Raw genomic sequence first — 72,089 nt, 5'->3', positions numbered from 1 at the left:
TAAACTGACCATATCGTTGAGTTCTCGTATAAATCGGTAAATGACGATATGACCCTTTTTGTTAATAAAATGAGTTTAACATATGATTAACATGTCAAACCTTTTCCTACTGATATTTTATGCTAAATAAAATATTTTAAACATTAAGGGCTGATCAAAATCTCATAATTCCTTAAACCTCTCGAATATCGTCAATTTTCGACTTTTACGCAAATTAGGCGCATAGTATGGTTTAAAACCATATTTAACACCAAAGACTTGTTACCTACTAGTTTTAAAAAATAAATTTTAATACTTTAACAGTAAGTATAAGTCTTGAATTCAGACTTCCAAATTTGACCTTAAAAGCATATGTGAAATGACCAAAATGCCCCTACGATGCATAGTTTGGCCATAAATGGTAAACCTCACATATGTATGATATCTTACTGATAAATAAATATTTTTACTGAATGTTTTAGACCTAACCTCAGTTTACTATTAAACCTATTTTATGAGCTTTAAAATGACCAAAATACCCTTACGGGACTTAATTTGGTTTTAAAATCTTTTTGGGCTTAATTGTTGATATCCTACTGATATCATAGCATATTTAGAGCATAATAACTTATGGAACTTGTCCATGACTCATCCGGCTACCCGTTATGTATATACGCGTTCGGTACGGTTTATGTAACTAGTTTGCATAAATTAGCCGAAACGGGTCAAAGCTTATCATTTTAACTTCAAAATCTAGAATGTATTGAATTTACCCATTTTATACAAGTCTCCATACTTGTTGGGTCTAAATCACATTCCAATCCGGTCATAGCTTAATCTAGCGTTTCGTGTCGTAAACCTTTCTTTAAACTAACCGGTCTAAGTTTAAAACTTAAATAAGACCTGATAGTAATCTAATAGGTTAATAATACCTTCGTTCCAGATTAGGAGCCCCGGTAAAAGCTACTTGCACTAGTTGAGTACATTATACGGTTGAGTAGATAAATCTTGCATTTAAAAGCTCAGGTAAATACTTTTAACTTATTTTCCCTTATACCGGCTTAGGATATGGTAAATTATTACCGCTTGGTCAGGCATTGAATATTTAATCGATTAGTGGTTAAATCATTGATATAACCCATTTTAATCTGTTTTGTTTGATCTAAGCATTTGGGGGTTGATGATTGTGTCCTAGATATCCTCGGCTCATTCATTTGAAATGGCCACAACTTAAGCACGGGTTGTAGGCATACACCTGACAGTTGCGTATGTAAAATGGTATACCCACTCGTGAGGATAACTTCTTGTGGGTTTATATTACTGGTGTGTCTATTAATCTTGTCTCGGCTTCTATCCCGGGCCCTGAACGTACGATATTTTCTGAAAATTAGGTTTGTAATAATATTTTATATTCCAAGACTTCCGTTGTGGTATTCTGTGTATGTTTGACTATGACGATATCAATCGTACTTCACGATACTCCCCACCGGGCTGAGCTGTAAATATCGGGGTGTGACAGGTTGGTATCAGAGCCAACATTTGAGTGAGTTACACACTTGCCTTTAGTGTTTAATCTCAAATGACACAATAGCATATTCCTTAGACCTTCTGAGTCTAGACTTAACATAGGAATGCTCTCATCCATATTAAGTAAACATTGTTTTCGATTTTATGTGTTTTGAATGTGTCGTCAGGCAAGGTAGCCGTTGATGGAGATTTTTCCCGACCGAAGCCAAGAAATGCTAAGCTTCATACCACGGCTAGGGAAAGCGTGTGACCGGTTTGGAAGGATACCTTTATGGACCTATTCTCCAAAACCAAACCTATTGAAACTTTTTAACCAGACTTCGGAGTCCATACCAGGAGGTCCCTGAGGCTCCTGTATTGAAGATGATACCAGTAAATGCCAATGATCACTATTTCTTATCTCCAAGTGTTGGAATTCTAGACTTGGACTATACTAGTCAAAACCTAATCCGTGATCCATGTCATTTCTTTAACTATTGAGTCTTTGGATTCTACTTCTGCAACGGATCTTGATTTGAAATGTTTTATTTATTCATTAAGATCCTCAGTGTCGCTACCGCGTATGATAAATAAAGAAGAGAAACAATCTGAATAAAGCAAGGAAGTCATTAGAGAACTCTTCTTCTATTATATTTCATTTTCGTTTATGTCCCTGTATGGGTATTTGATTATTGTAGTCCTTTGTGGACGTATTATTTCATCACAGTCCTTGTAGTCTTACCTCTTTTGATAAGACTCCATATATACACCTGTCTATCATTGTCCCTTCGAGGAAATTATATATCAAAATAGTCCCCTCGTGGACATTATATTACAACATAGTCCCTCCGTGGATGTTATATTACAATATAGTCTTTTCCTGGATGTTATATTCAAATTTAGTCCTTTTGTGGGCATTACCTTTCAAAATAGTCCTTTCATGGACCTCATACTCCTTTATAGTCCTTTTATGGACATGTCATTTCATTAAAATCTTTTTGGTCGACACGTTATTTCATTAAAATCCCTTTGGGGGTATGTTATTTCTAAATAGTCCTTCTGTGGACACGAGATTTCATTATAGTCCCTTAGTGGACATGATATTTCATTGTAACCTCTTTGTAGACATGACATTTCATTATAGTCCCTTCATGGGCAAACTGTTTCAATATAGTCCGTATGTGGACTTATAATATTTTATAGTCCTTATATGGACTTATATTTTCCTTTTAGCCTCTGTGAATGTTGGTGCACTTCATCTGTCGACTTCGTCTTGGATCGAGTCATATGATGTATTGTATAGATTAGGGCTCAATATACGAGAAAATAGGCTAGTGTATGTTGTTAGTGAGATAGTTTCGCTTATAAGGTCATTGTCTAGAGGTTTCGCTTGAACGGTCCTAGATAGGTTCGCTTATACGTACACATGAGGTTCCGCTTCAGTGGACATGTACGTATAAGCGGAACCTTCAACCCTATATATACCCTATAAGCGAACTCATTTGTAACTTTGTCGAATTCCATACCGAGGTGCTGCCGGTGTGACGTTTGAGCTGTAATCTTTGTCAAATCAATAAAATAGTAGATTAAGTGAAGGACAAACTATTTCTACCTATGTTTCTTGTTATTCCGCACCTGAAACATAGAAGAACGCCTCTGAACGACTCATTCGGGTCAATTCACGATCCTACAAGTGGTATCAGAGCTTGGGAGGAGGTTTTCTACAGAAATTAGCTGGATTTCATCATCATTTCTTACTTCTACACCTTCTTTCTTCACCAGATCAAGATTTACCGGTCGGATTTTGTTCAAAATTTCTCAGACTGTGTGCAATAGAACAAAGATAAACCCTGGACAGTTTCATGCCAAAATATGGACTAAAAATGAACCAAATGATCTTCGAACTTAGTTCCGCTTATTTGGACAGTATATAGTTTCGCTTCAGTGACATCATTCAGTTGAGTGTTTTCGCTTATTTGAACAGCTAGTTCCGCTTGTGTGTCACAAAGATCAAAGGTTCCGCTCCAAATTGCGTGCTAGTTCCGCTTTTGTGTCATTTTAAGAAAGGTTTCGCTTCAAAATCATCAGAGTTCCGCTTGAAAGGTTCCGCTTCAAGGGACATATTTAGAGTTCCGCTTATTGGTTTCGCTTATTCAAAACATCAACCGGTTTCGCTTATAAATACATCAGAAGGTTTCGCTTTTCTGAACATCCTGGTTTCGCTTCAAAGGTTGATTAAGGAATAGTTTCGCTTTTCTGGTCATCTGAGTTTCGCTTTTAGTGCACAAAATACTTAGTTTCACTTATTTGTCACTGATATTGAAAAACGTGTCAAGTCATTATGGATATTGAGTTTTACAACGATTTTGCAACATCATCTACTCCAGCTGTGATTGCCCAGGCTATGAACTTAGAGAACGAGACGGGAACCACCCAAAAGCCCCCGAAATTGATGAGTATCGAAGAATACTACAGGTGGAAAGACAGATTCGAGAACTGGGTTCAGGCAAACCATCTTAGATCGTGGGAATGTATCTTGAAGAAATATGTGTTGCCTCGAACAGAATTGCAGACTACCAGAAATCTGTCGGAATTCACAGAGCAGGAACGCACTATGTACAAAGCTGAGAAAATGATGATAAGTCTGCTTCAGCAAGCGATCAAAGAAGACATCTTTATCTTGCTACAGCACGACAAAACAGCAAAGTCAATCTGGGATGCACTTAAAGTCAAATTTGAGGGAAGCAAGAACATGATAAAGAGCAAGAAAGTGTTGCTTAAGAAAGAGTTTGATCTGTTCAGCAGTTTACCGGGTGAAGACACAAAGAAGCTGATTGAGAGATACTGCCACCTTGTACGATCAATGTCGATGTTAAGTATTGAAAAAGATCGTGAAGAGTGGGTAGACAAGTTAGCCGATGCGTTACCACAGAAAGAGTGGGGAAGTTATCTGATGATTCTGAAGAATATGGGTGTTTATGATGGGTTGACAATCTCACAGTTCATCGAGAAGATCGAGAGTCAGGATCTGGAACAACAGAAGATTGCTAGAATGAACAGTCCCAGTGGTCAACATGATGTAAAGATGTATTACAAAGGGAGTGTTCCAGTTCTAGAATCTGAGAGAAGTCCAAAAATCCAAACCGCATTTAGTGCTGGAGATTCTACAGAAAATGTTGATCAGAATTCAACCAAAAGTAGTAGTGGATTTTCATCATATCCAAGTGTCAATCCTAAAGAATCAAACACAAGCTTTCAGTCTCAAAGCACAAAAACTGGAAATGGCTATGTGATTCAGTGTAAAGACCATATGGCTCTTCTTGGTTCAGTGTTGTTATCATATGAGGGTCTAGTCGCTGGTCGGATTGGAAATCCCATGCTCACCAAAGAAGATTATGACCAAATAGACGCCGAAGAGATGGAATTAATGGATATCAAATGGTGTCTTGCAAGTGTTCTTCGACGTGCTGAAAAGTTCAAAACAATCACCGGGAGAAATGACTTTCTTGATGCTCATGTATCTACTTTAGGTTTTGATAAATCTAAAGTTACTTGTTTTCGTTGCAGGGAGAAAGGCCATTTCAAACGGGAGTGCAAGGGTAGAGAAGCTAGTGGAGCTCAGAATCCATTTGGAAAAGATGATTACTACCGGAAAGCCATTTATCAGCAAGTTGGTCAATCACAAGATTCACAGACGGCTCATGGTAGGAAAATTGAAGATTCTAAGAGAGCATGTTTAGTGGACTTCAGCTGGAACAAATACATATCTCCTGACAGCAAAGCCTGTATAGTTGATCAAGATGATGAGAGATTACCTGAAGGTTTTAGCTGGGATATGTTCGTTGATGAAAAAGGAGAGTTCAAAGCCTTCATCGCCAAGATTGTCAAAGAGCCAGACATGTTTGCTATCTGGATGAAGTCTATTGGAGTGAATGTGACAAGTGAGGATGAAACATCTGTTACGTCTGATGAAAATTTAGAAAGTGTTGATGAACTTTCAGAAAATGTTGAGGAAAGTTTAGAGAGTTCAGATGAGAGTGTTCAAAATGTTGCTAGTTCTGAAAAAGAAGTTGTATTTGATCAAACACCATCTGATTCTAGTTTGTCGGATGCTGATTCTAAAAAGTCTGTACAGTTTGATCAGTCACCAGTTGATAGTAGCAGTGAAGATGAGGAAGAGAGACATATAAATGTTGCAAAATCTCATCTTTCTCCTGAAAGTTTTCATTTCTATTTTGCAGATCGCTTGGAGAAACTGAAGGAGAAAAGAGCTGCTAAAGAACAACAAAAGAAATCTGAAGATGATGTTCAAAATGTTGAAAGCGTTACTGAGAATATTACTGAAGATGAGAAAGTAATTGAAGCTAAGAAAGTGAAAGAAGAAGAAAAAGTGATAGAAGTGGTGAAAACAATCGAGGTTGAGAAGATTGTTGAAGTCGTCAAGCCTTGCATGAAATGTTTGGAAGGTTGCAAGGAATATGTAGCAAAAGACGACATCAGTGCTGAGTATGAGAAGAAGAAGGAGCAATTATTATTCAACCTCAACTACGTGAAAGAATCGTACGATGTCTTGAACAAAACAGTAACTGATCTCCAAAAGACAAACTCAGAAAGAGAACAAGCACTGACGATGATGAATGCAGTCATGATGTTAAAGCAAAAAGCCATAAGCTTTTACATAGAAGAAAGTGCTAAGTGGAAGCAAGAGTTGGAGACTGAGAAGATCGAGAATGAGAGAATTAGACGTTTATTACAAATTTATTCAAGTTCTGATTATCTCATTGATCGTATTTACCCAACTGTTGCAGGAATGGAAGCTTTTCAAGATGAGAAGACAAAGAAGAAGAAAGATTGTGGTAAGAAACCGACTGTTAGCTATAACAAATGTCCGCCTCCAATTTGGGAAGGGTATTCTCTTAGAAAACCAAACGAGGAGCAACTGGAAAAAGTAGTCAATATAAAGCCTAAAACCGACACAACTGATGTTTTACCAGATAACATTGATGTCACATTTTCCTCGTCCGATACTGATCATGAGTCTGAGTTAATCAATAAGCTGGTCGATCAAGTGTTGGATACTGATGAGGAGTCCGAGTCAAAGTATAAGTCTGGAAAGTCAAATTCGTCAGTCAACAGGGAAAATTCGTCGGTTAAACGGTCTTACAGTAAAGAATTTTTGTTATCAAAAGCAAATTTGAATGATGAAACATTCGAAGTTGTTTATACTTTAAATGGTTCTGACAAATTATATTACAATAAAGAGTTTCCAATTATCAGTATTAAAACAGAATTGATTAACAAAACTTTTAAACTAATAGAAATTAATATTCCTGAATTGAAAGTTTTGAAAAGTTTTGAAAAATCTAAAAAATATACTTCAAGAGTTCAACAACGGTTAAACAAGAAAAAAAGGTTACAATTCTGGTTCCGGTTTTCAAAAGAAACTTAACCAAAATCGTAGCTACAAAAAGAAAGGTCTTGGTTTTATTCCACCAGAAAATTATAAAAATGATAAAAATTCTAAAACAAAAACAGTATTTGTGTCAGGTGGAAGCTCAGATGATGAACAGAAGAAACCATTTTGGAGACAGTCAAACCAAGAGTTTCTTGCTGAGAAGAGAATGAATGGAACTGAAGTGTGGCAACCAAAAGAAACTCGTATCTGTTACAAGTGCAATGAAGCTGGTCACATTGCATGGAATTGTTCAAAGAATGCAAAAACAAAACAGGGAGTTTCTCAGAAGTTAAAAGAAAAAGTTGTTGATGTTGAAACACCAACCAATAGACTTAAAATTTTTAAAAACTCAACGTATGAGGTTGGTGAATGTTCGAAGAGGAATTTGTATGAAAAGAAAGGAAAAGACAACCAAATGTGGGTTGTTAAGAAAGTTGATGTGAATGTCGGCGATAAATCTGGTTCCACAAAGCCAGAAGAGCCACAGGTTGAGGAGAAAATTTCAGTGAATGATGATGATTTCCATCACTGAAATTTGAAGAAGTTAAAAGGAAAATTGGAAAAGTTGATATCTCGAAACAGTTTTATACTAAGAAAAATGAATTTGATGTCGAAAAAACATTTAATGGAAGTGTTATGAAAATTTTTGGGAAAATGTTGAACGGGAAAGCAAAGGGGGTTAAAGATTTTTATGCGACTAAAAAGGCAACATACAACCCCACTGCGCAAGAGTTGAAAGCCATCAAGTCTGAGAAGACTTGGATGGAAGTTTGTTTCCCTTAAAGTCTTAGGACTACGCCGGAGATCCCAAGTTTATATCGTGGATCATGAATCGACATCATTCATGTTTTGATGATTGTGTATGAATGTTTACAGGTTGAATGACTACGCCGGAGCTTCTAGGTTGGTAAGTGCGAAGCAGGAATCGGCACTTTGATGGGTAAAATGTAGATGATTCATTCCTACAATTGGTATTGATTGGTTATATCTACAAGTGGTTTTTTTTACAAGTGGTACAGGTTGCTAAATTGCAAAAAAGTGAATCAAGGACATTAAGTTGTACTTGATTTACTACATTGGATAAAACTGAAAAGATGATGAACCATGTCCCCGTACTTAAACTAGTGGTAAAAACAAACTCATTTTCCAGAAAAATCATTTTGATTAAAATAAACTAAAGTGTTTTGAGATCTAAATGAGAAAATGGTTTGTGAAAGGGGGAGTTCAGATTGTTTATGACGAGTGAATGGCGATTTGATGTGATTCGATGTCAGTTGTCAAGTTTCTCTATAGTTTGTTTTACCTTTTAGTTTTCAAGTGGGTCAAGAGTCTAGTAGTTTTCAAATTTCTTTTGAAATGTGTTTGCATTTTAGGGGGAGTAGGGAAATTTTCAGAAAATCCAAAAACATTAGAAAATTTGAAAAATCCAAAAACATGATAAATTCAAAAATAAGTTTCATTGTGAAAAGAGGAAATGATAGTACATCAGTAGGCTGTCACAACATGCTAAAGAAATGTAAAGATAAAATGTGATAAACAATCTCACTGAGGATGTGCCGGTAGGTTTTTACACACTTAGTAAATTGTGACGAGATATAAACTAAATTTCAAACTTGCTTGTTCTGTAGGTTAATACAAACTTGGATATATAGGTAACCCCTGAAATCTTGTTTGAAAGGTCCCTTATTCTGAGATACTAGGTCTTTATGCTCAGTGATATCTGGGGTATTATCCCGGGACTTCTGCTGTATGGAAGTACTGACCTAGTCCCCGGATAATGCTTTCCGAAAAAGCTTGAAACATAGCTTCTCCCTCAGCATGCTGATGAAACAATAAAATTGATAGTCGCTGCTATTGAAATAAAAAGATCCTCTAAAGGGGACACACCAAAAAGTCGAAGTCGTCATCTCTCTGCGTATACGGAAGTATCGACCTGAGCTCTCACGACCCTCGCATCTAACCCCTGAATAGATATCATCTGTGGTATACTCACCTGTAAGACTGAATATTGGGATCTGGATACGGGAGTATATTCAAGTAAGTGAGATACACGAATAAGTCAGTATCTAAGACATTAATATCGTATCTCGGATCAATTGAACTTTGTGTAAAAATTTCAGTGGACCGATATACTGACAATCTAAGTGAATTGTTTAGAACTTAAAATGTAATAAGCTTAACGGTGTTGGTGACATGTCTCATAAACTGATATGATCCTCTTACCCGAACTCACAAAAATATTGCTTGTATATATTTCATTTCTGCTTCATTCTGTCTTTACAAGTGGTGTCATTTACTTTCTATTAGAAAAATCCAAAAAGATTTTCAGTGTGTTTTAGTCTTTTGAAAACTCAAAAAGATTTTCGACAACTGATATTGGAAAGCTGATTTTCCAAATTCCGAGTGCTAAACACGATGACATTATTGTGAGAGGGAGTGCTTCAAATTATCAAAATATAGTTGTCAAATCAACAAGTGGTTCATCATAGTCTGAGGAAGAGTTATTTGAGAGGGAGTTAGCGTTGGTGCACTCAAATTGTTAAATTTAGAAATCTTATTGCTGGGTTAAGAATATGTGCAGGTATAGCCAGGTTTTGATCTTGAATCTGAAGATAGAGTGCCAAGTTTCGATTCCTGAAGACCTCTGTTTGAGTCAGGCTGATCAATCCTGAGAACCTGTGAAGGCCAGACAACGATCCTGAAGATGTGCTGAAGAACAAAGGAATACCAACAAATCGAGAGGGGGAGTCTGTAGATAGAGAGAAAGAAAAGCCCAGAGACTGATCAAGACTGAAGATGTGAAGACACAGTATTGTCGTGACTCGATGAACAACTCCGTCAACATCTGAGGGGGAGTCTGTTGGTGCACTTAATCTGTCGACTTCGTCTTGGATCGAGTCATATGATGTATTGTATAGATTAGGGCTTAATATACGAGAAAATAGGCTAGTGTATGTTGTTAGTGAGATAGTTTCGCTTATAAGGTCATTGTCTAGAGGTTTCGCTTGAACGGTCCTAGATAGGTTCGCTTATACGTACACATGAGGTTCCGCTTCAGTGGACATGTACGTATAAGCGGAACCTTCAACCCTATATATACCCTATAAGCGAACTCATTTGTAACTTTGTCGAATTCCATACCGAGGTGCTGCCGGTGTGACGTTTGAGCTGTAATCTTTGTCAAATCAATAAAACAGTAGATTAAGTGAAGGACAAGCTATTTCTACCTACGTTTCTTGTTATTCCGCACCTGAAACATAGAAGAACGCCTCTGAACGACTCATTCGGGTCAATTCACGATCCTACAGTGAACAAAAAGGATACAAAAAGTCCTGATAAAGGCACTATTGTAGATTTCTTAATGATTTGAGAAAAGTTTTAAAAATTTTATATAGGTATTCATTTCGTCCTTTATCAAGCAATGGTATCAATTTTATTCAAATTTTATCGATCTGCTAAAAAAATTTCAAAAGATCTTCTTAATGGTATAACCTAGCCAATATGTCAATACAGACATGCTATGATGGTAAACCCTCTTAAGACAATTAATCCTTGTTAACATCTAAGAACATGTTAACACTCCTGGCAGTGTGACTTGAGAAACCACACCAGCCGTCAAGGTGTTTGGACTATGTCCAAGCCTTAAATGATCGAATTAGATCATGGCAAGTATCATCAATGTGATGATCAAACTATAAACATCTGTTAGGGATGAAGTACCTACGGGCTAAACTTGTTGTCTAATAAGACAACGACAGTTGTGGACTATGACCCCCTGTCAAAAGATATTGGACTATGTCCAAGCATAATAGTCTATATATGATCAATGCGATCATGACTAATATCATCAGATACGATGATCATATTATTTAACATCCTTTAGTGATGTTTTGCCTACGGGCTATATACTATATTGTCCATTAATGACATTGACAAAAGTGACCGTTATGGTTCACCGTCAAAGGTGATGGGCAATGTCCAAGCCTTATAGTCTATAAGATCGATAACATCATGACTAATATTCTCAATTACAATAATTATATATACATATATGTATAAATGTCCATTAGCGATGTCCATTGATTGGCCTTTGTGGCAAAATAATTGTCTTTTAAGCATTGACAGATGTAGTCTATGACTCTCTGCCCAAAGATGAAGAACTATGTTCAAACCTTAAAATCCCTGATCAAATAAGTTTGCGGCCTATATATATTAATGTCCTCTGTGACAGGCCTTTTGTGCCATATCCTATATGTCCTTTGCGATAAGGCCTTCGTGCCTTATGGTTATTAATGTCTTTCATGACAAGCCTATGTACTACATTTATATGTCCTTCAGGACGAAATTATGTTTCATAATTTAAAAGTCCTTGTGACGAGCCGCAGAGCTATACAAAATCATCAATATAACAAGAGAGTTGTGACATTTTGATCCCCTGTCAAAAAGGTAATGGACTCGGTCCAAACCTTAAATGGCACTAATGGTCCTTTTGTGACCTAGGCTAAATGTAACTGATATACATTCAAATAACATTCATTAGGAATGTTCATACCCTATTGGCCTATATGGTTTAATGGTACCATGGCTAATGTATGCTAAGTCATCAGGATGATGACTAGCTATTGTTATACAACTAAGCAATTGTTAAATTTGATGTTTAGTACCAAGCTTCGAGTATGGCAAACTCGGATCAGACAAACAACAGTCACGATACTAATGATGCAACAAATGTGAACCTCAATGTTAATGGAGTTAATCTCCAAGCTGTGATTGACACAGCTGTTAGAAAGACTATGAGAAAGGTCATGAAAAGGTTCAAAGAGCCGAATGCTACTTGCTCTAAAACACATTCCTCTGCTCATGAGAAGAGCTTTATTCATACTTCGAATGCGAAGAATAAACCAAATAAGATGATATATAGCAAGGAGCCCCGTTCCTCTAAAGGATGTACTTAAAAGTACTTTGTCTCTTGCAAGTCAAGAGACTACAACGGCGAAAGTTGGCGAAATAGGGGCCATTGATTGCATGAAATTATTGGATGAAATGGAAACCATTATATGCATCAGTGGTTATGCTGGGAAGGACATTGTGAGGTATGTATCACAGTTATTCAATGGCGATGTCCTTAGTTGGTAAGGGCATTAATAAAGCCCACAGGAAAGATACCTTCATACAATATGTGATGGTCCAAGTTTATGGACCATATCAGAAAAACCTATTGTCTACGACACAAAATGGAAAAAGTGGAATCAAAATTTTTTGACTCTCACCATAAAAGTTCTAGACTGTTGACAGTATGTTACGGACTTTAATTCATTGTCTGGGATAGTGTCCTATTCGGTTAACCCAGAATCTAAGCATAATGCACTATATATTGGTGGTTTAGCATCAGAAATAAGATGGCATACTAGGGCTTCAAAGCCTGCTTCTTATAAGTCCACTAAGGATCTATCTCAGCCACTCACATTAGATGGGTTAGGAAGTGAATCAGTCAAAGCTGAGACTGAAGAAAAAAAAAGGGAGAAGGATAACTCCCAGAAATCTAAGAGGAAGGACCAGTCATGATTAATTAGAATAAACAAAAGTCCAATAAGAAACTTGTATGCAAGACCTGCAACAAAAGGCACTTGGACAGTGTTTAACAGACTGAAGGTCAAAGCAGTATGGCATCTGTAGATCCATGAATGTAGAAACATAAGAATGTAGTCTGTATCAGTTGTGGCGTTAAGGGCCACATCAGAGCTAGCTGCCCTAAAACTATCAAATATGGTTTAGCTAAGTATAGAGAAACTAAGAATGGAGGCGCTTAAACCCTCCAAATAAATGTCAGAGGCAGTTCATACAATAAATGACACTAAGTACATCCCTTATCTTGAATCAAGGATATTATTGCTAAGAATTCTGTTTGATTTAAGTAGGGATGGCAATCGAACCCGATGGGTAAACCCGAAACCCGACACATCTGGGACGGGTTTGGGGTCAGTTAATCGGGTTTGGGACTAGATTTTATTTTTTTCGCAGGTTTGGGATGGGTTTGGGATTTGTTAATATGCCTGTTTACTCGACCCAATTACCCGATAAAGTAAACCCGTTTACCCATTTGTACACCTGATATAATTTCTTTTATATTTTTAAATATGTAACTGTATACTACATCCTTTTTTCTATACATATAGGTATTTTATCCCGTATACATTATAGTTATTTGATATATTTCTTGAGTGATAATACTAAATGTAATTGATTAGTAGTTACCCGATGGGTTTTGGGTTGGGTATACCCAACGGGTAAACTTTTTAAAATTAATGGGTTACCCGAAACCCGCGGGTATACCTGATACCCGATGGATATTTACCCACTAGAAACCCGACGGGTTTTGGGACGGGTTTGGGACAAGCTTATCTAATCGGGTTTGGGGTTGGGATTACCTAAACCCGTCCAAACCCGACCCATTGCCATCCCTAGATTTAAGTACTACTAAGTCTTCCATATATCATAAGCTTAGCAAACATTTAGAATTTTCCCATAAGAACTCCAGATATTAAGTGTAAGGTAAAACTTACCGATGAATCATAGGAACCATTCCTTCTATTCTTGTCGGAAAATCTTCATTCATAAAATCTAAAATACTCTTTCTTTAGATAGAGTACGACAATATATGTTATTTTATTTTATTATCTTATTGATTTCTATCAACTGCGAATGCCAAACTATATGATAAAAACGCCATATGAGGATTGGTGTATCCTAGTGTATTCCATAGATTGCTTCCATGCCTGATCAGTATGGAGGTTTAATGGATGGAACCCTTGAGATATTTCAATGGTCATATTGTACTAAAGTCAACTAATGGTATTCAAAGAAGATATCCAGAATAGAAGTGTCCGAATAAGTGTCTCTAGTTAAGGCATCTATGCAATCATAAAGAAAATGTGTCATTTTTATGACACGAGTCATGATAGATGAACTGAAGCCTGAAATTTAGAATATCTCTGTAATCTCTGTGTGTTTTGATTATCTTCTCCAAAGAACTACCCTGTTTACCTCCTAAGACAAGCAGAGTTAAGATTAACATCTCGCTTAGAGTTGCATCTATTGTAAAAGCTCCATATTGGTTAGTACCAACGGAAATGGAATAATTAAGAGTCAATCAGATAAGCTTTTAGAGAAGGTTCATAAAGCCTAATTCTTAATTCTGAGAGCTCCAGCGTTATTAATTAAGAAAGACGGTTCATTATGCTTATGCATTGATTACCGCAACCCTATTTAGCCAACAATTAAGAATCGCCATCAGCTACCCAGGATCGTGGATTTGTTCGACTAACCGTGAGGTTAGCTATTCTTTATGATTGGTTTAAGCAGTAGTTGGGATAACCATCTCGCCTTAAATAAGCTCTCCTATAACTAACAGTAAGTATATAAGCATCAAGGCTGCTCCTTTGGAGACCTTGTATAGATGGAATGTCAAACGTCCGTTGTTGGAGAAAAGTTTGGTAAGTCCAATTAGCAGGACCTGAAATTACCTTGGAAACAACGGATATAATCATACGAATCCGTAATCGTCTGAAAGTTGCCAATAATCGGTAGAAAATCAATATTGATGAGAGTCGCAATCCTCTTAAGTTCTCAATGAGGAACAAGATTCAACGAAGAGTACCACCCTATAGAGGTGTACTGCATTTTGATGTAATGAGCAAGTTAAATCCAAATATATAGGACCATTCAAGAAAATTGAAAATGTCAAGATCGGTAGCCTATAAGCTAAAACTTACCTAAGGAACTTGATGGTATTCAATGTGTTCCACACTGGTGATTTAAGGATATGTCTCGCCGATAAGTCAATAGCATTATCACATAATGATATGCAGATTAATGAAAACTTATGGTTTGATGAAAAACCAGTATCGATTAAGGATCAAAAGGATTTGAAAGTACTTAGATCTCGCCGTAGAGGCCCCAAATATGCTATAAAGGTTAAGCCCATTATACGACAGAAAGTACTTCCATCTTTTGAGCAAATCTCGCGGTTGAGATTTCTTTTAAGGGGGTGAGGATGTAACACCTTGTAAAACCACGTCCAATGATGTGTTGACACGTGTACTAAACTCTAATGAAGTCAAACGTTGACTATGAGGGACTAATTTTGCGAAAAACCAAAAACTTTGAATGCGAAAGGACTAAAAGTGTCAACATGCTTAAACTAAGCCTCTGAATGACGTTACACAGTATTCATGTTCACAAATGAGCCACTTATTGATCGAGAGGAGCCGTTTGCATAATTATTGTTGATGCATGGAATGTCTGTTGACTACGTCTACATCAAGTCTTAGGTCAAGATAGGTCAACAGAGGGCCTAGAAAGTCAAAATTAGATTACATGTTGTTAGGTTCGCTTTTATGAACATGTTAGAGGTAGGTCCGCTCATAGGGTCTCACATAGGTTCGCTTATAAGGACATCAGGTGGTCCGCTTTTGTGTCAAGTTAGTAGGTTCGCTCATTTGTCATGTCTCTTGGAGCGAACCTATCACAACTATAAATACCTGATGTGTTCATTTGTCCGTGGAACGTTGGAGCGGACCTGTATCATTGTTGCTGTAACGAAACTCTGTCAAAACTATATCAGAAAGCAATAAAAGAGAAGGAATTGAATAGGAAAAGCTGTGTAACTTCATTTATGTTGATTCCGCCTTCATACGTGAAGATGAACATCCTTACACTGACTGTTTAGGGTCGGAACACGGTCCAACAAGTGGTATCAGAGCTCAGGACGAGGAGTTCATACTACTACAACTTGAATCTACAGAATTCTCTCATTTCTACTCTCTTTCTCTCATACTTTTTCGATTTGAAGTAGTTCCTACGGTTGAAATTGTCTGATTTTTGAGTATTACGTGCGGAACATACAATTAACAAACCCTAGAAAGTTTCAGGTTAAAACTCGGCTTAAAAATGGTTAAAATTGGGTAAAAAGTTAGGTCCGCTTTTACGGACATCGCTAGATCCGCTCAAAATTACTCATTAGGTTCGCTTTTACGACACTTTCGCTCGAAATAACTGAGTATTTCCGCTCGAAAGTGCTAGATCCGCTTGAACGAACAAACTAGGTCGCTCGAACGAACCTTGTAGATCCGCTCGAACAGACATTGTAGGTCCGCTTATTTGATCATATCCAGGTTCGCTCATACGGACAAATTCAGGTTCGCTCATCCGGACAAATTGATTGTTCCGCTCATCCGGACATAACCTGGTCCGCTTATTTGAACAACTTGTACTTTCGCTCATACTTACACTGATAGATCCGCTTATCTGTCAAAGTTCGAGTTTCGCTCATCTGTCACTTTCAATCATAATTTCGCTCATTTGTCACATTTTTCAAAAACTTTGAAAATTTGTCTAAGTGTTTGCTGATTTTGCAGGTACATTCACGATGGATGATATTTTCTTGAACCCGTTCAGCGACATGTACGCGTTCACGGGAAATTCCGGAAACGATGATACTTCATCAAGCAAAGAAAATGAGAATCCGCCGAAAGAAAGGAAAAAGGAAGCTTGGGAATCGGAAAGTGCCTTCGGAGCATTCAATAAACCCCCAAAGCTAATGGCTATCGAGGAATACAGTCGGTGGTCTAGGAAGTTTGAAGATTGGCTGATGGCATTTGCATTTCCCAGCTGGAAAAGTTTGAAGAACGGTTATGTCAATGGAAACAAAAATGGTGAAACGTTAAGATCAGCTGAAGAGATTGATGCATTTGTAGCAGAGCAAAAATGTGTGGCTTTGTTATTTCAGTCTGTTCGGGAGGACATAATCTCTTTGATCGATTATTGAAATGCAAAAGATCTTTGGCAAAAGCTAGAAAAGGAATGTCTAGGAAGTACTGAAATTGTGAAAAGTAAAAAGAAACTTCTTAGGAAAGAGTTTGATATGTTTGGTTGTCTCAAGAATGAGTCAGTTTGTAGAATGATAGAAAGGTTTGGTCATCTGAAGCTGGAATTAGCAAGACATGATATCAGATATCCTGATGAAGAATTTGTTGACAAACTGTTCGATTCATTACCAGACGGGATGGATTGGAGATATTATGCGCTTATGCTGAAAAACACTATTGAGACTGCAAAGTTGACTCCAGATTTGGTGATTGAGAGACTTGAAAGTCATGAATTAGAACTGAAGAAAACGTACAAAGTCAATCACTCATCTTACCAGCAGAATTTGGATCTATATTATCCGAAAAGCATGATGCCAAAAGCAACTTCTCCAAAGATTGCATTTTCTGCTGAGAATGTCTCGAAAGCAAGCAAAGAAAGTCAAAGCAGTCAAAGCAGTGGAAGTCACAGTGGTTATCACGGTGGATCTTCATCATCTGCAAGTCATTCTGATGCTAAGTTTCAATGCAACATCGCGATAGATTTGAAGAATGCTCAGAATTTTGACGAGGAGTCGGCTAAGGAGCAGATGGTCTTCTTAGCGTCGGGGTTGGAATCATATGAAGGTTTAGTAGCTGGGAAGATCGGTAACACAAACCTGACGAAAGAGGACTATGATCAAATAGATCCTGAAGAAATGGAGTTAATCGATATTCGTTGGGCTATGGCTAGTGCTGTTCGTCGAGCACAGCGTTTTATGGAAATTACCGGTAGGAAGACAATTGGTGGTCCATCTACTAAGCTGGGGTTTGATATATCGAAGGTGACTTGCTTCAAGTGTAAGCAGAAGGGTCACTTCAAGCGAGAATGCAGAAACGCGTATGCTGATAAGTCGGAAAATCCTTTCAGAGATGATTACTACAAGAAGGCAATATACCATCAGAATAAATCTGAGCCGCCTAGATTGAAGCAGGGTGAAGACAACAGAGAGAAATCTAGAGCTCTTGCGGTGATTTATGATGATGAGGGGTTTGATTGGAGCAAAGAGGTTCTACTAGAAGAAGATGCGGTTGGTTACGCATTCATGGCGAAAAATGAACCTATTCCGTGGAAAGACGATCGTACTGAAGAGCAGAAGTATAATTATAGGAAAATGATTGCTGAAAATAGAATCATTAGAATTTCTCGTATCTTTTTGGAAGCGAAGAGAGCGAGAAGATGGGATCCGGATAGGGAGTGTTATCTTGATGAGTATGGAAATATTGCGATCGATGATAAAACGCTTGATCTGGAAGCCATCATCAAGGAGTTAAAAGAAGAGGATGAGTATTGGCAGAACAAATGGTGGGGAACTCCAACTGAGAAAATGAAAGAAGAGAAAGAGAAAAAGGAGAAAGAAGAGATCGAGAAAGCAAAGAAAATTGATACTGGAGTTATCGATACAATGCAGGAGTTGACGGCAGAGAACCTAGGAAAAATGGCTGGCAAAGTACTAGCTGCTAAAGCACTTGAGGTAGACTCTAACTCCGTGTCTGAGTCAAAAAGCCAGGTCAGCTCAAACTTTTCAACAAATGAGTCAGGTAAAAAGATCGAAGAAAATGTTGATTGCAAAAATTGCAACAAAGAATGCAAATTTTGTAACACTGTCACGTATCTCAACGGAAAGAAAGTTGAAGATCTGACCATGAAGGTCAGAAGCGTTGAGAATCAGATTCTTAATCGTGACAAAATAGTTAAAGCTTCAATTGAACGGATAAGAGAATTAACTGGTCAAATTGAAAATGATAAAATTGATCATGAAACGGTAAAAAAGGAAAATGAAAGGTTAATTCTTGAAAACCGTCAAATTTCTGAAAAGTTTGAAAAACTCAAAAGCACAGTGAAAGATAGTGATGATCAAAATGGTAAAACTTTTAAAGAAAGCAAGCATTTAAAAGCGGTGCTTAGGGTAAAAGAATAATCAATCAACAAACAACTGGATGAAATCGCTAATTTGAAACTTAAAGTTCAAGAGGCTGAAATCGAAAACGAGCGAATCCAGTTGAAGCTTAACAGCTATAGCTCCGCAAGCTTTGTTTTACAACATATTGTTCCAAAACCCATTGGCAAAAACAAAGCTGGCGAAGACGTGTATTCTGATGGAACTGGGGTGGGTTTTCATAAAGTTCCACCACCTTTTCTTGATAACTACACAAAAAAACAATCTGGGTTGGTTGAACTTGAGGAAGAAAGTGAAGTTAAACTTCCGGAGAATATTGATGTCACGTTCACATCTTCCAATGACGATAGTGTCCAAAATGATATTGTAAAAGGTGTTGTTGAAAATGTGCTAAAAACAGAGAGTGACACTACTGAGGAAGATGGGTGTTTCTTGGACAAATACATTCCGAAACAAAAGTCCAAGAACAATTTAAATGAAGAATCAAATCTTGTCATGTACAAGATGTTGGGTTCATATAAGTTGTTTTCGGATTTAGAGTTTCCAATTGAGAATGTAAACATGAACAAATTGACAAATGTTTTTAAACTGGTTGAAGTTGAGTTGTCAGCAGTGAACAATTTGGGTCAAAAGAAAAGTAAAATGAGGTTTGAGAAAGAAAAAGTTAACAACAAGAAATCTGTTAATCCACCGCGTTTTTACAATAACAACAGAAACAACTGGTCGGGTGGTTATCAGGGGGGTAAATCGTATCAGAAAAGAAATGTTCCAAACAAGAGGTTTGTTGAGAAGAAAAAGTTTGTGAACAGTTCAAGTTCACTTGCTGATGAAGAAAAAGAAATTTTTTCAAAATCAAACAAAGAGTTCTTTGAGAAAAGAGCTTCTCAGTCTCAGTCTGAAGGCACAAGTCGAGTGGCTGATACTCGAACTTGTTTCAGATATAATCAAGTTGGTCACATTGCACGAAAGTGTACCAACGTGAAGCCTAAGACTGAAACTGTGAAGACTCAACAGAAGAAAGTTGAGGTGAAGGGGAAAGCACCAATCGTTGTTGAGAAAAAGAGTGTGAAAAATGATAACATCAAAGTGAAAAATGAACCCGTAAAGAAGTCGGTAACTAAAAATGACAAATTTTACAAAAGGGTTGCATTATCTCAACAAGTTTGGCAACCGAAAACTGAGAAAAAGGTTTCACCTTCTGAGGAATCAATTCAAGTTGATTATGATGCGAATTTTCCACCTCTGAAGGCTGAAAACTTTAAAATTCAAGTTACGAGAGTTAAAACAGTCAAGGTTACACCTAAGGCTGATGAGGCCTGGGTGGACACCATGTTTGACTAAGCAGTTTGATTTGCCGGAGCTTCCTTGATCGCGAAGCATGAATCGGCATCTTTCTTGAAGTTGTTTAAGTCATAGTTTGTTATGTGCAGGATCTTCCAAAACTTGTATCCAGATGGATCATGGATAGTGGAGCTTCAAGACATATGACAGGGAAGACCACGTTGCTGTATGATGTGAGAAATATAAATGGTGGTTACGTAGGTTTTGCTGGTAATCAGGGAGGAAAGATTGTAGGTGAAGGAACATTATCCAATGGGATCATAACGTTTGAGAGAGTTAACTACATTGCTGAGCTGGAGAACAATCTGCTGAGTATCTCGCAGATCTGCGACAGGATGTATACTACTCACTTCACTGACAAAAGAATGTTTGATCTTGAAACCGGGATTTGTGATACCTGAGGAATGGATCATCATGAGGGCACCAAGAGTCAATGATCTGTACGTGTTGGACATGAGCGTAGCTACTACAACCACGGGTCAGGCTCATTGTTTTGTGTCCAGAGCAACGGAAAAAGAATCAAGATTGTGGCACTGGAAAATGGGGCATATTCACCTAAGGAAGATGAATCACTTGGTGCATAACGATTTGGTCACAGGAGTTCATGTCAAAGGTTTTCATCTGGAAGGGGAGTGCATAAGCTGTGTCAAAGGCAAACAGAAGAAAAAGTCACACCCTACAAAGCAAGTCAATTCAGTTTCAAGACCTCTGGAAAGACTTCACATGGATTTGTTTGGTCCGGTGAATGTCAAGAGTATTACAGGAGATTACTACTGTTTGGTCGTAACTGATGACTATTCCAGATTTTCGTGGGTTTCTTTCTTGAAAACGAAAGACGAAACGTTTGACAGTTTAATGGCATTGTTTAAAAGGATTGAGAATCTGTACCAAATGCCTATCAGTAGAATTAGAAGTGATAATGGTACCGAATTCAAAAACAGTAAGATGGAAGAATTTTGTGATGAAAGAGGTATTCTGCATGAGTTTAGTGCTCCGTACACTCCGCAACAGAATGGAGTTGTAGAACGCAAAAACCGGACGCTAATCAAGATGGCTAGAACTATGCTCGCAGATTCAAAGTTAACAATTAATTTTTGGGCTGAAGCTGTTTCCGCCGCATGCTATACGCTTAACAGGGTTCTCACTGTCAAAAAGTTCAACAAAACATGCTTTGAGCTAATCAATAACCGCAAGCCGAATTTGAAGTATCTAGAACCGTTCGGGTCACCCTATACAGTTATAGAGCCTCATGGAAAGTTTGGTTCGAAGTGCATTGAGGGAATATTTGTTGGCTATGCAAATCCAATGCGACATGTCTTCGTTCCAAGTGAGAAGCGGATTATTGAAGCTGCAAATGTTGAATGTCAAGGTCACACTATGTCGCCACAGAATCCTGGAGATTCATGGCGTTATCATTATGACAAACTTTAGGATTCGTTTGACATGAGAGAAGAATCAGAGGAAGATGAAGATTTCTTTGATGAGCTGGATATTTTGCGAGAGTATGAATCGCAACTAAGGTTCCCAGCGGAGTATTCTAGAAGACCTCGAGAAACTTCAAATGATGATGAAGCAGGTCCTAGCAATGCTGGTGAACACGATGATGAAGTTGCTCCTGGTAATCAGTCGGATGTGAATGATAATCAAGTAGCTGACAACATGCCAGTATTTGATCATGGTGATTCAGATTCTGAGGGGGAGCAGATCCAGATTTCAGGTCAAACAAACCAAGTTGGTGAACAAGATGCAGATCAGAATGTTACTAATCTGGAGGGAAATGTAGATGTTCCAAGCGAAGTGATGCCGCGAACTCTTTCTTATCATCCAGAGGAATTGATCATAGGAGAATTGCATTCAGGCGTTCACACAAGACGTCAAATAGACCAGGGCTTAACATGTTTTTATTCTATAGTAGCACCTTTACAAACTGAATTTTCATTAAGTTGTTTTATCTCGCAGGTCAAACCGAGAACTTATAAAGAGGCGCTTACTGAAGACTCTTGGGTCATTGCAATGCAAGAAGAGTTAAGTCAGTTTGAAAAGTTGGGATTGTGGAAGCTAGTAGATTTACCGGATGGTGAAAGGAAAATCAATACGAAATGGGTATTCAAGTGTAAGAGAGACGACAGAGGAGTGGTTATAAGGAACAAAGCTCGACTGTTGTTCAGGGCTTTAGTCAACAGGAGGGGATTGATTTTACAGAAGTCTATGCTCCTGTGGCACGACTGGAGGCTATCAAAATTTTCCTAGCATTTGCGTCTTGGAAGAACTTTAAAGTTTATCAGTTGGATGTAAAATCGGCGTTTCTTTATGGGAAGGTCGAAGAGGAGGTTTATGTCGGTCAGCCGCCGGGCTTTACTGACCCAATCCACAAGAACAAGGTCTACCTATTGGACAAAGCGCTGTATGGTTTACACCAGGCCCCGAGAGCTTGGTACGAGACTTTGTCTCAACACCTACTAGCCAACAAGTTCATATGTGGAAAAGTGGATACCACTCTCTTCACTAAAGAGGTCGACGGTCATCTTCTGATAGTACAGATTTATGTGGACGATATAATTTTTGGGTCAACGAATGAGAAATTGTGCAAAGATTTGGAACAGGTGATGAAGCAAAAATTCGAAATGTCATCAATGGGGGAGATGAAATTCTTTCTGGGTTTACAAGTTAAACAACTACCTGAGGGAATTTTCATTCACCAGACGAAGTACGTGCATGATATTCTAGAGAAATTTGGAATGTCAAGTTCTACTCAGCTGCTACCCCACTTGCGACTAATCATGGGATTCACCCAGATCTCACCGGAGACAGGGGTGATTAAACGTTCTACCGTTCCATGATAGGTTCTTTGATGTGTCTAACTGCTTCAAGTCCTGATATCATGTACCCAACGTGCCTCGCAGCAAGATATCAATCTAACCCGAGAGCTTCGCACATGATCATTGTCAAGAGGATATTAGGTTACTTGAAAGGAACACCTACATTGGGGTTGTGGTATCCTAGAAAAGGCGATTTTACGCTCGAAGGGTATTCCGATTCGGATTTCGGATGCTGCAAAGTCAATACCAAATCAACAACTGCGGGATGCCAGTTCTTTGGACCTAGATTGGTTACCTGGCAGTGTAAGAAACAAATGTCTGTGGCGCTATCTACATGTGAAGCGGAGTACGTTTCTGCTAGCAGTTGCTGCTCTCAGATCCTATGGATACAGCAACAGATGCGCGACTACGGTTTGCAGTTTCTTAACACACCTCTGTTTGTTGATAATGAGGCCGCGATAAATATAAAAAAGAATCCAGTACATCACGCTAAAACTAAACATATAGAGATTCGTCATCACTTTATTCGCGATTGCTTCCAGAAAAAGTTGATACGAATTGAGAAAATCCATACTGACGAACAAAAAGCTGATTTGCATACCAAAATTTTTGATAAAAATCGGTTTCAATATTTGTTAAAACTGAATGGTATGAAATTGCTTTCGGTGTCGGATGGGATTGTGAGCGTTGATATGAGTACTGTTGCGGATGAAGACGAGAAACAATCTGCAATGGTTTGTCGATTTTTTACTTGTTTTGGTATTTAGGGGGAGTAGATAGTTGTATATAGTTTATTTTCAGAAAATACAAAAACAGTAAAAAAAAAAGCAAAAATACAAAAACAATATAAAATCTGAAAAAGAGCTTGTGTATATAGGGAAAATGATAGTACATCGGCTAGACAATTACAGTATGCTAAAGATTTGTAAAGACTAAATGAGTTAAACAGTCTCACTAATGATGTGTCGATAGGTTTTCGCGCATTTAGTAGATTTGTTTAGGATATAAACCTAAAATTTCAAACTTGTGAAATTCGTGGGGAACACTACTTGGATATATAGGTTACCCCTGAAATCTCGTTTGAAAGGTCTCGTATTCTGATATACTAGGTTTTTATACTCAATGATGTCTGGGGTATTATTCCGGGACTTCTGCTGAATGGAAGTTCTGACCTAGTCCTTGGGTAATACTTTGCCCCCAAATGCTTGAAATATAGCATTAAACCCTCAGCATGCAGATGAAACAATAAAATTGAAAGTCGCTGCTGTTGTGGCTAAAAGATCCTCTAAAGGGGACATACTGAAAAGTCGAAGCTGATATCTCTCTGCGCATACGGAAGTATCGACCTGAGATCCCTCGGCCCTCGCATACCTAATTTATGTACAGATATCATTGTAGTATACTCACCTGTAAGACTGAATATTGGGATTCTGGATACGGGAGTATATTCAAGAGGTGGGACACATGAATTGAGCTAAGTTCATAAGTCATCTAAATCGTATCCTGAATTGATTGAAATCTGTGTGAGAATTTAAGATGGATCAGTATATCGACAATCGAGGTGAATTGTTTAAGTCTGAGCATGTAATAAAGCTTAACGGTACTAGTAATTTGTCTGAAAAGCTGATATGATTCCCTGACACGCTCGCCAAAAATAAGTTTGTAAATAGTTCAATTTTGTTATTTTCTGCAATTTAAGTTTTCTGTTATTTCATTTCTTAGTTTAGATCACTTTAAAAATCCAAAAAGATTTTACTTTTCTACTTTATTTAGACAAACCAGAGTGGAAAGTTGACTGTCTGATTCTCGGAGATTGAAACAGATGCAGGAAAGTTCTGAGCTGAAGAATGAGGAGAGCTTACTTTGTCAGAGATTGAGATGTTTTTCAAAGTTAAAACAAGTTCATTAAGTTGATGCTTGTTACATTTTTTTTAAAAAAAATGAATGAAAATGTTTTTACAAAATCAGTTTAATTCGTCAAATGATCAACCAAGGTCATTAAATTGAACTTGGTAGATTAATTGAGTAATCAGGGTCATTAATTTGGACCTGAATACTTGAGTGGATTTCTAATGCTGGTTGAGTTTGTGATTTATTTTTGAAAAGATAGATTGTAATGTTATTGGTTGAGTAACAGGTTTGGACCTCATTATTCCTAAAGGAAGCTAAATGTCAAAGCTTTAACCAGATTTCTCAGATTCTAGCATATCGAGAGGGGGAGTCAGTGAAAGGGGGAGTCTAGATCAACAGTCAAAGGGAAGATGGAAGTTAGAGTCAGGAAATGATCCAGAAACCTTCTGAAGATAGAGTGTTTATGATGAGAAGACAGAGAGTTGGAGAAAAGACTAAGACTGAAGACTCGGGAGCTGAAGACTACGTCAACATCCAAGGGGGAGTCTGTTGATGCATGGAATGTCTGTTGACTACGTCTACATCAAGTCTTAGGTCAAGATAGGTTAACATAGGGCCTAGAAAGTCAAAATTAGATTATATGTTGTTAGGTTCACTTTTATGAACATGTTAGATGTAGGTCCGCTCATAGGGTCGCACATAGGTTCGCTTATAAGGACATCAGGTGGTCCGCTTTTGTGTCAAGTTAGTAGGTTCGCTCATTTGTCATGTCTCTTTGAGCGAACCTATCACAACTATAAATACCCGATGTGTTCATTTGTGCATGGAACGTTGGAGCGGACGTGTATCATTGTTGCTGTAACGAAACTCTGTCAAAACTATATCAGAAAGCAATAAAAGAGAAGGAATTGAATAGGAAAAGCGGTGTAACTTCATTTATGTTGATTCCGCCTTCATACGTGAAGATGAACATCCTTACACTGACTGTTTAGGGTCGGAACACGGTCCAACAATTATTTAAAAGTTTGCGCGTCGAAGGGTTAAAAGCGTCAACATGTTAATTCTTACCTCTGATTGACCTTTTAACAAACTGAGAGCTTCATGATATTGATTACACTCTCGGGAATGTCTAATATCGGCCATTTAAGGCTTTTACACCAGTAAGTGAAACTACGCGCAAGTTTGCAAGTTAAAGGGGTTAAAAGCATCAACATGTTTAATTATACCTCTGAATGACCTTTTAATGAACCCGAGGTATTATGAAGTGCAATTATACTCTTGAGAATGCTTAATATGGGTTGCACAGGGCTTTGATGCTATTAAATGATAATATACGCAAGTTTTCGCGTTAGAGGGACCGAAAGCGTCAACTTCTAAAACTATACCTTTGAGAGGTCATTTAAGCGAACTGAAGCATCGTGTTATTCGATCATACTCTCTGGAATGCCTAATGTGACAACTCGAGTTTCCAAGATTCCAATTTCGCATTTATTGCACGTTCATTGTTTGTTTAGTCGTTTATTTGCACAAGTAGTTGCTATGAAATTGTATACGTTTTGATACAATAAAGTGTATTGTGATTGTGCATGGTTATGTGTTAAGTGTTGTCAAATGTATGAACTTGGTGGTGAAACTGTGAATTATTTTGAGATGGTGTATTTATGTAAAAGATGATACTTAGGGATGTATAGAGTAAATAGTGAAACTTAAATCATTCTTAGCCCTAATCCCTTTCCCTTATCACCACCCAAGAAAATAAGCACGTACTTTCATATTCTCTGATTCTCTGGCAATCATCATCATCCTCATCATTGGCACAAGTTCTTCTTCACTCTTGATTCCACACTTTCTCTAGAATCAATCCAAGGTAATTGTTAATGATTGTTTGTTACTATCAATTCTTGATTTGTGTGATTCATGTAAACCCTAGTTCTACATGTAATGATTCTGTGTTATTGAATTCTGATTATTGTGAAATGATGTTGAATATTGTGTAATCATTGCCTGATGTTGAGATACAAGAATTGTAGATTGATTGATTGATAATTGGATTACTACAGTACAGATGCAATGAAATTAGGGTTTTGATCGTATGAATGTAAAAATGTAACTGTTGGTTTGATTCTGTGAATTGGCTTTGGAAATCACGTATGTAGAAACTCGTTGTTATCAGTCAGGGCTTTGTGAAGTCACAAAGGTCAGAGTTTTAGTCAATGTGTTGTCAGAGCTTTTGTTATTGTATGAAGTCAGAGTTTTATTGTGAATGATTATGTTATGGTCCGAATTCTTGCTAAGGAATGCATAAGTGTCTGACTTTTGTTCATATATCAATGTCCGACTTTTAGAAGCACATAAGAGGGTCCGAGTTTTACCTTGTGGAGATAGGGTCCGACCTTTAAACCCTAGCCAGGTCCGAGTTTCTTATATGTTGGGGGTGTCCGAGTTTTTAAGGGGCAAGCCCCCTTTGTCCGAACTTTTAACCAGGGAAACCCCCTTGTCCGACTTTGTGAACCCTTCCCCTTGGTCCGAGTTTCTGTTATGGAGCATTAAGGATCCGACTTTTCATTGTTGATGTGTGTGTCCGAGTTTTGTTTATGAGGGATGTTGATCCGAGCTTTAAGTATAACACAAGATCCGAGTTTTTGAATGACATATAGGACAAGTCTGTTGTGTTTTCATCCAAGATGCTAGTACAGTAAACTCGTTAGGTTAAATCTGTTAACCCCGTTAAGTATGTTGGTAACACAGTTCAGCATGAAACACTGTTAGTTTATTGAACCTGTTCATTATTAACGTTGTTAACTTAGTAAACTCTATTAGTTTATTAATTCCGTGAGATGTTAACTCTGTTAAGATATGCATGTAACCCTGTTAAATGTGTTAACCTGGTAAAGTATGTTAACTGCCTGTTTAACCTGTCAAGCATGAATTTACATGGATTTGACTGACTGCTTAAATGCCGCATGATGATTAACTGCCAAACACACTATGTGACGTTAGATTTGTGTGCAAGATTGTTACGAATGAAAACTGATTATACATACGTGCGTACGATAGGTCGTGATTGATTAACTATGAGCGTGGGTATTCTATAGCATACCGAGCAAACCAAGGTGAGTTCACACAGCCAAGGCATGGGGTTCCCAGGGTGGGAATGGGTTTGGATTATTTACTTGTACTTACCTAGCTTATGGAATTTAGTTATACGATCCTCGGGTGAGGAAGGGTTATTGATAAGATACGACTAGACTAGTGATACTTATAGAACTGGTCTTCGCACACACGCCGGGGTTGGCCGCGATAATATGACTAATCTTCGCACACATGCCTAGGAAGGCTGCGAACTATACACTAAACTTCGCACACATGCCGGGTGGCCGCGATGCAAATATACCTAGTCTAGAATACTTGGGAACTTTCCCTAATCTTCGCATACATGCCTAGAGGGCCGCGATACGAACTAATACGATACACGACTTAATAAACGAACACAAGGCTTACTATACTAATACAATTACTGAACTATTAACTGTGAACTCGCTCAACTAGTTGTTGACTCTCTGCTGCATGCCTTGCAGGACCCTAGGTACATATGGAGCTTGCACAGGGAGGAGCAGGTCGTTGTGGAGCATGGATCGTGGATGTTATGTTACACTTTATAACACTTGAACTTATTATATACATTGGGTTTTCATATTATGCTTCCGCTACTTAAACTATGTTTGTTTTGAACATCAATTTTATTGAATTGGGTTTTTACGAAGTACTTCGATTATTATATACTATGTTCAATATGATTGATGGCTTGATCCTGGTCATGTCACGCTCCCAAGCGGTGATACTCCGCGTGTGGATTTTGGGGGTGTGACACCTAACATGGGTTACGTAAGGCTTGGATATCGTTAAATGATACTACGCACATTTATGTGCGTTAAAAGGAGTAGAAATGACAACAAGCGAAACTGCACTTTTGAGTGACCTTTTAAGCGAACCAAGAACTCCGTAATGCTCGGTCATACTTCTGAGTGTGCCTAAATTGCTCACTAAAGGCTTTCGTGCCTTACAACTATGTTATTCAAAGAATTAGAAACTTTCGTGCCGAAAATGCCAACATGTGAAAGTTAAATAATAAGTTTAGGTGTGAGGGACTGTTCTTTTCAACCTTCAAAAGTTATTTCTGAACTTGGCTGCACCAGATATAAAAGTTTGAGGGACCAGTAGTTTCACTTTTGAAATCTTAAAAACACTAAATCCAAGCAGGGACCAGAACTGCCAAGTCTGCCAAACTATCGTTTCTGGGCTGGCCCTTGTCACGGCCACTACCCAGGTCTGGGCCTGCTCTCGTTGGCTGCCAAAACAGCAAACAACAGTTGTTATAATTGATTTGTGCCAAAAATGTAATGACTGAAAGTTTAAAAGTGCGTTTTGCCAAACATTTTTGAGCTGGGCCATTCGCTGGCGGGCCGCGAACGCCATGTATTTCGATCTAGGAGCTGGTATACTGGTTTTTACAGATGTAGAGACACCTGTAATCATCTCATAATCCATTCCAACAGTTGTCATGATCATATTTCATTCCAAAAATCTATAAATAGATGATGGCTTTTCATAATTCACTTGCATCTATCCTTCCTTCTTCTCAATTCTAGAGGATCCTGAATAATTTGGAACCTCCTCTGAGTTTATTTCAGTCCATTGGACCATATGTAAGTGTCCTTTCGTTACTAGTTTATTTTATTTGGCTTTTAAAGCCGAAAAGTCAAGCGTTTGCTTGGTCAATTGACGAGTCAACTTAATATTCCTTTAAAAAGTCAACGGGTCAGTTTTTGAAATAATTGCGATATGAGTTTAGAAATGTCCTAAAATACGTTTTATCACTTAAACAACTTGGTAATAATTATTAGAACATGTGTAAACATGTTTGGCTCGTCAATTCCAGTTTTAGGGTCGGTTCGCAACCGAAAGTCATGAAGTTTGACTTCTGCATTGACTTTCGATTATGAACCGAATTAGGTTATTATGCCACTGATTTAAGGTTCCATTATGATCGTAATTTAATGTAGCATATGTGACAACCCGGACTTCCAATGTCAAAACGTTCTATTTTACTATCTTTATTTCTTGTTATTTTCCTCTCTGGTGTTAAAATGTTCCGCTCAGTGATAACCCTGTTAAACTAAACGCCGTATGATCCGACTAATTAATATAGTGACGCCTTGGGCTGCGCCGTATAATGGATTAATCTCGTTTCACCCGAGCCCAACCTAGCATGTGCAGTTTAGCATGGCCCAATCTTTGTAGCCCAACTGTTAAGCATAACCGGCTCACTTGTTTAGATTTTAGGATTATAGCTTAATTATTTGTTTAGATTTTTAAATAACTGCATATAATAATTACTTGAATGATGGCCCAATTAAAAAGGGCTGAGCCCATCTCGGTTCATTAACCGCCCCAAAACATAATACCTTTTAGTATACGTATTAGACTCAAACTCTATCTTTGATCAACTTAAAACTAAAGCAAACCCCTACCCCTCACCTCTAATTCCCTGATCGTGAACTGTAGCAGCCCCCCACCTTCGAGACTTCAGCCTATTGGATCAAACTTGTGGTTAGTAAAGTATATTCGTATTAGATCTTGTTCATATAAATCTTGTTTATATGTGTGTTTGTGTATACGTGTGATCCGTGATGGCTAGGTTGTATCCTGCTATTGAGTTGTTGTTTAATCTTGTCACCACCCATTCCGGCGAATCATATAGGAGGTTGTTAGGTGGACGTAATTGATAAATCATTGTTATTCGGCCGCACGTTTATTAAAAAGGAACATGAAACTGTGGTGATTGAACCGAGACATCAACACAATCATAGTGAACCTTTACATGTCTCGATCTCATCTTCACATGCACCATCACAGTTTCACGTGGTCTTTGTTTGAAACATTAATGTCAATAAACTCATGTCACCAACTTAATTAGTTAATGGCCAACAATATAGTGGATAAGATTGATCATGATAGGTTGTGTTAAGGGTCCAATGAGGGTGAGGTTAAATGGTTATTAAGGGTCCAATGAAATTGAGGTTAAATGGGTGTAGCTTTGGGTGTGGAGAATGGTGGCTATACCATGTGCATATTGTTTGCTGACAATTAGTTATCAATCCATGTTGACTTATATGTGAATATAATGTTTAAACAGTTGTTGTCGGCCACCTATTTTTGGTTCAAAGAAGTAGCCATGTGTTTATATAATACAATTTGAACGGTCCAGTGGTATGGCAACACATGGACGGTGGGGGTTAATGATAATTCAAGTAATACAAATAATAGTTGGGGTCTTCGTTGAACCTTGGGCTTAACAACAAGGAATTCAATTCTTTTCCTTATTGTAAATGGATTGAGTTGCGACCTGGGCCGGTTCAGTATGTAGACACTAGGAGTAATCTTGTAATGGTTGCACTTTTGGGCCGCTGGGTTGTGGGGTGACACCAAGTGGGCCGCACACTAGGGGGATCGGGTTAAGTACCTTGGTTGGGATCCGGGTGGTATGTGTAGTAAACATGACAGTAGGGTGATGCCTCATGTTAACTGTTGTACAATTAAATTGGGCCGGACCACAGGTTAATTGGGTTAGGTAATAAATGGGCTGTTAGGATTAAAGGGTGGATAAAGCCTTGGTTTAGTAAATGGGGCTTGGTCGTTTTGGGCAACAAGTACAGGAATTAAACTAAAATGTTCAGTTGAATTACTAGATATCATTGTTCCTTTTTATTTAAATTGACATTGGGACTCATTGGGTAACTGGGCCGCACTTTGGCTATAATTGGAACGGGTCAGTTTAAGACCCGGGGCTGCACTTTATTAATAAGTGGACTCGAAAGATATGCAGTCGGTTATGTACGTAAATGGTATGTATGAGCTACTATATGTTGAGTGATTATTCAATGGCATTATGTGAATGGATTAACTATCATGACTTGAATTATGTGTGTTACCTGTTCAATCAATGTGCTTTATGTGAACGATAAATACGTGAATTAATCGTACGTGTAGTATGTGAACTAGTAACCTGAGCTGGTATTATGATTGATGATAGAATACGAACACTTGTAATCTGATGTGATATGATATGTGTTCACTTAATTGAAATCTATGTGATACATGCAAATCATACATGAGCCACGTGTATACGAACTAACTATTAGTGATAACCACACTAGGATCTGGTTAATCAATTGGAACGGATACTAAACTATAACATACCGAGCAAATCAAGGTGAGTTCACTGCACTTTTCTCAAGCATGCGTCCCGGTGGTTTGGGACAACTGGTAAACATTTGGAAGGGAAACATTGGGTAAATAACTTAATCGGTTTTGGTTATTGCCTGGAGGGCAATGGGGGTGATTAGTTGATAGCGCTATTAGGTGGGAAACCTCACACCGGGCCGTAAGGACGGGCGTGAACTAATTATCTGGGTATGGCTATGGTTGTTAGAGGCACACTCCTCGGATACATATGGGCACTCTCCCTAGGGTATCTAACGAAGGCAACATAGCAAACGGTCGTTAAGGGGTACCCACTCCCCGGATACTTATGGGCACACTCCCTAGGGTATCTAACATGAGCAACATCGAAACATCAAACATCTTAACAACAAACAACATATCGTTTTGTAAACTGTTTTACTCACATGACTGGTAACGCAACTTGGTAAACAAACACAAACCTTGAACTCACCAGCGTAGTCTGACACACTTGTTTACATGCTTGTAGGTAATTATTGAAGGAACTTGGGAGCTTGCTGTCTGATGCTGCTGGAGTGGTTGTGATCATAATAAACAGTTATTTTGATTTGGTTTTGATACATTTATACACTTATACATTTATGCTTCCGCTCAGTACTTTGGTTTTGGTTTAACTTTTCAAACGACACATTTCTTTCAATTGGGTATTTTAATACATTATGACTTGTGTTTGATATGATTGGTGGCTCTTTGTTGGATCGTTACACCTCCATTAGGGGCACGCCCTAGATGGTAATTTGGGGGTGTGACAGTTTGGTATCAGAGCCACTGGTTATAGAGAACTCGGTTTTAAAACGTTTTCATAAAACCAGACTATAACCGAATTGATCCAAACAATGACCATGACACTCAGCTTCAGACTGCAAGGTTCGTTCCTCCTTAGCTTATGCTTTATATGCCTAGTAAACGTAACTATATTTATAGCATGCACGATACGACATGGTAGGCATCATGACACATTGATAGTGTAACATAACACCCGCATCTAGTAAATCCTCATCTTGTTGGTAGTGCATATTTTGTGTTGATTGGGGTGGGAGAAACTTCAAACATAAGTTAAGAAGCATCGAGAGGAGCATGCAAACCGCCTTATTATCATGGGTGCACACATAATAATAACGCGTGGTGCATGCAAATCCCAATGAGGCTTAACGAGTGCAAGAGGGGTTCTTCCCTGTTTGTGTATGAATATGGTAGTTAAACGTTCTTAACGTGATAAGCCTGAACACTTCCCTCGTTTTCGACTCCTAAATTAGTTCATTTCCATATATAGAAACATGAGTGGACGAGGACACGGACGTGGTAGCATCAACATGACTCAGGCTGAGTTAACAAATCTGATAAACACACGTGTGGCTGAGGCTCTGGCAGCCTACCAAGCTGCGCATCCGAACAACCAGCCTGCCTGTACGTTCAAGATGTTTATGGATTGTAAGCCACAGACCTTCAGCGGGACGGAAGGGGCTGTGGGACTATTGAGGTGGTTCGAGAAAGCTGAGTCAGTGTTCGCTATGTGCAACTGTCCCGTGGGGGACCGCGTGAAGTATGCGACAGGCACGCTTGAGGATGGTGCCTTAACCTGGTGGAATGCCCAGGTTCAGCTGCTGGGTATTGATGCAGCAAACGCTACTACTTGGGACGACTTCAAGGAATTAATGAGGGAGGAATACTGTCCTCGTGATGAGATACAGAAGCTAGAGAACGAGTATTACGATCTGAAACTAGTGGGATCTGAGGTTGTGGCATATGTGAAGCGATCGTATGAGTTGGCTGACTTGTGTCCGAATTTGTCTCGACCTATGTCTCGAAGGATCGAGTTATTCATCAAGGGATTGCCTCCACGAGTGAAGGGTCTGGTGACTGCTGCAAACCTCAATAACTTAACCCAGATTGTCCGGTTGACTCACAAGATTATTGATCAGGAGGTGGAAAGCAACTCACTGCCACCGCGTGTTTCTAAAGCTACTACTGCCGCCACTACAGCCACTACTCCTGTTACTGATGGCAAACGCAAGTGGGGTGATATGGACAAGGCGTCCAACTCGGTTCAGCCCCAAAAGAAGACAGATACTGGCAGTACTCGCAGCTTTAGCCAATCATCCTCAGTGAATCAAAATCAGAGACCTTATGTGGGAAAGAAGCCTCAGTGTAGCAAATGTGGGTTTCATCATTATGGGCAGTGTGATCGAGTTTGTCGCAGGTGCGACAAGGTAGGCCATGAGGCCAAGGATTGTAGGGCTCCTCAGCCAAAGCAGCAGCAGCAGACTCAGTCGAATCAGAGACAGCAAGGGCAACAGTCTCAACAGAACCAGGGAAATCAAAAAGGGTGCTTTCAGTGTGGTGATGAGGGTCATTTTAAGAGGGATTGCCCTCAGCTTAATCAGAATGCTGGCAACAACAACAATACTGGGAGCGGCAACAATGGGAACAATGGAGGGAACGGAGCACGTGGAAGAGTATTTACTATTGGCGCTGGGGGAGACTCGCAATGATGGCAATGTTGAGACCGGTACGTCTTCTTTGAATGATCTTTCTTCTGCTTCTGTTTTATTTGACTCTTGTTTCGATTGGAGTTGTGTGCCTTAGGGTTCAGTCGTTAGTTAGGACTGACTTCCACCTTTCTTGTAAAATAAGCATGTAGTAGAACTAACTGATAGTAAATCGATAGAAGCTTCACATGTTCTTTTTGGTTGTAAACTTGATCTCGTGGGTCAAGTGTTCGACATTGACCTACATCCCAATACTCTTGTAAGTTTTGACATGGTCGTTGACATGGACTTGGTTATCTATGTATCAAGCAGAAAATTCTCTGCAAAAAGAAAACCGTGCGTTCCCTCTCCCCAGTGGGGAATCCTTATCAGTTTAAGATCATCGTAGTGGTGCCGTTGTTGGCATTGTCACAGTCGTGAAAGCCCAGAAGTGTCTACGGAAGGGCTACTCCACTATACTAGCTCTTGTCACCGATTCGCCACTTTAAGGAAGAAAGATAGAGTATCTTCCAGTATTCGTGAATTTTCTGACGTGTCTTCTGAAGAGTTACCTGGTTTACTTCCACATCGTTAGGTAGAATTCCAGAATTGACCTTATGCCAATCCTGATTTCCTTCTGGGATACAGCAATCCCTTGGATTCGCTGGATACTATCACAGATTCATCACGGGATTTTCGAAGATTGCGTAGCCTTAGCCTCGTTAGCATTGCGGGGAGAGGAGAACTCTTGGGAACCAAATTAGGAGGACGTCTTCTCAGCTTTCTCAGCTTAGGGAAGTGGGGTAGGCGAAGCACATGGGCCTCGATATCCTATTTACCTGAGTTTTGATAGGATGCATTGAAACCTGAAGACCAAATGTGGGTGACCGGGCCTGAAGGCCCAGATAGCCACGCATGGGAACGAAGTTTGACATATGGGAAAGTCAAGGTAGGATTTTAGCAACCAGAAACACATATATGGAAATGAGAACCTAGTCACAGATCCAGGATTTGTACTTGAACCCCTTGGGAAGCTGTTAAGCTTAAGAAATAGTGGAAATTCGCGGTGGGAGAACGCAAAGATCAGGTGAAGCTCTGTTATCCCCGATTGTTCAACGGTGGGACCAACTTTCGATATCCTTGGCGAATTTCGGGACGAAATTCCCTTTCAAGTTGGGGATGATGTGGCACCCAACTGACCTAGCAATCCTGTTTTTACAATTTGGTTTACGTAGTGCCTGTGCAGTACCTGGATGCTTAGTGATTGCGTGTAATGCTTGATTTTTATTTGTGATTATTATTTGCGTAGTATTATATATAGTTTAATTAGAGTTTTTATCACTTCATTCCTCTGTGCTTACTTGTCAAATTTCGGGACGAAATTTCTTTCAAGTTGGGGATGATGTGACAACCCGGACTTCCAATGTCAAAACGTTCTATTTTACTATCTTTATTTCTTGTTATTTTCCTCTCTGGTGTTAAAATGTTCCGCTCAGTGATAACCCTGTTAAACTAAACGCCGTATGATCCGACTAATTAATATAGTGACGCCTTGGGCTGCGCCGTATAATGGATTAATCTCGTTTCACCCGAGCCCAACCTAGCATGTGCAGTTTAGCATGGCCCAATCTTTGTAGCCCAACTGTTAAGCATAACCGGCTCACTTGTTTAGATTTTAGGATTATAGCTTAATTATTTGTTTAGATTTTTAAATAACTGCATATAACAATTACTTGAATGATGGCCCAATTAAAAAGGGCTGAGCCCATCTCGGTTCATTAACCGCCCCAAAACATAATACCTTTTAGTATACGTATTAGACTCAAACTCTATCTTTGATCAACTTAAAACTAAAGCAAACCCCTACCCCTCACCTCTAATTCCCTGATCGTGAACTGTAGCAGCCCCCCACCTTCGAGACTTCAGCCTATTGGATCAAACTTGTGGTTAGTAAAGTATATTCGTATTAGATCTTGTTCATATAAATCTTGTTTATATGTGTGTTTGTGTATACGTGTGATCCGTGATGGCTAGGTTGTATCCTGCTATTGAGTTGTTGTTTAATCTTGTCACCACCCATTCCGGCGAATCATATAGGAGGTTGTTAGGTGGACGTAATTGATAAATCATTGTTATTCGACCGCACGTTTATTAAAAAGGAACATGAAACTGTGGTGATTGAACCGAGACATCAACACAATCATAGTGAACCTTTACATGTCTCGATCTCATCTTCACATGCACCATCACAGTTTCACGTGGTCTTTGTTTGAAACATTAATGTCAATAAACTCATGTCACCAACTTAATTAGTTAATGGCCAACAATATAGTGGATAAGATTGATCATGATAGGTTGTGTTAAGGGTCCAATGAGGGTGAGGTTAAATGGTTATTAAGGGTCCAATGAAATTGAGGTTAAATGGGTGTAGCTTTGGGTGTGGAGAATGGTGGCTATACCATGTGCATATTGTTTGCTGACAATTAGTTATCAATCCATGTTGACTTATATGTGAATATAATGTTTAAACAGTTGTTGTCGGCCACCTATTTTTGGTTCAAAGAAGTAGCCATGTGTTTATATAATACAATTTGAACGGTCCAGTGGTATGGCAACACATGGACGGTGGGGGTTAATGATAATTCAAGTAATACAAATAATAGTTGGGGTCTTCGTTGAACCTTGGGCTTAACAACAAGGAATTCAATTCTTTTCCTTATTGTAAATGGATTGAGTTGCGACCTGGGCCGGTTCAGTATGTAGACACTAGGAGTAATCTTGTAATGGTTGCACTTTTGGGCCGCTGGGTTGTGGGGTGACACCAAGTGGGCCGCACACTAGGGGGATCGGGTTAAGTACCTTGGTTGGGATCCGGGTGGTATGTGTAGTAAACATGACAGTAGGGTGATGCCTCATGTTAACTGTTGTACAATTAAATTGGGCCGGACCACAGGTTAATTGGGTTAGGTAATAAATGGGCTGTTAGGATTAAAGGGTGGATAAAGCCTTGGTTTAGTAAATGGGCTTGGTCGTTTTGGGCAACAAGTACAGGAATTAAACTAAACTGTTCAGTTGAATTACTAGATATCATTGTTCCTTTTTATTTAAATTGACATTGGGACTCATTGGGTAACTGGGCCGCACTTTGGCTATAATTGGAACGGGTCAGTTTAAGACCCGGGGCTGCACTTTATTAATAAGTGGACTCGAAAGATATGCAGTCGGTTATGTACGTAAATGGTATGTATGAGCTACTATATGTTGAGTGATTATTCAATGGCATTATGTGAATGGATTAACTATCATGACTTGAATTATGTGTGTTACCTGTTCAATCAATGTGCTTTATGTGAACGATAAATACGTGAATTAATCGTACGTGTAGTATGTGAACTAGTAACCTGAGCTGGTATTATGATTGATGATAGAATACGAACACTTGTAATCTGATGTGATATGATATGTGTTCACTTAATTGAAATCTATGTGATACATGCAAATCATACATGAGCCACGTGTATACGAACTAACTATTAGTGATAACCACACTAGGATCTGGTTAATCAATTGGAACGGATACTAAACTATAACATACCGAGCAAATCAAGGTGAGTTCACTGCACTTTTCTCAAGCATGTGTCCCGGTGGTTTGGGACAACTGGTAAACATTTGGAAGGGAAACATTGGGTAAATAACTTAATCGGTTTTGGTTATTGCCTGGAGGGCAATGGGGGTGATTAGTTGATAGCGCTATTAGGTGGGAAACCTCACACCGGGCCGTAAGGACGGGCGTGAACTAATTATCTGGGTATGGCTATGGTTGTTAGAGGCACACTCCTCGGATACATATGGGCACTCTCCCTAGGGTATCTAACGAAGGCAACATAGCAAACGGTCGTTAAGGGGTACCCACTCCCCGGATACTTATGGGCACACTCCCTAGGGTATCTAACATGAGCAACATCGAAACATCAAACATCTTAACAACAAACAACATATCGTTTTGTAAACTGTTTTACTCACATGACTGGTAACGCAACTTGGTAAACAAACACAAACCTTGAACTCACCAGCGTAGTCTGACACACTTGTTTACATGCTTGTAGGTAATTATTGAAGGAACTTGGGAGCTTGCTGTCTGATGCTGCTGGAGTGGTTGTGATCATAATAAACAGTTATTTTGATTTGGTTTTGATACATTTATACACTTATACATTTATGCTTCCGCTCAGTACTTTGGTTTTGGTTTAACTTTTCAAACGACACATTTCTTTCAATTGGGTATTTTAATACATTATGACTTGTGTTTGATATGATTGGTGGCTCTTTGTTGGATCATTACACCTCCATTAGGGGCACGCCCTAGATGGTAATTTGGGGGTGTGACAGCATAACCTTATAAGGTTATATTACACGATCATACTAGAAATCTGAGTTATTTGCTTGTCTCCGTTATTATGCTTAATTTTGACTATTATACCCTTATGTTATAAAAACGAGATTTTTGAAAATGTGAGAGGACAAAAAGCTTTATTACTGATATATAAGTATGTCAAATAAATTTGACATCGGTTTCTGGTCTCAAACTAAAGTTATGCAAGATATCGTAAAATGAAACTTTTTGTTAATTGAATTACATTTTTAGCATAAATCATGTTTAAACCCAAATTTTGGCACCAAACCCATTACCTAATGTTTTGATATTATTTTTAGGGATTTTTGGAATTTTTGGTCAGATTATAAACTGACCATATCATTGAGTTCTCATATAAATCGGTAAATGACGATAATACCCTTTTTGTTAATAAAATGAGTTTAACATATGATTAACATGTCAAACCTTTTCCTACTGATATTATATGCTAAATAAAATATTTTAAACATTTAAGGTTGATCAAAATCTCATAATTCCTTAAACATCTCGAATATCGTCAATTATCGACTTTTACGCAAATTAGGCGCATAGTATGGTTTAAAACCATATTTAACACCTAAGACTTGTTACCTACTGATTTTAAAAAATAAATTTTAATACTTTAACAGCATATGTGAAATGACCAAAATGCCCGACCAAAATGCCCCAACGGTGCATAGTTTGGCCATAAATGGTAAACCTCACATATGTATGATATCTTACTGATGTAACATGATAAAATAAATATTTTTACTGAATGTTTTAGACCAGAACCTCAGTTTACTATTAAACCTCTTTTATGAGCTTTAAAATGACCAAAATACCCATACGAGACTTAATTTGGTTTTAAAATCTTTTTGGGCATAATTGTTGATATCCTACTGATATCATAGCATATTTAGAGCACAATAACTTATGGAACTTGTACATGACTCATCCGGCTACCCATTATGCATATACGCATTCGGTACGGTTTATGTAAGTAGTTTGCATAAATTAGCCGAAACGAGTCAAAGCTTATCATTTTAACTTCAAAATCTAGAATGTGTTTAGTTTACCCATTTTATACAAGTCTCCATACTTGTTGGGTCTAAATCACATTCCAATCTGGTCATCGCTTAATCTAGTGTTTCGTGCCGTAAACCGGTCTAAGTTTACAACTTAAATAAGACCCGTTAGTAATCTAATAGATTAATTAAACCTTCGTTCCAGATTAGGAGCCCCGGTAAAAGCTACTTGCACTAGTTAAGTACATTATACGGCTGAGTAGATAAATCTTGCATTTAAAAGCTCAGGTAAATACTTTTAACTTATTTTCCCTTATAAGGGCTTGGGATACGGTAAATTATTACCGCTTGGTCGGGTATTGAATATTTAATCGATTAGTGGTAAAATCATTGAGATAACCCGTTTTAATCTGTTTTGTTTGATCTAAGAATTTGGGGGTTAATGACCGTGTCCTGGATATCCTCGACTCATTCATTTGAAATGGCCACGACTTAGGCACGGGGTGTAGGCATACACCTGACAGTTGCGTACGTAAAATGGTATATCCACTCGTGAGGATAACTTCTTGTGGGTTTATATTAGTGGTGTGTCTATTAATCTTGTCTCGGCTTCTATCTCGGGCCCTGAACGTACGACAAACATGTGAATCTGTATACAAGATTATTTTATATAATTGTCCCAAGTTATAAAAGAATATTTTGTGCATTCAAATCAATTTTCATAAATGTTTTCAAAGGAGTCAGTTAATTGTATTTACCAGTGTAAACTGACGTATTTTCAAAAGACTAAGTGACAGGTACTATACTTAATTGGCTGGAAGCTCCTGGGCGTTGAGTAGAGGATCTTGCAAGTCCGTAATGCTTTAAGTCTGTTGAACATGTTGTGTATTCGTTTTAGATCCGCCTGTGGATTTAATAATACATGCTCGAATGTAATTATCTTTTCAGTATTTTCAGACAATTGGGGTTGTAATAATATTTTATATTCCTAGACTTTTGCTGTGCTATTCTGTGTATGTTTGACTATGACGTTATCAATCTTACGTCACGATACTCCCCAACGGGCCCACCGGGCTGAGCTGTAAATATCGGGGTGTGACACCAGCATCCATTTCAGTCAGGTAGGTAACATAATAATCCCAATTAGTAGGCCTTCTAGGCCTAGATGACCTCCTGATTTGATTATCGGTATCAGCGTTGTCTTGGTTTTGAGCGTTTAATGTGCCTTCGTTATGAGGTATAGTGGGTTCTGATTATGGAGGTAAATTTGGAGTTGGTGCAGTAGCTTTAAGTGCAGTTGTTGCATTGGGTACAAGAGGAGTAGACGGAGTTATGGTAAGCGACGAGTCCCCCCCCCCCCGCATCTTGTACTTCTTGCAATTCTTCGTAAGGGTTGGTACTGCTCCCACTGACCTTCAAATCCTCCAGGAACGCAACACGCTTGGTTTCAACAATACAGGTGACGTGGGAAGGACAATTGAAACGATAACCCTTTGAGTGATTAGGATACCCCGATAAAGAAGCAGGTAACTGTTTTAGGTTCAAGTTTCCTTAGGAAAGGACTGTAAAGTTTTGCTTCTGCAATGCAGCCCCATACTTTCATATATATTAAGACTTGGTTTCCTTCCTGTCCAAAGTTCATAAAGAGTTTTACGGACAGACTTAGAAGGAACTCTATTGAGTATATTGTTGATGCACGAACGTCTAAAGCCTGCGTCTTAGTCTTAGTCAAGCTTGTATAGGGTCTAGGGATCATATATGTGAATTATGTATTGTATAGGGGCTGTTTTGTAAGTTTTGTAATGTTAAGTCTTGATTCCGCTCGAAATGACATTATGGCATTTGGAGCGAAATCACAACTTAGTGATTCCGCCCGAAATGACACAATGTCATTAGGAGCGGAATCAGCCCCCTATATATAGTAGTTGTTGTTTTCTCATTTGTAACAGAATGTCGAATGTGTAGCCGAACTGCTGCCGAATTTTTCTGAGAAGTATTAATGAGGAAACATGTTTAAAGTGATCTGTGACGTGATGTCGTGGTCAGAATCAAATTTAATCCAATTACTACTAAATAGTTAGTGGCAAGTGGGTATCGAACACAGGGAGTTTGTGGAATATGTGTTATTTGAGAATTTATCTAGATTAACTAAATTAGACTAATTGCAAGAAAAGTAAAATGTAAGAGTTGGTTGGATTAGTTTCTTTTAAAACTACGATTACTAATTAATTTGCAAAATGAAAAAAAATTGAGTTTGTAAACAATTTAGAGACAAATGACTATCTTGAGTTTCCGGTTTGCTTCGACTTTTGTGCTAACATTCAACCAGAAAGAACTACATAGACATAGTTCGTGAATGATCAATTGCAGTGATGAAAGGGAACTAAGTACTCAGATTCCTAGAACGTGAGGTTGTTACCCGATGATCAATTAACCTTACCCAAGCCTAACTATACCCATGATATCTCGATTGCCAACGGCACCAAGAATGTATGGTTTCTAATTAGTTTAGCATAAAAATCAATACTTTACTAACAATCAATCATGCACCATAACAAACAATTCAAAGAGAAAAGAGTTGTTATTCTAGAAATATAAAATCAAAGCACAAGTCTTACACAACCTTCAACCAAAGATAATCATATAATGTTTAGCCACACATGGCTTGAAGTGACAACATCATGCAAAAATAGAAGAAAATATTGTTCACAAAGGTCACCAACAAAACTAGATAGATAGTAGATGATCAGATAGTTCCAAGATATGTTTTTCACTTCCAAGTGCCTCAAATATACTCCACCAACTCGCCCCCCATCTTCCGTAACCGAATACCCATGATAAGATCCCATAAATCCTCATGAATTGGCCAATAAATGTGTAAGTTACATTTTAAGATCAGTCGGAGGCGTAACCTAAGGCTCCCAGCCGTAGGTTACGGCTGTCAGCAGCTCCAAGGTCAACATAGGGTGCCGTAACCTACGACCCTCAGCCGTAGGTTACGACTCTGAGTGGTTCTTTACAGCAAGGAGCTCATGTCTTACGGCGATGAAATTTGGACATGTTGGAGCCGTTACGGTGCTGTATGTTATGTTTTTTCTTGTTTCTTTCATTACAAGTGGAATCAATAATTCTTGTTTCCACCATCATCTAGCATCCATCCAAGCTCCATAATATCCATCTTTTATGCACTTTAACACCTGCAAAATCAAACATAGAGTGGTTACCAAGTTCAAGCAATTAACTGAATAAAGCATGGAATGTGCGTACATTTAGACCTTTTAAGGGTTGTCCTACGGACCACCCGTCACATCCCCACACTTACCCGTTGCTTGTCCCAAGCAACTCATTCACAAACTATTTTCAACCCTCAAGCAATCAATCATGTAAACCAAGATAAAGTGTCGTCCTTTTACTAACTTTCAATCATTCCACAAGGCCCTGAAACATAGAAAGATAAAAATAGCAACATCAATATAAAACCCCGGGTTGCCTCCCGAAGAGCGCTAAGTTTCAAGTCTTCAGCCAGACCGTGCCACCCCCATTTAAGGTGGCTCAAAGAAGCGCTTCCTGCCATCTCCATCACTTCCTTGTGCCATTGAGCAAAATGCATCCATCTTGTTTTGACTCGGTGGGTAATCAAATACGCTCTTGCTTGAACCCATATGCTTTTCTTCATGATCCGGTGGGTGATTTCTTCTCATTCTTTGGAACACCTTTTCACTAAACCCGCTATCATCCGCCTCAACAAACTCGTAACTAATCATCTTCGTCTGAACATTAAATGACAACATACGGTTCTTTTCGGTCATGTTGATGATTCCTTCTCTACAATCAATTTGAGCATTTGCCGTATAGAGAAACGGTCAACCCAAAATCACCCTTTGTTGTGACGCCATTGTGGTAGTAGCATAATCTAAAACCAGAAAATCCACTGGGTATTCGAATTCTCCCAACCGAATCATAACATTCTTAACCATTCCCTGTGGACGCCTCCAACTTTCATCCGCCAAGCTCACCATGGTATCTATATCTTCAAGCGGACCAAAGTCGTACATATCGTATAGATCACCTGGTAGCACACTCATGCTTGGCCCGTAGTCCAATAATGCGTGAGGGATTTTTAATTTTCCCACACGAATAGGCACGATTGGTGCTCCATGCTCTCTATCCGTTTCAACCTCGGCATCCTTTTCCAAACCTGCATTCACTTGACAAGAAGATGTTAAAAATGTTTCATTGAATTCTCTATTTGGAACAGTACTTACCACATTGATGTTAACACTTTTAATGTTTTTGGGATTTATCACCGTGTCACTTGGTAGCTGGCCTTTTGCTTTCTTCAAAATTGCCACTTCACTCGCAAGTTGACCCATTTGAGTAGTCAGAGTTTGAATCGCTTTATCACGGGCCTCGTCCTTTTGCATCCGAACCTCATCACGTTGATTCATTCATTGCATTTCAACTTGCATCGCCTTCAACATCTCCATTACTTCGTTTCCACCCGAGGACCCCCCTTGTTCTTGACCCGTTTGATATTGCCTTTGGTATCCTTGGTTGTTCCCACCTTGATATCCACTTTGGTTATTGTAAGGTTGGCACGAACCATAATTACCTTGGCTACCTTGAAACTTCGGGTTAGCTTGATTTGAAGGGTTCCCATACCGAAAATTTAGGTGGTTCCTCAACCCGGGGTGGTAAGTATTAGAATTCATGTTGTTATAATTTCTACCACCCTCCTTGACCTTGAACGGCATGAACTTCTTCATATTGCCCTTCCACCATTCCTTTGCAATTTTCAGCCGCATGACCTATTTCATTACACAATGCACAAACATCATAAATTTGGTTAGTGGTTTGAACATTACCGTCATCTATTGCGTGCACTTGAGGTTGGGCAATGGCCGGTCGTGCTCTCCTCGATGCTTGAGCTTTTCTTTTTGATGTAGTTGCCATGCTCTCTAAAAACTCCCAATCATCATTCTCGTAATTTGTACCGAAAGTCCCACCGGTGATAGACATTAAATCCTTCGTGAAAAGCATTCATTAATTCCCACAATTCAATTCCATGGTGAGGGCAATTTTTGATCATCATATTGAAACGCTCAAAAGCCTCATGAAACATTTCACCATGTTGTTGTTGAAAGCTCCTCAACCCTTTTCTAGCATCATTCGTCTTTTGAGCAGTGTAAAATTCATCCAAAAAGGTTTGTTGCATTCCCCCCATGTATATATAGATGCTGAAGGTAATGTGTAGAACCACTTTTTCTCCTTGTCTTCCAAAGAAAATTGGAATAGTAGCAATTTAATATCATCGGCTGAGAATCCTTGACTCCCAAGAGTGTTGCAAATCGAGTCATAAGCCTCCAAATGAAAGTAAGGCTCCTCCGTTGCTAAACCCTTATATTTTGGCAAGCTTTGCAATGAGTTAGTCCTCACTTCAAATGTCCTCCATTGATCATTGTGAGGAATGACTACCGGTGAAGGATTATGAGTGATTACTGGCCTAAAATGTGCTTCAATGCCCCTCACATTTTCTCTAAGATGCCTTCTTGGTACACCCACACGACCCCTTGGACGCATAGGACCCATTGGTCTTGGCATACGCTCTTGTGGTGCCAATGGTTGTTGAAATTGTTGTTGCGGCATCGGTGGGTGTTGAATAGGCCTTTGAAATTGTTGTTGAACATTCGGTGGACGAACTTGTTGCAATGCTATGGGACGTTGCACTTGTGGCCCTTGTGGCCTCGGCCGAATGTGTTGAGGTATGAGTTGTTGTTGTTGCACTCCACCAAGATTGGGAATCACTTGCATTTGACCTTGCATATACCCGAATTCTCCTTGATCTCCTTCACCCCCATAAGCGTACCCGTCTTCATCAAAACCCTCAAACTCCTCATATCCTTCATCATACCCATCTCCTTGAATTCCCGAAGATTGCCCAAATGGAAGCGTCGAGTAATGAAAACCCGACTGGTTTGACGGTCGAAACGGTGTAGCATGGACAATGGTCGAAATTAGTGCTATGGTATGGCTTGAATATGATGGACCCGCACCCGGAAAGAAGTGGGATAATGGCGGTATAGTAGTGGAAGGATTAAAGGTAATGGTTGGTTCTTCTTGGGTAGTAATGGGTTGTGTGGTGTTGGTTGATGTAACATGTTGAATTATGGTGGGTTCGGTAGTATTTGGTGGAATGGTGGTATTTGGTGAAGGTTGAGTGGATGTTGGTATAAATGATGAAGTAGGTTCACCCGTAGTGGGTGGTGGTGGTGGTGGTGGATCCATATATCGAAGTGGTGTAATCAGTGTAATTGGTGTTGTTGGTGAACCGCTGATTGTGTTTTCCCTTAACAAAATTCTGTTTGCTCGCAAAGTTCGTTCAATTTCCGGATCAAATGCCAATGGTGAAAGCTTGTGAGAGCTTCTAGTACGCATGCACCTGTAAATACCTGCACACTAACACACCCAGCGTAAACCAGAAAAATAACAAACTTAAAAAAAAACAAAAATAACATACGTTGCGCACTACTCCCCGGCAACGGCGCCAAAATTTGACGTGATGTCGTGGTCAGAATCAAATTTAATCCAATTACTACTAAATAGTTAGTGGCAAGTGGGTATCGAACACATGGAGTTTGTGGAATATGTGTTATTTGAGAATTTATCTAGATTAACTAAATTAGACTAATTGCAAGAAAAGTAAAATGTAAGAGTTGGTTGGATTGGTTTCTTTTAAAACTACGATTACTAATTAATTTGCAAAATGAAAAAAATGAGTTTGTAAACAATTTAGAGACAAATGACTATCTTGAGTTTCCGGTTTGCTTCGACTTTTGTGCTAACATTCAACTAGAAAGAACTACATAGAGATAGTTCGTGAATGACCAATTGCAGTGATGAAAGGGAACTAAGTACTCAGATTCCTAGAACGTGAGGTTGTTGCCCGATGATCAATTAACCCTTACCCAAGCCTAACTATACCCATGATATCTCGATTGCCAACGACACCAAGAACGTATGGTTTCTAATTAGTTTAGCATAAAAATCAATACTTTACTAACAATCAATCATGCACCATAACAAACAATTCAAAGAGAAAAGAGTTGTTATTCTAGAAATATAAAATCAAAGCACAAGTCTTACACAACCTTCAACCCAAGATAATCATAGAATGTTTAGCCACACATGGCTTGAAGTGACAACATCATGCAAAAATAGAAGAAAATATTGTTCACAAAGATCACCAACAAAACTAGATAGATAGTAGATGATCAGATAGTTCCAAGATATGTTTTTCACTTCCAAGTGCCTCAAATATACTCCCCCAACTCGTCCCCCATCTTCCGTAACCTAATACCCATGATAAGATCCCAAAAATCCTCATGAAATGGCCAATAAATGTGTAGGTTACATTTTGAGATCAGTCGGAGGCGTAACCTACGGCTCCCAGCCGTAGGTTACGGCTGTAAGCAGCTCCAAGGTCAACATAGGGTGCTGTAACCTACGGCCCTCAGCCGTAGGTTACGGCTCTGAGTGGTTCTTTACGGCAAGGAGCTCATGTCTTACGGCGATGAAATTTGGACATGTTGGAGCCGTAACCTACGTCCAGAGCCGTAGGTTACGGTGCTGTATGTTATGTTTTTTCTTGTTTCTTTCATTACAAGTGGAATCAATAATTCTTGTTTCCACCATCATCTAGCATCCATCCAAGCTCCATGATATCCATCTTTTATGCACTTTAACACCTGCAAAATCAAACATAGAGTGGTTACCAAGTTCAAGCAATTAACTGAATAAAGCATGGAATGTGCATACATTTAGACCTTTTAAGCGTTGGACCACCTGTCAATCTGCATTATATTTCTATTCCATTCTCTTTGATTCAAGCTGTTTGTGTATTTCCGCTGCATAAACAGTGGTGTTTAGCTTTGGTTGACTCATTTGATCGTCAATAACGATCCTACAATTGGTATCAGAGCCAGTTATGAACTAGAATACCAGAATCAAAGCTTTTTTACTACATTTTTTGAATTTCTGGACATTGCCACGGACAAAATGGATTGAACTTTGGACATATTGTGTAAAATTGACAATTAACAAACCCTTGAGATTTTCAGCATAAAATACGGCTTAAAACTGATTAAAAATGGTTCGAAACCTAATTCTGCTCGAAACTGCATTTGGTTGATTCCGCTCGTAATTCTGAGCGAAATCAGGTTTTCATTTGAAAAGTTTTAATTCCGCTCCAAATGGTAGAAGCGGAATCAGTGATTCCGCTCGAATCTTCTGATTTCGCTCGAGATTCAGTTGTGATTTCGCTCCAGAGGTGATTCCGCTCAGAATTACCTGCTGATTTCGCTCGTAAAGTCAAGTTCTGATTTCGCTTGAGTGTTAATCTCTGATTTCGCTCCAAAAGTCAAATTATGTTTTCGCTCCAAATTAAAATTGTGATTCCGCCTGAAAATTCATTTTTAGTGTAAAATCATGGTTTGAGGGTTTAAGTCCGTTTCGTTCGTGATATCGTGTTGGGAATTCTGTCTGTGTAGAAAGGTTTTCAGTAAAAGTAATCTGTTTGTCAAAAAGTTAAAAAATTTTCATTGTCACCTAAAACGGAAAGTCAAGATTTTTACAACCTTTTCGCGGGTAGCGGCATGACGGCAACACAAAATCCGACAAGCATAGTTCAAAATGTCAACATAGAGAATGAGCTAGGAACAATGCAGAAACCGCCAAAGCTTATGAACTTAGACGAGTATGCCGGATGGTCGGGTCGATTCAAGAATTGGGTACAAGCCAACCATTTTGAGTGTTGGATGAAAATAGAGAAAAAATATGTTCCACCTGTTGATGGATTGGGCTTAGAGAAAGGCATTGGAAGTTTGACTGAGACTGAACAGATTGAGTTTAAGGCTGAGAAGAAGATGGTCAGTATTCTCCAACAGGCCATAAAAGAAGATATTCTTGTGCTGTTACAACATGATGCCAACGCACAATCGATGTGGCAAGCATTAAAGGTGAAGTTCTAAGGCAGTGTTTCTATGATCAAAAGCAAGAAAGCCCTAATCAAGAAAGAGTTCGACATCCTTACCGGGATGAAGGGTGAAACAACGAAGCAGTTGATTGAACGTTATTGCCATCTTGTGGTAGAGATGAAAAGATTGGAGATTACAAAGACAAACGAGGAATGGATCGACATGTTATCCAACACATTACCTTATGATGAATGGGGCACATACTTAATGATGCTGAAGAATAACTCGGATTTCGTGAATTTGAATCTCAGTTCATTTATCGAGAAGATAGAGGCTCATGAATTGGAGTTGTTGAAAATAAGGAAGATGAACTCAGCAAATGTACAACAAGACGTATCTCTTTACTACAAAGGAAGCACTCCTGTTGCAACAAATCAAAGTCCGAAGATACAGATGGGATTTATTGCTGATACAAATTCAAGTGCTTCTACAAACACTCCACAATTAAACAAGCCCTCACCGTTCGTAAACTATGATCCAAACTTTAAAGCTCAAGAGCAGCCTTCACCTCAAATCTCTACAAGTTCCAATAATCAGGCTTATGTTTCTGGGGTGCAATGCAACATCGCGGTGAATATTAAGAATGGAAATGAAATTACTGAAACAGCCGCGAAACAACACATTGCTTTACTTACTTCCGTTTTAGAGGCGTATGAAGGTCTAGTGCCAGGTAGGATCGGTAATCCGGATATGACAAAAGAAGATTACGACCAGATCGACCCGGAAGAGCTTGAATTGATTGATATAAAATGGTGCATGGCAAGTTTGGTTAGAAGGGCACAACGCTTTATGGAGATCACTGGCAGAAACAGTCTCTCAGGCCCTGATCAGAAGCAAGGGTTCGACAAATCAAAGGTTACCTGTTTCAAGTGTAAGGAACGTGGTCATTTCAAGAGAGAATGCCTGAACCGTGAAGTGAACAACCATCAGAACCCATTCACAAACGATTATTACAGGCAGGCGACCTATCATCGGCCTAACCAACAACCTACTGTTCAGAGGCCGCAAATCGAAAACAAACCGGAGAAGGCTTTTATAGTGAATCGGGACGATGAAAAAGTAGCCGAAGGTTTTACCTAGGATAAATACATTCCGGGAAGTGATGGGCAGGCCATGATGGCAGAAATAGTTGAGGTACCAGAAATGGTGACTGAGCCAGAAATGGTTGTTGAAGATGTTCCTGTTGAGAATGTGGTTGATATTGAAGAAATTGCTGCAGAAGTTTACTATTACCAGTTAGAACAGGAGGTATTGGCAAGTTCTATGAAATCAATAATGCCTCCTAAAGTGTTTGAATCTTTTGCAGGTTATTTCAAAGAACCGACGACTGGATCGTGTCCAAGATAGGAAGAAAAGAAAGAAGTGGTCGAGGAAATGATATACGTGACAAAAGAGTTGACTGGGGAGACATTGAAAGATATCGCTGACAAAGCTCTCATGGGAAAGCTAAAAGAGGTAGACACAGAACCCAAGAAGTCAGAGTCTGTCAGTACCGTGTCAGTCAAACATGAGTCAGATCAGAAATCTGGAGTTCAGGAGGTCAAAGTGTCTGAGTCTGAGTTGAAAAATGTCGGTAAACAGGATGTGACAATTGTGTGTGATGAACAGGTTGTTGAGAAAGTTGCTTCAATCCCTGAAACACCATGCCAGAAGTGTTTACAACCGTGCATGGAGTGTCTTGAGAAAGACACTAAGTATCAGGAATTGAAACATCATGCTGATATGCTTAAATTTGACCTTGGACAAGTCAAAGAGGCTTATGATACTCTTGCCAGGTCAATTAAAATGATCCAAAAAGAGAGTGTTGAAAATGACAAAGCAACAAAATTGGCTAAAGCAACACTTTTTGATAAACAAGTTGAGGTTAACTTTCATCTTGACACGATCGCTTCACTAAAGAAAGAGCTTGAATTAGCTAAAATTGAAAATGAGAGGATTGATAAAAAATTGATGAGTTATGTGGCTTCATCTTATGTTCTTGAACAGATTGTCCCACAGCAGCCACATGCTGCACTAGTCTTTAACAACGTTCCACCCCCAATGTGGAATCATTATACACAGAAATATCCAGATGGGGTGGAAGCTGCTTTGAATCTCAAGTTGAGATCAATTAAGGATGATTTGCCTGAGAAGATTGATGTTACATTCTCTGCATCCGACACCGACACCGACAACGAATCACAGGTCATCAAAACCGTTGTCAATCAGGTGTTAGATGAAGAGAGTGATAACTCTAAGAAGTCTCAATCTGAGAAAGCTATTAGTGAGTCTGAAGATGAGGGTAATTTCTTGGATCGGATTATGGTGGTTTACACTATGATTGGAACTGACAAACTCTATTCTGATTTCGAGTATCCTCTTCAGAACGTGAAGATTGAGAATGTTGAGAAAGTTTTCAAGTTGGTTGAAATGAACATTGATGAGGTTAACAACAAAGAATTCTTTTCAAAACTATAAAAAAAACTTTCGTTACATCACGTCCTACCAGCTCGGGAAAGAAAGAGTTGGAAGGTAAGGGTAATAACAAGAAAAACAATTTTAAAAACAAAGGGATCGGTTTTGAGAAGAAGACGGCTAAGCAGATGGTTAAGCCAAAAGAGAAAATGAATGATATCTTTGTTGCTGGACCGAGTGTATATGATGAAAAGGACTACATTTTTAGTCAAAAGGCCGTGGACGATTTCAATATAGCGAAAAAGTTGAAAAAGGAGACACTCAAATCAACTTTTGTCGAATATGACAAAAGAGTCTGTTATTACTGTAATAAAATTGGGCACATGGCTAAACAGTGCAATAAAGTGTTTGAGAAACCTGTTTTTGTAAAACCAGCTTGTTCAAAAACCTCGACCAAAATCACCGGTTGATACAAAAGGTAAAAAACCAATGGTTTCTCCAATTCGCATCCTAAAAAGAGGTGAATATTTGAAGTCCGAGGATAAGCCAAAATCGACCTTCGAGGTTGGCGAATATTCCAAGTCTCGCAAGACTTCAAAAATTTATCTTAAAATAAATATTTTTGAGAACCAATCATGGGTTGCAAAGTCGAAACCATCTGTCGAGGTGAAAAAGATGGAAAATGCTTTAAAAATGAAACACAGGTTTTAAAAGATGATGTTGTCGAGTTTGAATCTGAACTAGATAAATTTCTTGCCGAGTTTCCACCGATTAACAACAAAGTAAAACCACTTGTGAAAGATGATGTTCCAAATGTCACATTTAACTTTCCTAAAACTGATGAAAAGTGTGATGTAGTGTTTGGCAGTGTTTCTGAGGTTAAGAAATCATGGGCGTCATTGTTTGAATAAGTTGACTTGATGTTTGCAGGGGCTGCCCAGGTCTATCATTTCGAAGTGGATCATGGATAGTGGTGCATCGAGACATATGACCGGGATGTTAGCTCTTCTTTACGATGTCAAATCAATAAATGGAAGTTATGTGGGCTTCGCCGGAAATCAAGGCGGCAAAATTGTTGGACAGGGAACATTAACGAATGGTGTCATCTCATTCGAGAAAGTGAACTATATCGTAGAGTTGGAAAACAATTTACTTAGCCTTTCGCAAATATGTGATAAGTCTTTCAGTGTACATTTCACAAAAACAGAGTGTGTGGTTTTAAAACCGGGGTTTAAAATCGCTGATGAGATGGTGTTGTTGCGCGTTCCACGGGAGAACGATTTATATATTCTTGATATGAGCGTCGCAACACCAACAACTCATCAAAAACAATGTTTTGTGTCAAAATCAAAAGCAACGGAAAAGGAGTCAATAATGTGGCATCGTAAGATGGGCCACATTCATGTTCGAAAAATGAATTTTCTAGTGCATAATGATTTGGTAGATGGTGTAAACTTAAAGAATTTTCACTTAAATGATGATTGTGTAGCGTGTAAAGAAGAAAAGCAGACTCCGAAGTCACACCCACCGAAAATACTCAATTCGATCAGGTTACCTCTTGAGAGATTACACATGGATCTCTTCGGGCCTGTCAATGTAAAGAGCATCAGTGGAGACTTGTACTGCTTGGTAGTGACTGATGACTTTACAAGATTCTCGTGGGTCGTATGCTTAGAAAGAAAGGACCAGACTTTTGAGTCGTTGATGGTGTTGTTCAATAAGATGGAAATGATGTATAAGCTGCCAATCCGGAGAATTCGTAGTGACAACGAAACGGAATTCAAAAACAACAAAATGTACGAGTTTTGCAATGAGAAGGGAATTCTTCATGAATTCAGTGCGCCGTACACACCACAACAGAACGGCGTTGCTGAACGAAAGAATCGGACCCTAATAAAGACAGCTCGAACAATGTTAGCCGATTCCAAACTACCGATCTTCTTCTGGAGCGAAGTAGTATCTGCAGCTTGTTATACTCTGAATCGCGTACTCACCGTCAAAAAATACAAAAAGACATGCTTTGAGTTGCTGCACAGATACAAGCCGAATCTTGAGTTTCTGGAGCCATTTGGGTCTCCATGTACGTTTATTGATGAGAATGGAAAATTTGGTGCTAAATCAAACGAGGGTTTCTTTGTAGGTTACGCAAGCCCATTGAAGAGGGTGTTCGTACCGTGCCTGGGGAAAGTGATACAAGTCCAGCATGTGGATTGTCAGAAGCATACTCCATCACCACAACTTCCCGGACAAAGATTCATGTTCGATTATGACAAGCTCTGGGAGTCGTTTCAACTACCGGTTCAGCCGAGTGATGAGGAACTAGCACTTCTGTACCAGTATCAGTAATCTATGTCACAGGAGCAAGTGCCTAGACCGCTCGTAGTTTCTCCACCCACCGAGGGTACTCACAATGTTGAAGCCGGACCAAGTGGAATAGCTCACGAACCACCAGAGGTGGAACGAGCTCCGACCTTTGACGAGGAACCAAATGATACTTCGACGGAAGCTTAGGATCAAACCGTTGATCTTGATATATCGAACTCGCAATCGGAAGTGAATGTGCCTGACACCATGATGCCTAGAACTTTGTCTTACCATCCGTCAGAGCAAATAATTGGTGTCCTGTAAAGTGGTGTCAAAACTAGAGACCAAAACTTATAAAGAGGCATTGACTGAAGATAGCTGGGTGAATGCGATGCAGGAGGAGCTGCAACAATTTGAAAAGTTGGGTGTGTGGAGACTAGTTGATCTGCCACAGAATCAAAAGTTGATTAAAACAAAATGGGTTTTCAAGTGTAAAAGGGATGACAGAGGAGTCGTGGTGAGGAACAAAGCACGATTAGTGGTACAAGGCTTTAGTCAGCAAGAAGGCATCGACTACGAAGAAGTTTACGCACCTGTTGCTAGACTCGAGGTGATTCGGATCTTCCTGGCGTTTGCATCATGGAAAGACTTTAAAGTGTACCAGCTGGGCGTCAAATCTGCCTTCCTTTACGGAAAAATCAAAGAAGAGGTGTATGTGGGACAACCGCCGGGGTTCACTGATCCACTACACAAAAACAAGGTCTATCTGCTGGACAAGGCGCTCTACGGACTTCACCAGTGTGACAACTCGAGTTTCCGAGATTCCACTTTCGCATTTATTGCACGTTCACTGTTTGTTTAGTTGCTTACATACACAATTTGTTGCTTTGTAACGATATACGTTTTGATTTGATAAAGTGTATTGTGATTGTGCATGGTTATGTGATATTTTCGAAAGATTTGGCAAATACATGAACTTGGTGATGAAACTGTAAATTATATTGTGATGTGATGGGTGTGTTTTATGTAAAAGATGATACTTAGGGGTGAGTAGAGTAGTTAGTGAAATCTTAACAACTCTTAACCCTAATCTCCTTCACAATCACCTCACAATCATCATACGTACCTAAGATTCCTCTACAATCCTCTCCTACAATCATCTTCTTCATCATTGGAACAAGCTCTCAATCATCACTCTTGATCCCTCTCTTCATCTAGAATCAATCTAAGGTAAACGTTTAACGATTTCTTGTTGTTAATCCTTGATTATGTGATTCATGCAAAACCCTAGTTTTACATATAATAGTTCTGTGTTTATTGATTGATTCTGATTATTGTGAAATGGTTATGATTAGTTATGTAATCAATTGCCTGATGTTAAGATGCATGATATATTAGAACTGTTGATTGTTAATTGGATTACAGCATTGCCAAAGTATGAAGATTAGGGTTTTGATCGTAGCCTTCTACAAACGTAACTGTTCCATTGATTCTGTGAAATGATTTTTGGAATTCACGCATGATGAAAACTCTGAGTTTTATTTGATGCATATGGTCCGACCTTTATGTAGCCTAAATGGTCCGAACTTGTGAAGCTTGTGTGGTCCGAATTTTTGTAAGGATTGTAATAGTCCGAATTTTTAATATGTAATATGTGGTCCGAATTTGTGATTAGGTGTACTGTCCGAATTTTTGTGTAAAGGAAACTAAAAGTCCGAACTTTATATATATACACAAGGGTCCGAATTTTTAGACTAACATATCACAAGGTCCGAACTTCATGAGGCAAGGGGGTCCGAGTTTTACCTTGTATGGATAGGTCCGAACTTTTAAGAGGGTGATAGTCCGAATTTTGTTAAGTATGGGGAGAGTCCGAACTTTTATAAGGATGCTAGATAGTCTGAATTTTATAAGGGATTTAGTCTGAGTTTTAAGAGTAAATGCCCTTGTCCGAATTTTGTAATGCATACACACACAAGGTCCGAGTTTCATACTTCGATGCCTTGTCCGAATTTCATATGTAATGTATGTCCGAGCTTTGTGATGCTTGCATGGTCTGAGTTTCATTTATGCACAACATGTCTGAGTATTATGGAATGCCATAAGGTCCGAGTTTCATGAATAATGTACTGTCTGAGTTTTTAATCATTAAAGGGGTCCAAGGTTGTTGTTCTGTTCTTAAGTGTGTTACTGTATATATCACTATATGCCACTATATGCATATCACTGCATGTTATTGTATGTATATGCAATCTATGCCATGCTGATCTGTTTGGACATTAAGGAATTGAAAACCCTAATTGAACGTAGACACTTACATCGATTTATGTGCAATGTACCCTAGGTCGTGTGTAACGGACCTAATCATTTATTTACACTAGAAGCAATAACATACCGAGCAATCCGAGGTGAGTTCACACTCTTACCAAGGCATGGGATTCCCGGGGTGGGGAATGGGATTGAAGGAATAGATTTGTACTTACACTGTTACTAGACTATCTACCATCATCCTCGAATGCGTACGTAAAACCTACGTATACTTGTACACATCACTGTCCTCAGGTTGCGAAGGACACTTACGTAAAACCTACGTAAATTTATACTCACTACTGCCTCGGGTTGTGTCAGGCACTTACGTAAAACCTACGTAAACCCCCGCGTACCACTGTCCTCGGTTTGTGAAGGACACTTACGTAAAACCTAGGTAAACCTTGTACGTACTACTGTTCTCAGGTCAAGAAGAACACTTATGGTTACAAATAGTCTAGTGTATATGCAACTATGTGAAACCCCCACTAGTAGATCATACTATCGGCCCAGTAGAGCCGCACGTTACAAACGAACTTACTATCATGAACTTACTTTCTATGAACTCGCTCAACTAGTTGTTGACTCTCTGTTACATGCCTTGCAGGTCGTTAGGTATACATGGAGCTTGCACAGGGAGGCGCGGTCGTTGTGGATAAGGATCGTGATTGCTTTGATTAAACATTATGACATTACATACTTTATTTATGTTGGGTTTTTACTCATATGCTTCCGCTAAACGTTGAATTTATACTTATGTATTGAACACCTTTCATATGGATTGGTTTGGTTAAATTACATTTACTTTTACTATTTACATTGTTCTATATGATTGGTGGCTTGATCCTGGTCAGTCACGCTCCCAAGCGGTGGTACTCCGCATGTGCATTTTGGGGGTGTGACAACCAGGCCCCGAGAGCCTGGTACGAGACGCTTTCCCAATATCTGTTGGCCAACGGGTTCACCAGAGGGACAGTAGATAGCACGTTGTTCACAAAGGAAGTGGCAGGCCATTTGTTGATCGTGCAGATTTACGTTGACGATATCATTTTCGGTTCCACCAACGACGATCTGTGTAAAGAGTTTGAGAAAGTAATGAAGAAAAAGTTTGAGATGAGTTCGATGGGGGAGATGAACTTCTTCCTTGGGCTGCAGGTGGAGCAGATGCCCGATGGAATCTTCATTCACCAAACGAAATACGTGAAGGACGTGCTTAACAAGTTTGATATGACTGAATGCAGTCCTGCAGCAACCCCACTTGCACAAAATCACGGGATTTGTCCAGACGAAAGTGGAGTGAAAGTGGACGAGACACTGTACCGGTCAATCATTGGATCACTGATGTATCTCACTGCTTCCCGTCCGGACATCATGTACCCGACATGTCTCTGTGCCAGATATCAGTCGAGCCCGAAGCAGTCACATCTGACGATTGTCAAACGTATTTTACGGTATTTGAAAGGCTGCCCAAGCATCGACTTGTGGTATCCTCACTCCGGTGACTTCTCTCTATCAGGTTTCGCTGATTCTGACTTTGGAAGCTGCAAGCAGAATGCTAAGTCCACCACTGCTGGGTGTCAGGTCTTCGGAACTCGACTCGTTACCTGGCAGTGCAAGAAACAAATCGCAGTGGCGCTTTCTACGTGTGAGGCTGAATACGTTTCAGCATCCAGCTGTTGCTCACAGATCCTATGGATCCAACAGCAAATGCGCGACTTTGGTTTGCAATTCTTGGATACTCCGATTTATGTGGACAACGAAGCAGCTATAAACATCACTAAAAACCTGGTTCACCATTCTAAAACGAAACATATTGAAATCCGTCACCACTTCATCGGTGATTGTCACGAGAAGAAGTTAATCCGGATTGAGCACATACACACCGATGAACAGAAAGCTGATTTTTATACAAAACCCTTTGACAAAAAGAGATTTTACTATCTTCTAAAATTGAATGGGTTAAAAAATTTGAGTTCTGGGAGGGTAATAGAATGTGAAGTCGAGGAGGGTGGCGATCAGATGTGAACCATGTCGTGTTGTCAACTTTTTGTACAGTTTGTTTTCTGCTTTTCGATAAAAACAAAAACACAAAAATATGTTTTTCTTTTTAGGGGGAGAAATTCGCAGAAAAATACAAAAACATGATAAAATACAAAAATCCAAAAACATTAGAAAACTTGAAAAAGAGTTTGTGTATAATAGGGGAAATGATAGTACATCAGCTAGGCAGACACAGTACGCTAAAGAAATGTAACGTTTAAAATGCATTAAGCAGTCTCGCCAAAGATGTGCCGATAGGTTTTTGCAAAATCAGTAGATTTGTTTGGGATATAAACCTAAAATTTACTTTCTTTTACGTGGGGAACACCTCCAGGATATATGGGTAACCCCCGAAATCTCGTTTGAAAGGTCCCTTATTCTGAGATACTAGGTCTTTATGCTTAGTGATATCTGGGGTATTATCTCGGGACTTCTGCTGTATGGAAATACTGACCTACTCCCCGGATAATATTTTACGCATATGCTTTACTTGTAAAGCCTCCCTCAGCATAAAAAATGATTGAACATTGCAAAATGATAATCATGTGCTGTTGTAAAGAAGATCCCCAAAGGGGACCCACCGAAAAGTCGAAGCCGTCATCTCTCTGTGTATACGGAAGTATCGACCTGAGCTCTCACAGCCCTCACATTTCACCCCATTACAGATATCATCTAGGTATACGCACCTATAAGACTGAATATTAGGATCTGGACACGGGAGTATATACTGAGGTGGGACACATGTAAAGGTTTAAGTCTTAAAAACATTAATTCCGTATCCCGAATAGATTGAAAGTTCTGTGAAAATTTAAGAGGATCAGTATGTCGGCAATCTACGCGAATTGTTTAAGGCTTGGTATGAAATAATAGCTTAACGGTGCTTGTGTCTTGTCAAATGCTGATATGATCCCCTATCACGCTCACAAAAAAGATTGTGTGTACATATTTCCGTTTATCCTGTTAAAAAAATCCAAAAAGATTTTATTTGTTCATCTTATTTTCGACAACCGACATTGGGAATCAGTCGATCAAAGCCATGTGCAGATCATGTCTGTTTGATTAGGGTTGAGTAAGCAGGAGATATTAAACTGTGACTGGTACATGTTTGAAGTTTGAAAATGCGTTTGAAAGTTTGAAAGCTCATTAATTTGAACTGTTTAGATCAAAACGTCAGCGTACTTCATAATCTGGTCAACCAAGGTCATTAATTTGAACTTGGTAGGCTAAACAGTTGACCAAGGTCATTAACTTGGACTTGGTTAACTGGGTGTGTCGGTGAACAATCAAAAAGTTAAAAATTCAAAAAGTTTAAAAATTACATTCTAATTTCGCTCGAAAATACAAGTTTCACATTAAATCTGATTCTGCTCCTAGCTGCTTCAGGTTCTGATTCCGCTTGTAGCTAAATTGCTGATTTCGCTCGAGAGACACATTGGACCATTACGAGCGGAATCAGACCACCTATAAAAGGCTTGTTGATTCCGCTCCTATCTCACTTTTCCTATTCCGCTCCAAAGTTTCTCTCTCTCCGGCGATCAAGAGCGAAACCTTTGATCTTCGTTTCCCTACCGAATTGCTGCCCAAATTCAGTTAAATCTTGTGTTTATTGATAGAAATCTCAACTATTCAACATGGGCAAGGTAGTTTGAGACCTGATTCATCCTAGATATATCTGTTTCATGACTATCGGTGTTTGTTGATGAACAAAACATAGATTTAGGGTTATAATCTGTTAAAACTGAACAAAAAATTGAACATATGTTGTCAGATTGTATCTTATTTCATGTTTTAAGTATTGATTGTTCAAGATTTAGGGTTAATTCATGTTTGATGATGAGTGGTTGTTACATACTTAGATCTAGGTTGTTTCAGAGGGCTATTATGAAATTAAAACATACCATTTTGGCCGGAATTAACTGATTAACATGTCACAACATTCAATTTCATCATTTGATCAGTTTTTGAGAAGTTAAGTATGATTTCGCACGAAATGGATGTATAATGTTTGATTTCGCTCCTATGAGAAACTTCTGTTTCCGCTTCTAAGTTGCAAACTGATTCCGCTCCTATGTGTACCTTGTGATTCCGCTCCTACATCAGTTTGTGATTTCGCTTCTATGTGTTTCGTCTTGATTCCGCTTCTAAGTTGTGATGTTGATTTCGCTTCTAAAAAAATCTTAGTTGATTTCGCTTGTAGTGTTTTATTCATTTCATTTAATTTCGCCTAAAGTGCATAATGTTGAAAATTTTCTAAGTGTTTGATTCATGTTGTGTTTTAATGATATGCAGGGTTCAAATGTGATTTTTGATCCACTTCACAACAGCTGTTGTGATTTTGATGTGCAAAAGAATTTAGAGTTGGCAAAATTCAGCAGTATTTTGGAGTTCATGAGTCGGATACCAATCCAGAAAGCTTTGACTGATCAACGTCCTGTATACAAGTCACACATTAAACGATTTTGGAAGCATGCAAAATATGATGAAGCAAACAAAGTGATAAATTCGGTTGTGAAGCATCAAAATGAAAAGAAAACAATTGCTGTTATAGAGGCTCTCATTCGTGAGGTTGTGAATTTTCCAGACGAAGAAGACTCGCCAACAAAATTTCCTGAACGAATGGTCAAAGGGTGCATCTTAAGGATGGGATATGTGGGTGCTCTAAACGTTGGAAATTATTTAAAGTCAAGTTCCAGAAACCTTGCAAGTTTATTATTCATTCTGTACTCATGGCTCTTAGTCATACCAAAGGAGGATACGATACAATGCATGATTACCAGATGAATATGGTCACTGCATTAATTCTGAACAAGAAATATAACTTCTCGCATATTGTTTTTCACTACATGATTGAGAATATCACAACAAAGAACAAGACTTGGATGTATCCAAGATTTGTACAGATGCTGATTGATCATGCATATCCAGAAATTGAACGTGATTTGAGGAAAGATTTGTTAGTTCAGTCACACATGAGCAACGACTCTCTAAAGCAGCTTGCGAGATATCACCCAAACCATCCTGAACCAAAGATAGTTGCTGAGTTCTTCGGATTTATAAAGGATGTGAGTTATGTTGATCCTGATCCAGTCGATCATCAAAACTGGAGAAATGAAGGAAACAGCTTATGTTGATGAGCTAAAAACTCTTGAAGAGTTCAAAACCACACGTAATGACTGGTTTGTTAAAGAAACGAGGAAAGAAAAAGCATAAGAAAGTGGCAAAGACGTTATTGATCGATGAGCCTGAGGTAGAAGAGCCGGTTGTAACTGCGGAAGAAGATCCATATGCTGATATTGATCAAGTGATGTTAAATGTTGATGATTTAGTGACTGAGCAAGCAGCTAATGTGGATGCTGAGAAAGAGAAGGTCATTGATGATGTCGAAGGGGATGTCAATAAAAGTACAACAAGTTCTTCGAGTTCTTCTGATGAAGAAATAGATGAGACTGAACGTCTAAGAAGAATTCAAGAAGCTACAGAGAAAGAGAAACAATTAAGGAAGAGGAAGAGACAGGAGAAAGATGATGCTGCTTATATCCCATCACCTGAACACGTTTCTGAATCTCAATCACCTTCGAGTGGTAAAAAGAAAGCAGGTGCAAGAAAAAGGATTGTATCTCCGAAAATTAAGAAAGTTACCACGAAGTTTACAAAGCCGAAGATTGTTCTGAAAAAGAAGTCGGCCAAAGAACCCAGTAAACCACAAACACCACCACATGAGCCGACACTACATCAATCACTAATACAATCACCACCACATCAATCACCTCCACGACAACCTTCACCTCCAAAACAACCAACTCCACCGAGACAACCTTCACCATTACATCTTTCACCGCTACATCTCTCACCACCACAATAACAAACCTTATTCACATCTCAAAAAATATTTCAAACACCACCACTCACTCAAATTCAACTAACTCCTAGTTCTTCTGGCCACAAGGGTCCTCATATTCCTCCGGATAATCTTGAAGATATCGGAGATTTTGTGTTGGTGCAGTTGTCTATCGACTACATCTTCGTTCGAGTCTTAGGGTAGGGCTGGTTGTATTGTGAACGGAAAACGAGAAATCCTGTATTTGGTAGGTTCTCTTATAGGGTATATAGAGTGGTCCGCTTATTAGTCATTGTATATATAGGTTCGCTCATATGTCACATAGGTGGTTCGCTTTTGTGACATGATGAGTGGTCCGCTTATATGGACATGTCCATATAAGCGAACCATAGTGTCTATATATAGGGGGTCACTTAGAGCGGATCTGGTAACAGTTTGTGTGTGTGAAATGGCGAATCCCTGCCCGTTTGTCTCCAGAATCTTGTATATTTGTCAGATTATCAATAAAGGAGACGTTAAGTAGTGAAATCTAGCTTTACGAAGACTGAATCAATCAATTCCGCCTCTGATTCTGTCTAAGCACTCTTCTGAACGACTCGTCAGGTCTCGAAACGGTCCTACATGTGGTATCAGAGCTCAGGAAGAAGAGTTCTTACCGTTTAGCTCGTTTTTGCTCGAAAATTCTGATTTCTACACCTTCTTTTTCTGATTCAGACACTTTTAACGGTCGAAATCGGCTCAAAATCTCAGGAATTGTGCGCAACTATACAGAGACAAACCCTTGAAAGTTTGGTGTAAAAACTCAAAGGAAAAATGGGTCAAATGGATGTCCGAAAGTGGTTCGCTTTTCTGGACATGTCTTAGATTCGCTCCTAGTTACACATCTGGTTCGCTCATAGTGACAGTTTCAATCAGGTTCGCTCGAAAAGTTGTGTCTGGTCCGTTCTTGGGTACAACTTTCAGTAGATCCGCTCAAAAGCTTCTGCTGGTCCGCTTTTGTGTCCAAGCTTCAATCTGGTCCGCTTATAGTGTTTTAGCTAGTTCGCTTTTGTGTACGTTTGAATGTCTGGTCCGCTCGAGTGACTAGACAGATCCGCTTTTAGGGACTTGATCTTGTGGTTCGCTTATTGAGCCAACAGGTTCGCTTTGGTGTCATATTAAGTGAGGTTCGCTCCATAAGCATTTCAGCAGGTTCGCTTTTGTGGTCCGCTCATTGTGACATTGTATAGGTTCACTGTTGTGGTTCGCTTATACAGACAAAACTTGAGGTCCGCTTATAAGACATCAGTAGTTTCGCTTATTTGGACACTACTTGTTTTGTTTTTGTGAACAACAAAGATTTCTTGGGATTATTTGCGAAATGACGATGGTATTTGATAAACAAGAAAACAATAAGCTTGAAGATTTTAATAATTGGTATATGAGGATTATGGATACCGATTATAGAAATGTGAGTTCGGATATTTGGGCTAAAAGTTTTGAACTATTCATATGTCAAAAGGATGAAACGTTGAAAGAGATAGAAAAACGGTTTAAAATTTTAACGGACAATATGTGGAGAACGGGTTTTAGGATGTCAAATGATGAACATATATCAAAATTGACAACTGCATTACCTGCTGAATGGGATGAGTTCATGGTTGAACTAAAACAGAAAGATTTCTTTCCAGAGCTTTTTCCATATCACTTCTTTAATGAGGTTAATGCAGAGTATTATAAGGAAGAAAAGAAAAGGAGGGATTTTTTGTCCGAGATGGAAAAGAATTTAAATAGATTGGAGCTAGATGTACTCATTGAAGTTGATAGAAGAATTCGTGTGTTTCTTGCAACAAAGAGTACTCTAAAATATGATATCAAAAGGAAATGTTATATTGATGAAAGTATGAATCCTGTTGATTTTGTTAAACTCTTTTGTGCAGGAACATACAAGATGGAAACAAAGGATATTTCAAATGCTGAGGAATCTGTAGAGTCTGGATCTTCAAGTTCTGCATCAGTGTGCTCAAAATGTGATAGCTTCAAGACTGAAAATGACAAACTCTTGAAGGATGCAGAAAGTTTGACATTGGAAGTCAAGAAATTAGAAGATGTGAAGCAGGCTGATGATAAGCAGATTCTTATTTTGAAAGAAAATTGTGAGAAACTGAAGGTTGAAAATGACAAATTGATAAGTAATTTGAACAGTTTGACATTTGAAAACAAGAAGTTGAAAGAAACAGAAAAGGTTTTTGAAGAGAAATTTAAGGATTTCGAAATTGAAAAATCAAGAAGTGAATGTGCTAGAAAGAAAATTGAAGAGTTGGAAAAAGAGTTTGAAAGCAAAAAGAAATCTTCAGAAGATGAGGATTTCTGGATTAAGCTGGAAAACAAGAATCTGAAAGCAAATGAATCAAAATTCCAAGAAAAGAAAAAAGTTTTGGAAAATGAAAAATCTGTTCTTGAAAATTTGAAAAATGAGAATGAAAAATCTATAAAGTCTCATCTTGTTAGAATTTCTCAGCTTGAAAATGAAGCTAAGAGTTCCAGAAGCAAGATTGATGAACTTGAAAAGAAATTGATAGGTTTTGTGACTACATCAGACAGTTTAAAATTTCCCTGTCCAAAACCAATCAATTCAGTTCCAATAAGTGACAATCTCACAAACTTTGATAATGTCAAAGTTAAAGATTGTGGTGTGAAATCTGATGTTGAAAATAAAAAATCTGAAAAACAAAAATTATTTTTGAAATCAAAAGAAAAATTTCAGAAAACTGTTCTGCAATCGACTGAAAAGGGAGAATGCTCTAAGCAAAAACCTTTGAAGAAGAAAGTGGAACAGAAACAAAAAGTTAATAAAAGTTCATCAGATCGAGCATCCAATCGAAATGAAAAATTACAAAAAGTAAAAAATGAAAACTCAAAAAATGTTGGTAATAAGTGGTGCAGGTCGGACCACAGTGCTTCAAAGCCAAATTTAGCAAATTTGAGAAAGGAATATCACCAAGCCAAACAATGCTTTAATCTGAGCGTTTGGACTCAAAATGGTGATTGGTACGATAACAGAGTGTGTTACAGCTACGGATATCACGGACACATTGCTGTTAACTGCCAGTATTGGAGTTATGATACCAGGAGGTGCTTTAACTGCAACATCAAAGGTCACGTTGCCCGAGATTGCCCAAGGAGATCAAATGAAAGATTGAGGGCTAATTCTCAGAAATCGGCAAAGATTCCAGTCAAAATCAAGCCCCAGGACCAGAAGGTTCTGAAACCTAAAGTTCAAGAACGGTCAATTTAGGAAAAGAAAGTTAAACTTTCACAGGGGCAGAAAGACAGACTGAGGAAGAAGAGGAAGAAGGCGAGAGAGTATCTCGAAAGGATTTTGTCCTCGGGTTCATCCGTTAGGAAAAATAAGAGTTCTGATGAATCGAATCCTTTGATTGAAAAGTCTAGCAAGACGAATTCATCAGATACAAATCTGAGGACAGAACAGAAAGAGGAAAAGAGAAAGAAGAAAATGGTCGGCGATGAATCTGATGTGTCAAAGTCAGACAAGCCACCTGCAAGCAATGATTCTGGTTTGTCAAAGCCAGAGGAGCCATTAGTTGAGGTAAAAAAGGAGACTTCTAGTTTAGCAATGGATGATGCAAAATCACCCATTGTTGAATAAGAATTCGAAATCACCCAAGGCTGGTCAGGCTTGGGTGAATCTTTTCAAATGAAAAACCCTGACTTGCCGGAGCCCCAGGTTTGTAAGCGTGGAGCATGAATCGGCATCCTTCTAAATCAGTGTTTGAGATTTTGCAGGAATTGCCGGAGATCCCAAAATGGTATCGTGGATCATGAATTGGCATCTTTCTCTAATTCTATTCGGTAATGTCAATCATACAAACGGTAAAAAGGTTTGTATGTGTTTTTTCCTACAAGTGGTATTAGGAAAATCTATGTTTTTACAAGTGGTACAGAGGTTTCTGAATTGCAAATGGTAAATCAAGGACATTAACTTGTACTTGGATTTTCCTACTTATGGTTGAAAGATAAGATGATGAACCGCAACCCCGTACCTAAAATGTTTGGTAAACAAACTTATATATTCTGGAAAAACCATTTTGATTAAAACAAACTTAAGTGTTTTGAAATCATAATGGGAAAATAGTTTGTTGTGAGGGGGAGTTTTGATTGTTTATGCCAAGTGGATGGAGAATTGAAGTGATTCTCATCGTGTTGTCATGTTTGTACAGTTTGTTTCAAATTTTCACAGAAAATCAAAATTGAAACATATTTTGATTTTAGGGGGAGTAAAATTTTAAAAAATTAGAAAATTTGAAAATGTCAAAAACATTGAAAAATTGTAAAAATGAGTTTTGTTTCGAAACAAGAGGAAATGATAGTAAATCAGTTGGATTATCACAGCACGCTAAAGAAATGTAATGTCAAATGTGATAAATGGTCTCACTGATGATGTGACGATAGGTTTTTATGCATTTAGTAGATTTATTCGGGATATAAACCTAAAATTTCAAACTTGTGAAATTTGTGGGGAACACTACTTGGATATATAGGTAACCCCTGAAATCTCATTTGAAAGGTCTCGTATTCTGATATACTAGGTGTTAATACTCTACGATGTCTGGGGTATTATTCCGGGACTTCTGCTGAACGGTAGTTCTGACCTAGTCCTTGGCTAATACTTTATCCAAAATGCTTGAAACATAGCATAAAGCCCTCAGCTGATTAGACAATAAAAATGATAATCATCTGTTGTAGCTGAAAAGATCCTCTAAAGGGGACACACTGCTAAGTCGAAGCTGATATCTCTCTGCTGAACGGAAGTTCTGACCTGAGATCCCTCAGTTCTCGCATTTTTCCCCTAATTTATGTACAGATATCATTGTAGTATACATACCTGTAAGACTGAATATTGGGATTCTGGATACGGGAGTATATTTAAGAGGTGGGACACATGAATTGAACTGAGTTCATAAAACACTTAAATAGTATCCTGAATAGATTGAAAAATGTATGAAAATTTAAGAGGACAACTATATCGTCAATCTATGTGAATCGTTTAGAACTTAAAACGATTAGAAGCTTAACGGTGCTTGTGATGTGTCTCAAAAACTGATATGATCCTCTTGCACAAACTCACAAAAATATGTTTGTTCTGCATTTAAATTTCTGTCTTTGCATTTACGTTTCATATTTTGAAAAATCCAAAAAGATTTTCGACAACTGATGTTGAAGAGCTGATTTTCAAAATCTCAAAAGCTAAACTTGATTTACAGACAGGTTGGTTAAGTGGTTTGAAATGTTTAAAATGATTCATTAGGTTGAATCAGAAATTGGAATGTTTCAAATTTGTGATCAGTGTTTAATTGTAAAAAGTATCAAATGATTAGTTGATTCATTAAGTTGAATCACAATTATTTTGGTTTGTAATAGAGTGTTTGAGAGTTGCAGGTTTCTGATCCTGTTGCTACGGAAAGCCAGGAGGTATAGCAGAACCTGAGGAGAGCTTAAACTGATAAAGCCAGGATTTGATTTCAATGGTGATAACAAATGCCAGACAGTAATCCCAGCTCGTTGATAGGGGGAGTCTAATGAAAGTTAGAGCCAGAGAAAGATCCAGGCACATGATTCCAGGATGAAGTTCCTGAAAAAGATATGATTCCAGGCAGAGTTCCTGAAGAAGATCGAACAAGATTGAAGAGCTGTGAATGATTGAAGACTCTCACTGAAGATTCCGTCAACATTCAAGGGGGAGTCTGTTGGTGCAGTTGTCTGTCGACTACATCTTCGTTCGAGTCTTAGGGTAGAGCTGATTGTATTGTGAATGGAAAACGAGAAATCCTGTATTTGGTAGGTTCGCTTATAGGGTATATAGAGTGGTCCGCTTATTAGTCATTGTATATATAGGTTCGCTCATATGTCACATAGGTGGTTCGCTTTTGTGACATGATGAGTGGTCCGCTTATATGGACATGTCCATATAAGCGAACCATAGTGTCTATATATAGAGGGTCACTTGGAGAGGATCTGGTAACAGTTTGTGTGTGTGAAACGGCGAAGTCCTGTCCGTTTGTCTCCAGAATCTTGTATATTTGTCAGATTATCAATAAAGGAGACGTTAAGTAGTGAAATCAAGCTTTATGAAGACTGAATTAATGAATTCCGCCTCTGATTCTGTCTAAGCACTCTTCTGAACGACTCGTCAGGTCTCGAAACGGTCCTACATTTTGGTTTTGCAAATGATGAATAAGTAAAGAAGTTAGAAAAGAAGATGGATGATGTGTTGAATGAAAACAAAATAGTAGCAGCAGAAAACAAGAAAGTTGCTGAACGTGAAAAGATTCTCGAAATGCACGTGAAGAAATTAGAGTCTGACAACAAGGCATTGCTAAAGAAGATTGATACAGATCAGACTGAGATTGATTTCCTGAAAGTACGAGTGGCTGAGTTGGAAGAAGAAAAGGATCGCAGAGATGAGCAGAACAAGTATTTCGAGATGAAAAACAAAGAGCTTGAAGCTGCGAAAGCATTGAAAGAGCACGAGTTCTACATGTTGAACAAAGTTGTTGAGAATATGCTTGGAACGTCGATCGAGCAAAGATTTGAAGAAATACAAGTTGAAGAGCTTAGGGCTAAACGCCAAGCTGAGATTGATGAACAAATGAAAGATAAGGGAAAGGGTGCTGAAAGCAGTGTGGCAATTGTTCCATCCTTAGTAATTGAAAATCCAGTTCCTATATCTTCCGTATTAGCAATTTTTGAAGAACCTGTAGCACTGGAAGATCTTGCTGCTGATGACGATGAAGAAGATGATGAGGAGGATGACGATGAAGAGGAGGATGACGATGAAGAGGGTGATGAAGAAGAGGATGATGACGATGATGAAAAAGTTTTCTCTGCTAGCAGTCATGGTTCCGATGATGACAATGATGATGATGATGATCAGGGTGGTATGGGAATTAAAGTGAATGAACAGTCAAGTGAAAGGACTGTTGATGATTTTCTGAATGATACTGTGAATGAAGAGACGGGGGGGGGGGGGGCTGAAAGAAAGGGGGAGCATGGTGATGATCAGAATGTTGATCAAGTTGAGAAGCTGATTCTTCGAATTGAACCTCATGTTGAAGAAGATGAGATAAGGCATACATACACATTGGATGAAGTACTAAAAATGTTCAATGTGAATGAAGATGATTTTAAGTTTGATTCTGAGGAAGAGCTGAATGCTTTCGACATCAACCATCAACGTGATTATCAATATAATTATGTTGAAGATGCTGATGTGTATGACAGAGTTGAGGTCGAAGATTGTACAGATGATGAGAGTGTAAGTGAAGATACCTCTCAGTTACTAACATTGATGGAATTCTTCACTGAAGAGAATCGGGATGAACTTAGAAGGAAAGTTTCTGAGATTCATAAAGATAAAAACTTTGATGGCACCACAAAAGATCCACTGAAGGAAGAACGTAAGAAATGGTTCAAGGAAAGCAATGAACGTAAATTCAAACGTCCTTTGAAGTATTATCAGAGAGACAGAAGTATTTCTTTGGGGGATATCATTAGCTGGGGTTTTCTGCCTCAAGTTAATGCGTATGCGATCAGGAGAGAATGTGGTGTTCAATATTTTGAAAAGTTACATGATATTTTGTCCCTTCCATGGTGGGATGTGGATGAGTTATCAAAAGTTAGAACCTTGGGGTATCCCGTCAGGAAGAATGATGTTGCAATCTGGGGACTGATAAAGTTTGAGGCTTTGAAAGACTTTAAACACTGGAAGCCGCATTACCCGAAAAGAGTTACAAGAGTGGATCCAGTGACTGGGGTTGAAGAAACTATTTTGAATGTGAAGAAGCCTAAAACGATGAAGAACATTCCAATGCCGAAGATGGAGCAGGAATTTTATAAAGGATTCATGGGCTGGGTATACAGCTGTATCTCTACAGAAGCTGTGATCACGTACAGAGCAGGGAATGAAATTCTAGAGATTTTTGTTTACGACCCAATGTGGTCGGTAAATTGCTCGGCCAAGGATATTGAATGTCTATTCATAAACAAGATCCATTTTCAGTCTGAAGACCGTGAACAAGCGATGCAGTTTCAACAAGTCGTATCTATTTGTTTTCAGAAAGGCATCAATTCTGAAAATAAATGTAATTCTAAATGGTGGTCGCTTGAAGAGAAGGAACGAAAGAAAGCTGAACGTGAACGCAAGAAGCTGGAAGCAAACAGAGGAAAATGGATGAAGCAACAGGCCGAAGAGGATAAGAGAAAGAAGAAAGATAATGACAGGCTTAGGAACTTACTGAGGAAAAAGCCTAAGCAGCATGAAGAAACGTTCAAGCCACTCTGAAGACCCGAAGACAAGACTAAAGACTGCGGCTATATCCAAGGGGGAGTTTGTTGATGCACGAACGTCTAAAGCCTGTGTCTTAGTCTTAGTCAAGCTTGTATAGGGTCTAGGGTCATATATGTGAATTATGTATTGTATAGGGGCTGTTTTGTAAGTTTTGTAATGTTAAGTCTTGATTCCGCTCAAAATGACATTATGTCATTTGGAGCGAAATCACAACTTAGTGATTCCGCCCGAAATGACACAATGTCATTAGGAGCGGAATCAGCCCCCTATATATAGTAGTTGTTGTTTTCTCATTTGTAACAGAATGTCGAATGTGTAGCCGAACTGCTGCCGAATTTTTCTGAGAAGTATTAATGAGAAAACATGTTTAAAGTGATCTGCATTCTATTTCTACTCCATTCTCTTTGATTCAAGCCGTTTGTGTATTTCCGCTGCATAAACAGTGGTGTTTAGCTCTGATTGACTCATTTGATCGTCAATAACGATCCTACATATATGAACAACTGCTTTTAACGCTTCAGTCCAGAGGAATAATGGTAAACTAGTGTTGGCTAACATACTGCGCACCATGTTCATAAGGGTATGGTTTCTTCGTTCATCAACACCGTTCTGCTGAGGTACCAGGCATGGTGTGTTGGTTTACAATCCCCTGGCCCTTATAAAACTCATAAAATGGACCAGGAGCTTGACTCACATCAGTATGTCTTCCATAATATTCACCGCCTCTATCTGATCTCACAACTTTAATTTGACGATCTAGTTGTTTTTCAACTTTAGCTTTATAATCTTTAAAAGTTGTAAGAGATTCAGATTTTTCCTTAATAAGATACAAGTACATGTAACGAGAATAATCATCAATGAAAGTGATAAATGAAGTATGTCCAGTTATGCCCGTGATTTGGTAAGGACCACTATGTCAGTATGAATGAGTTCTAATAAATTAGATCTCCTAGTGGCACCTTTCTTATTCGCTAATGTCATTTTAACTTTAATACATTTGACACATGTTCCAAAATCAGTGAAATCGAGCCTTCATCCTTTATGAGACGATTGAATCGTTCTCTTGAGATGTGGCCTAAACGTTGATGCCACAACATAGATGAAGTGTCTAAATCTCGATTCTGTTTCATCTTTGTGAGTGATACATTAATATTATATAACAACAAAGAGTTGGAAAAATCATCATCTAGTTCTAATCTATAGAAAGTTTGCTAGGGCTGTAAACAAGTCGAGCCGAGTCGAGCCAGGGTGGGGTCGAGCTCAAGCTCGAAATTAATTTAGGAGGTTAAACTTGGCTTGAGCTTTATGTCAGAGTTAAACGAGCCTAAGAACGACCTAACGAGCCGAGCCATGGGCCAAGCCGAGCTTCGCTCGAGCTGTGCTTGGTTCACGTCATCTCAAATTGAGTTTTTTAGCTAGTTTTTCTCGAGCTTCTTTCGAGCGAGCTACAAGCCGAGCTATGAGTCGCGAGCTTTATGAACAGCCCCAGAGTTTGCGATGACCATGGGAAACAACAAAACCGTCCATGTCTAACTTTTGTCCTGATACAAGATTCCGAGTTACCTCAGGAACATATAAGGTATCAGAAAGTTTAATACATAAACCAGTTTTCAAAAATAATTGTAATGTTCCTATGGCCTTCACTTCTAATTCCCGATCATCCCCAACCTTAAGTGTTCTTTGGTTTCTTCCCAGCTTCCGGATTGAAAGGAATCCTTGAGTAGAATTGGTTACATGAACCATAGAACCAGAATCAAACCACCAAGAATTAGCAGGAACACTTAAATTATAGGACTCAAGTATCATGAAAAAATCGTTACCTTTCTTATCCAGCCACTCCTTAAAGTCAGGGCAATCCTTTTACTTATGTTTTGTTTTCTTA

At 38.7% G+C, this 72,089-nt stretch overlaps 1 protein-coding gene and 1 non-coding gene across 2 annotated transcripts; both read left to right on the top strand.

The window, feature by feature from the left end:
* Positions 1–45,005: 45,005 nt before the first annotated feature.
* On the top strand, positions 45,006–45,111 carry LOC118492603. Its single transcript, XR_004894609.1, has one exon. It is a non-coding gene; the product is annotated as a small nucleolar RNA R71 (small nucleolar RNA).
* A 16,080-nt stretch (positions 45,112–61,191) lies between these two features.
* LOC110943016 (fibrous sheath CABYR-binding protein-like) lies at positions 61,192–61,884 on the top strand. Its single transcript, XM_022184775.1, has one exon. The coding sequence runs from the start codon at positions 61,192–61,194 to the stop codon at positions 61,882–61,884; it is 693 nt and encodes a 230-aa protein (XP_022040467.1).
* The last annotated feature ends 10,205 nt before the right edge of the window (positions 61,885–72,089 follow it).

This window comes from Helianthus annuus, chromosome 5, assembly GCF_002127325.2.
Source record: "Helianthus annuus cultivar XRQ/B chromosome 5, HanXRQr2.0-SUNRISE, whole genome shotgun sequence".
In the NCBI taxonomy this organism is placed as follows: Eukaryota; Viridiplantae; Streptophyta; class Magnoliopsida; order Asterales; family Asteraceae; genus Helianthus; species Helianthus annuus.
Note: the sequence above shows the minus strand (reverse complement) of the source record. Positions and strands in the feature narration are given on the sequence as shown.

What these genes read in the sequence shown, in the direction of transcription:
- LOC110943016 (XM_022184775.1), top strand. Translation starts at nt 61,192, where the DNA reads ATGACTGGTTTGTTAAAGAAACGAGGAAAGAAAAAGCATAAGAAAGTG.